Here is a 60,911-nt window from a genome sequence, read left to right as displayed (position 1 = left end):
CATAGATTCATTGAGTTAAATAAAGCTTTATGCAACATATTAGTATAATGACATTATTATTATTACTAGCTAGCTTGTGGCTAACAAATTAAGAATGTATATACTATGAGTATTATAGTTTAGTAGAATTGCGGAAGGATAAAACTTTGAAGGTACACAACTGACAAAGCAGAGCCGCTTAGATTGCTCGCACATGTAATCACGTACATTGCATGTGATGAGCCGCTATTAGAATTTAGATACATTGTATTCAGAGTATGTGACTTTAATTTAACTAACCCACCTTTGTCGCCCTATGCAACTTTATTATAGATTTATCGTCATTTTTAACTTTTCTTCCCCAGCTTCAACCCAAACCCATAAACAATTCATGAAAATGTTTTCATTCATATTTTAATTATCTCTTCAAATTTGCTTAATAGAAATAATTTTTTATTTCGCATTAATATATATATCCTAAAGTTTAATTATAAGATTAAGTTCTTCTATCTCTTTCCCATTTCTTTATATCCTTTTCTCAGGCCATCTCTTTCTTAGACTTGTTATCCATTAGGAGAAAAATGTAATGGGTCATTATTTCAATTCTCTTGCCTATTTAAATTTAAATATTTCCTAATTCATAAACTATTTTCAAAAAATGCAAAAAAAAAAATAAAAATCATCATGCCTAATATTTTGTTTTGCATCTAAAGGTTTTATATTGGGTTAGTCTAACTATAAATAAATTAAGACGATATACTGATCGATATTCACATTTATGGCATAATTTTATTTCAATCTCTACTACAATTAGTTTCATCGATTTATTTCTATTTAAGTTCCATCCTCTTTCTTTCCTTTTTTTTTATTTAAAAAATGATGTAGAGAGTTATCCTTTTCCTAATCACTATAATGCTGAGAACATCTGGTGATAACTGAAGTGGGTTTGTTCGTCTTAGATTATAGAATTTATAAATAATATACTATTTTCAGCATTTGGTTTAAACGGAAACGACAAAACATGGTAGTGTGCCAATGCGCTGATTGTCGGGAAACAGATAAAATATTATGGCTTTTGAACAAAATTCTCCACATCGATCCACGTTCGTTGCCGTTGGTATAACTCAGAACAAGGTTGTCTTTCTCCATGTCTGTTTTGTACTACTGTCTATAAATTAGAAAATTAAATAGGAAAAATAATAGTACTGAAAATTAAATTTTGCCGACAATGCTCGAGGCACGGACGAATTCTAAAACAATGCTTATTTTGATTTTTTTTTCTTTCTTTTTGACATCTGATTAACAAGAAGTTAAAAACAGACATTATCTTCTGAAAATAAGCTTCAGCATTTTATGTTTAGGTGCATGAGCCAGCGTTTACTAAGGGAATTAAAAAAGGGTTGGAGATAGAATTTGAAGCAAGGTTTAATTAACAGCAAATTAATGAAATTCCCAGTATATTTGGCCTTATATAGCAACAGTTTTTCAGTATTCTTTGTGAGTGTGAAATAAGTTTTATATCGATTAAATTTAAATATATTAAATAATATATAATTAAATAATTCATATTTATTTAATATCTTGACGATTAAAGATGATGGTTTAATTAGGTGACTAATTAGAATAAATATTAATCAATAAAATTAATGATGAATTTAAGAGTGAAATCCTGAAAGAGTATGAAATTGACATGATATCCAAAAGTAGATCATACCTTGTATGTCTTCTTAGAGTGTGGATGACATGTCTTGCTTTTTTCTAGAGTGTCAAGGTCGTATTTTATTGATGTGTAATAATAATACAAGTAGGTCGCAACTGGATATTTATGAATAGAAAAAATATTTCTTAATTAAGGAGGAAACTTGTGAAAAAAATTCATTTATTTAATACTTTAAAATTTAGATTATACTGTAATGTGAAACTTATTTATATAATTTACTTACAATCAATTAATAAAGTATTATCAAGTGTTTAACCGATCCAACACTCTTAACATATTATATGGATATAAACAGATAATTGTTAATTTGCTAACTATTAATTAACTAATAAGTCAACTTTTAGATGGTTGAGTTCAAATAGTTCTTGGGCATCGTGCATCATCGCAATCTCGCATATATTATATGGCTATCCCTATAGAAAGGTCATTTAATAAATGTGACATACAAGTTTATATTATCTCTCATGCTGGATTAGTTTAGCATCTGATTCTGATTATAGATTTCTATCATGCTGGATTTACTTCGCCAATGTACTTTTATATTAAGACAGTGACTCACTTGTACCTAGGCTGCATTTTCTATATATAAGAGGCTATTGTCATATATTGTTATTTTACAAGTTTTCATCATGCTCATTTAAATGCTAAGGGTATTTTTCTTTTCCAAACACCTTTTCCGGTCCTTTACCAAAAATAAAATAAATACATTTCCATTTGCTTGCGTTTGAATTAATATCTTCATCTCCCGCTTTAAAAACAATTCACATAAGTCTTTAAACAAAAACACTAAATTATGAATTTATTTGAATAAATATTTTTAAAAGTACTTTTATAAAAAGGAAAAAAAATAAGTTTATCTATTAGATAAAATTAACTTATACATAAATTAAAAATATATTTATAAAAAAAAGTTGCGAGTAAAAAATTTTACAAAACAATTTATAAGAATTTTTTCTTCTTCTAAAAGTGTTTCATCCTACCTCATTATAGCATTCCAACAAATTAATAGTCGTTCCGTGAACTATCAATGAGTAAATTAAAACATTAGTGGTGAAGAACGAAGATAAACTCTTACATATTTAATAATTAGTCGATCTATTTAAGTTACTATCTTTCAATAGCTGAGTTTATAGTTGGCTAATCTATTAAACCATTATCAAAGCAATTTAGGCTAAGTTATTTCATTTATAGGGGGTGGCTACTTCCAATATTCAAATTCTTCCCTTAATTATTTCCTTTTACTTAAGAAAATCGAATTAAGAGTTAGTGTTTATTTTTTTTCACTTCATTGTTATAATAAGATCATTTCAATGAAGTTTAAGTTTAGAAGAACAACAAGAAAAAAAAAAAAGCTAAATTACGCGCGCTAACAATTTATAATAACAAAAACATTCTGAAATTTTGTGAAATTGTACATAATTCTCTCACTTTTTTAATATTTACAACATTTTTTAATAGAGGATACAATGTGTGTAATATTTCTCACTTAGAAATAATTAATATTTATAACAATATATAAAAAGGGATACACCATTTTAGTGTTCACTTTTTAAAAGGTAATTATATCTCTATCTCACATTTTAATATTTTTCTATTAGTGTTTCTCTTAAAGATGAAATAGAATAAAGATGTATGAGAAATATTTATTTCATTAATAATAAATATTCGCTATTTTTTTTTTATCATGAAGACACAAAATACTTTTCTCCATGCTAGTAACATATAAAGAGTGTCAATGTAGTGACGAATCTATAAATTTTATGTAATAAAATAATACTTTTACATAAATTTATAAAATTTAACATATACCTTCACATTTTTTTTAAATATAAATATACATCAAATTACTCTTTATGAGGTTTTATATTTTAAAAACATTGAATAATTGTCTTATTTTTAACATTTTAAAAAACATCTCTCTCTCTATATATATATATAACTAAATAATCACTTAACCATTCATATCTCATATCAACATTAATTATTTTTCTTTTTAAAAAAAAATAACATAATAAGAGCTTGGCCTGCATCATCACTCCTAAAGATTTTTACTAACTTAATTATAATTAATATTTTCTTCGTTCTATAATAAGTATCATTTTAATCTATTTTTCAAATTAAGAAATATAAATAAAAAAGAAATAATTAATACTTTATTGAAAAGTTAACACATATTTTTTTCTTCAAGTAGAACACTTGAAAAAAAAACTTCAAAACATTAATATATTAATTTTGATATGCGTTTTACAAAATAAAAATACAAAAAAGTGAGACATTCACTTTTTTACAAACAAGTGTGAACATATTATCATATTATACATATAACAAACTAAATATAAAAATAACTAGTGGGGAAATGCTCCCACTATCTTAAACGTGAATTTATCTGTGTTGGTGTAATATTTTTTCAAATAATTAAAAAAAATAAGTTAAATATAGAGGTAGTAAAAATATGAGAAAAAAAAATGGAGTTTGTCTATAATCTTGGGAAACTTATTTACTTAAAAGTTTACTTAAAAGACTTATTTACTACTAAACGTGTGAATTAATTAGTGATTTACCTAGGATCGTGTCTAACAAAAGATATCTATATATGATTTCCCTTAAAAAAAATAGAGGAAATTTTTTTTAAAAAAATATTATTTAACTTTTACTCACGGTCACAACAACTACCTTTCCTACACCCTTTATTAATAAATGAAAAATCGAAACATTAGTGTTTATTTTTCCTTTTTCTTCATTAGAAGAACATGTCATATATATCAGAAAAAATTGTTTGTTGTAAGACAATTTATTTAACGATAAATATCGTGTTTCGTCTATGTCATTTGCAAAAAAATAAAATAAAATAGGCTAGTGACAACACAACTACAATATTGTGAATGTGATTAACTTGTAACACAATTAAGCGGAAATACCTGTGTTTGAAAGAAAAAAATATAAGAAAAAGTAGCCAAATTAAGTAATTGATCACGAGGACAGAAACATTAAAGGGGTCCTAAAAAAGTGGGAGAATTTTGGGGATTTTCAAATGATATTCACCGAATAGAAAATATTGAAAAGCGGAAACTCGGATATTTTTTATAAGGAAGGTTTTGGCATTCTTTGATTTTCATTGATATGGTCTTGGACTCACTTTATCTGAGTACACCCTCCTATGCCATCCCTTTGTTTTGTCTTATGTGCCCTCTTTCTCTCTATAAATAAGCCTCAATGTCCTATCCTCACACTCCCCTAACTACATTAAACTCTTATTTTCCCATTCTCTCTGCTCAATTTTATCACGACACAACGCATGGAACCTCCCTCGTCTTCCAGATTCAATTATCACGAGGTGGGTCATTGCATATTTCTCCATCTTTATCTTACTCTTTTATTTTAATGAAACTTGCATACATGTTTTCTCTTGCATTTTTTCTTAGTGTCCTGGTTTCTACAGGGTTTAGCTATTGGTTTAACGTTTAAGGATTCATAATTCATTGAATTCTTTATTATTTTCTTTTACTTGTTTGTTCTTTTCAAGTGGATTAACGTTGGAAGGAACGAAGGGGTGAGACAAGTGTTTTATTGTTTTATTGTTTTTAGTTTTACAGTTTTTATTAGATCATGTATGTATGATACATAAGGTTTCTTTTTCTTTCGTACATGAATTGAGTTTAGTTTTTCACTGCTATTCCTTCTTCTTGTGGATAGAATGTATCGTATTTCGTGTTCGTTGAACCCTCTTGCAAGAAGGAGACATATCACGGAAAATTTGTGGAGACGAATTCTTCCGCATTAATTTTCAGGGCCCAATGTCAACATTTTTTTTTTGCTTAAAGATAATTAATATTTTATTCTTGATTTATTTTGTATACAAATATCTTTAATAATAAGGAAAGATCCGTTTTAAATATTTTCTTTCCTTCTTTTACAAGGAAAGATCTATCTTTGACCCTTCTTTCGTAATTTGCTTCTCCATTATTATTAAACCTTAAATACTCGTATTTTAGCCGTTTCAAAAACATTCATTTCTAAACCAATAAAACATATGAATTTTAATTTTTTTTCCTCAGGCGATTGTTGAGATTTTTTTAGTTCTCTTCCAAACCCCATGCAAATGGGAATCTATGATCCATGATCTATGATAATTATTCAAAAGCAAGGCCGGTGTAAAGTCTCGCTTTTCAAGGCCAAAGGGTTGATTCTTTTGTGTACACACTACACACCAAAGTTGTCGTTTTCTTTTCTAGTTAAACTTGACATGTATATATCACAGTATTAGTTCGTTCAAAGTTCAATATTCTTCTAAAAAATCACACTTTAAGAAAGTCACAGTCAATTATCACGGTGTGCATGAGAGACACATGCGAGATCGCCGAATGTTATACTAGAAGTTAGTTGTAGTACCTTGACTTCACCTTCATCACAATTTTTTTAATTATTAAAAAAAATTCAAGTCCCGTATCAACTAAAAATTAGACAATTAAGTAATATATAAGTTGAAAATAACTTTTACATTATAAACTGGTTTTCTAGGGTTGAATTAGACTTAAATTTACTATTCAAATATGATATTAAAAAAATTTAAATTTCATATCGACCAGAGATTAGACAATTAAATAGTATATAAGTAGAAAATAATATTCGCCTTACAAGTTGATTTTATAAGGTTAAGTTAGACTTATATTATCGATTCTAAAATGAATAACAAATAAAATTAGACAATATAAAAAAAAAAAAAGAATTCTAAATTGAGACGATATTTTAACTTGTTTATTTCCTTTTGCAGAATTATGATGAGTTGAGGCAAAAGCTTTTGGTAATGACAGGGGAACTGGAGACAATGAAGAACGTTCAGAGGGAACTGCTGAATCTGCTGGATATGGCTTATAAAGAGAGAGATGAAGCGAAAGAAAAGCTTGAAAAACTAAAAAATTTCACAGCCCAAAATATCGTTACTAATTCAACGGTGATTCCTCAACCAACGAAAGCAAACTCGAGCATCACGGAATCCAACAGCCCCTCGCATGATTCCCTTCTGGAGGCAGTTTCTCCGGTGGAATTCCCCAACGTTGTGGACTCCCAAAACAGGTGTTACCTAAACCAGAACAATAACCCTTTGGTTCATCGCGCACGTGTGTCGTCTCAGAATCCCACGTGCGATTTTGGGACCCAAGTGATCGAATGCATTGCCAGGGGAAAAGTCTTGCCGCGCCAGGGTGAGCTTCTCAAGACCGTCATGGACGCCGGCCCATTGCTAAAGACACTCCTCGTGGCGGGCCCACTTCCCACGTGGCGAAACCCCCCTCCGGCCCAGGCCATTAGCATTCCTCCCCTCAAAGTTCAAAACTTTGGGTCTTCCAATAATTTTAATCCGCTTCAGAGTGTTGCTGTTGCCAACAATGCATTGCAGCCGATTCAAAATGCTACTTGCAAGAACCTTGCTCCATCGAGGTTTCAACAAAGCCATCAGTACTTTTTATCTAATTAATCAATTCCAATGTAAATGGAGTTAGAATTATTATTGTTAGTGTAAATGGCATACGTGGTGGCTTTGATTCAATTATCATGCTCACATTTTTTTATTTATCAAACTTAATTAGTTGCAAGTTTTGATTCAGGTTACCCATTCCCCTTTGATTTTTTTCTTATAATTTTTTACAGACATAAGAATCCTGTTGTTTCGTTCCTCGTGTTTCAACAAACCAAACGTTCAGTTCTAGTCAAAGAAGTGGCAATAATGAAGTGATTAATCGTATAATATCATTTGAGAATTTGCACGAGTTATTGCTTATCGCTTTTAAATATAGATTGTCGAGATGCAAACAAAGTTTCATTTCGTTCAAATAAGAGAATTATATACAATTATCTTTATTAGTAGAGAGACTTTTTGAGTAGTATTAAAAGTAAAATTGTAAGGGTTGAGCTCAAAACTGATAATATTTTAGTAATGTGGAGACATGTGTATGTATTGTGTATGTATGTGATAATCAGAATCACGTCAACATAGGTATGATCGAAAGGGAAAAATTGTTGACGATATAGCAGCAGATACAATGCGAAATCCTTGACATAATCTCCAACAATGTGTCTTGCTTTGGTTTGGTCGTCCAATTGGGCAATATAAGGTGGGAAATGGGATAACTGAAATCCCTTAGAAAGTGTGGTTAGAATGAAAATAGAGGGTAGAGACGTTTGGTTAGTTTTTGCAACATACATGTTGTTGGTTGTAGTGAGTTTGTGCTGCAATCTAATAGCGCGTGTATTGTGTGGTAGATTGAACCGTTCAAACCCTGGTAGGAACGGGGTTGAAGAGGAAATAATTCCTGATGAGTACTCGATGGAGATTACAAGTGGTAACATAGTGATAAACTCTCTTCCGGTTTTTCAGATTAAGAAAGGGGAAGAGATGGCGGTTAACGTGGAGTGTGCGATTTGTTTGGGGGAATTTGAAGAAGGGGAATGGATAAAGCTTCTACCGAATTGCACACACGGCTTCCACGTGTCATGCATTGACACGTGGTTTCGGTCTCATTCAAATTGCCCCCTTTGCAGATCTTGTGTGGCTCATTACACAGATTCTTGTGAGAGGGAAGAGTCGGAAGAATTTTCCACGGGAACTGATGCGCATTTCCAATCTGTTCCTTCTGAAATCTCTCCAAATTTGGAGATTGTACACCACCACTGTCCTCATTAATTCATTTCTCTTACCAGTCATGCCCAAATCCCAATCCTTTTGCATATATTCATCTCAAATTTTATCTCATAAAACTAGACTCATCATTATTTGAATATCAAAAATCAATAAATCTTTTTTGTATGAAGGATATATATTTTTAAAATTTAATGGTTATACACTATCCATATAAAATACTCTTGCACAATGTGCCGAAGTTATAAGTTGTAATTAAATTTTAAATGAACATATTCTTGCATAGTATTAAAATTACTATAGTTTGAATCACCATAATTACAGCTGTTAGCTTAGTTTTACCAGTGATAAATCCTATAACATGGATTTGTTGTTTACTTGTTCAGTCGGGAACTTTGGAAATTTTTGTAAAGGATTAAATAAGTTTTTACTTCTTAACTCTTTAAAAATTTGGCTTTCAATTTCTTTTATATATTTTTTTTTACCAATTTTTAGTTCTTTATTAATTTTTTGTTTTATAAAATTAAATCGTCTTTATTAATTGATAATATATATTAATAAATCATGACTAATTCGATTATTTAGTAAATGTCTAACATATAACATATAATGATTTACAATAAGAGATTATTTTTTAAAAATAAAAGACATTATTAAAATAAATAGTCACTCATAATTATATGAATAAATAATAAAATTATACTATTATGTGATTTGACATTTATTAAATAATAATATAAAAATTAATAATTAAGTTAATCTTTTATTAATATTCTTCATCACTTGACGAATAAAAGTAATTTTCATCAAAGACTAATTTATATAACAAAAAAAATTAATAAAAGATTAAAGATTGATAAAAAAAATAAAAATTGAATTGTTAAAAGTTGATGGAGTAAACACTTATTCAGCCTTTTTTAAAGTAATCGAATGGGAGGCGGAGGAGTACCGGATAATATCTGGTCTAAGCAGCCAGTTTGGGAATCCACCATAAATACGTTGAGAGTAGGGTTACGAGTTATGGCCATAATTGATTGATGCTTGACGGAATGGAGACGTGAAGGGAACAGCTATATACTCTTGTCAATTTCCCTGATCTTCTATTTTAAGCCTATTCTACGCATTCTGCCTGACATTACGATATTATGATCACCATCCATGGCTTTAAGAACCATGATACACATATTGGGCTTCCTGATAAGCCCAATTCACAATTTCGAGACCAAAACCCGCAATCTGTTTATAACATCAACAACATTTGAGGGACTGAATTCTTTTAAGTCCAATAATCCCAACATGTGTCAGTGCCAGCTGACCATTTTACCTTGGGCAAACTAACTACACTTCATGTGCCATATACTCAAACATGAAACACCAATACATAGATTTAGGTTTCCTTCAATTTTTTTTACAGAAAAATAACAGATGTTTCAAAATGTCTTCCAACAAAACAAATGTGATCATTTCATCAAAATAAATCATGTATACACTAAATTGAACCAACAAAATCTAGAAGCTGATTAATCTCCTGTTGCTTTTACAACTCACGAAGTATATATGAAGCTTAAAAAATTAGATTTAACTACCCTTTTAGCCCTTATAATTAAAAGCATTCCACTTGAATTTTTATACATACCATTTCTATTCCTTTTTAATTTCTATCTATATGTGTCAGTGCCAGCTGACCATTTTACCTTGGGCAAACTAACTACACTTCATGTGCCATATACTCAAACATGAAACACCAATACATAGATTTAGGTTTCCTTCAATTTTTTTTACAGAAAAATAACAGATGTTTCAAAATGTCTTCCAACAAAACAAATGTGATCATTTCATCAAAATAAATCATGTATACACTAAATTGAACCAACAAAATCTAGAAGCTGATTAATCTCCTGTTGCTTTTACAACTCACGAAGTATATATGAAGCTTAAAAAATTAGATTTAACTACCCTTTTAGCCCTTATAATTAAAAGCATTCCACTTGAATTTTTATACATACCATTTCTATTCCTTTTTAATTTCTATCTATAGGTGTCAGTGCCAGCTGACCATTTTACCTTGGGCAAACTAACTACACTTCATGTGCCATATACTCAAACATGAAACACCAATACATAGATTTAGGTTTCCTTCAATTTTTTTTACAGAAAAATAACAGATGTTTCAAAATGTCTTCCAACAAAACAAATGTGATCATTTCATCAAAATAAATCATGTATACACTAAATTGAACCAACAAAATCTAGAAGCTGATTAATCTCCTGTTGCTTTTACAACTCACGAAGTATATATGAAGCTTAAAAAATTAGATTTAACTACCCTTTTAGCCCTTATAATTAAAAGCATTCCACTTGAATTTTTATACATACCATTTCTATTCCTTTTTAATTTCTATCTATAGGGACTAAAAGGAAGAATTTATGCAATTATAAGAATTAAATAGAAATAAAATGGCATATATAAAAACTAAAATGAAATATTTTTATTTATAAAGATTAAAAAGTAAAATTCATGAAGCTTAAGAACAAAAAAACGTAATTAAACCTAAAACACATCCAAAATACAAAGCTAACTGCAACCTTGTTATAACCTTCACATAGAATAATTGAAAGAAAAAAAAAGGCAGGATTCTCTAAATATATTAATATTAAATGACTATATGAATAACCTAAAAGTTAATTAAAACTGTCATTTTAAAAAATGTGAATCCATAAAAAATTCTGAATGTGATTCTTTCATATATTTATCATCCAATCTCGTATAAATGCGTTGCATATGTAATGGTGCACAATTAAATTCAGTATGGAATTAGAGGTGACGCGGTACCTCCATCAGTGAAAAAGCTCCTCAAAAATTAGATTGGACAATGCTAACGACTCATTTACTCATCAAATTGTAAATTGTAACAAAAGTAAATTTAATTCCAATTGAACTAAAATACACCAGATAACAATCCGCAAAAATTTAGAACTTAACCTTCAAATGTCTCCCTCAATGATCAACAAAATAAAATCTAAACAGAAATCAACCTTTGGTGAGACCATGTATCAGTTTAGATAATTCCAATCTTGTTGGCCACATCCAGGGCGTCATAATCAGGCGTCAACCTGACATAAGCCTTCTTGGTTCCATCAGGCCTGAAACAGGATAATTAAAATTCAGAATAAATGACATCTGTGGTAAGTATGAATGCAAGTTTTCAATATAAATTTGTTGTTTCATTAGTAAGATATAGCTACTTTTATATATTAAATACATTTCTCATAAGCCACATATTTCAATGTTGCCATGGTCACATCAGCATGCCATGAGCCAACATACATAAGGTATATAATGTATAAGAATAACATAAAGTTGGGAGGGACACTGCAATATCAAATTCTCAGCAAGGATACCATTGCCATCAGCAATCATGAATCATCAGATAAATTCTAAAACAATAACCACATAAATGCTCACCTGATCAAGGTGTTTACTTTCTTGGCCTGAATATCATACATCTTCTTCACTGCATCCTTGATCTTCTTCTTGTCGGCTCTTAAGTCGACAATGAAAACCAAAGTGTTGTTGTCTTCAATCTTCTTCATAGCAGACTCAGTTGTGAGAGGATATTTCAAAATCTGATAGTGGTCAAGCTTATTCCTAGGTGGAGCACTAATGCGTGGGTATTTGGGGTTCCTATCCTTCTTCAATGTCTTTGGCCTGTGGAAGGTAACAGTTGTTCGGATCTTCTTTGCCTTCTTCTTAAAGGTAGCACCTGACTTAACTGCCTTGGCAGTTTTCAAGGCCTGTGCCTTTGGATCAGCCTTCTTCGAACTATCAGCTGCACTAAACACTAGCTCTAGTCACATATCAAATTACATACAAAATAAATCAAGAGCTAGCTAATTCTTAACCAGCATAATCTTCATCATAATGCAGATATTTGCCTGATTCTATTCCAATAGAATGACATTAACTGTACTCAGAAATATAAATCTCAATCGCCACAACATTCATTGAATCCCTAAATTTTTAATTTTTCAAACGGCGAAAATAGGGTTTGAAATGTCGATACCTAGTCAGAAAGTAAATACGAATATTTAACCACTGGTATGCAGTTTTTACATAAGCGAGATTTCGAAATATTAAACAGTACCTTTAGGAGCCATGAGTGGCGAAAGAGAAGAAACCCTAGTTGTTAAATCTTGGCGAAACCCTAAATGAAAAGCAAAACGGAGATAAGGGTCGTGAAATGTAATAAAGTAAACAGAGAGAGGATAGGGGAACAGAGCATGAGCACAACCTGCGCGAGAGAAGCAGAAGCACCAGCCAGGTTTAGGGTTTGGATTGTTAATATATACGGGCTACCTATGAAGTGGTTTCCCTCATGACCCATAGGCCAAGGCCCAGGCCCATTCACAAGCGTTAACATCCAAACCCAAGAGACGATCATGATTATTTTATCGGTCTACTAAAAATATTTGAATACTTGTTTAATTTTATTAGATTTTTTTTTTTGTATGTTTCATTTTCATTAATAATATATTGTTATTTTATTATATATAATCTCAAATAATAGATAATAAAATACATTAATATAATACAATGTGCATCTACTTAGTGATACCAAAAACTTACAAGTTTTAATAAAAAAAGATTTGAATATTTATTTAATTTTTACGAAACATGAGTTTTTTATTTTGTTAGGAAAAATTATAAAATTGGATTGTATGACTTGAAATTTTTCTATGGACTAGGGATCATGTAATAATTTCCCTAAATACACAATTTATTTTATTTTACTTTTTCTTTCACTTAACATAAGAAATTGGATTTAACATCAGAGTGTTTGAGTTGGACAGAACCAATTGACTAATGAAAATAGGCCTTATATATACAGGTTCCTTGTCAACACATGGTTCACATATAAGGTTGGACTCATTTTCATCTCAAGAAACATGTTTTTTGTTTAGACTCTCCATTAGAGGCCAACAGTCAATGATAGATTGACACTTCAAAACATCATCCTTGATCCAATTATATAATTCTCCATAACTTAAAGATGTCATTACTAGTAACCTAACTACGCTAAAAATCAATATATGGATAGGAAAAGGGGAATGCAATGGGTTGAGTGAACATACCTAATAACTTATAAAACTCTTTTCTAACAAACTCCATCGGTTGCCCATCATGAAATACATTTGAAATGGGAAGACTAGAAGCCCTGACTCATTGGAGAAGAAAGTATGCAAAGGAGCTTCAGGAGAGGTTTTTCGAAAAAATGTGTGCACAAAATGCCATGCAACCCCTACTCATAGAGTTAAAGAGAAGTGCATGAGAGGTTGCAAGGGCAATTGAAAAGCCATGAGTGTAAAGAAATTCCCTCCTAAAAAATGATGACCCCCTATGACTCTCACCATTTTGTGTGTAAGCCATGTGTACCCATCCCAATGACTAGTCAGAATAAATTCAACACACATAGTGGTACAAATTTATGCCTTTGATGACCATGATTATACACTAAATTACTAACTCAATAATGGATGAAGATTGTACAAAATTCTAGAATTCTTGGAGGCCATAAAAGAGACTATGAATATGTTTAAAATCCTCATTTTAGGGTAAAGATGGACAAAATACGCTCTTGAATGCTCTTTCTTTGGATAGATGACTAAATTATCTCTAATACATTTTTCAAACTAAAACATTTTTTCCTAAATTTTAACTCTGTTATAAAAGTTAATTCTTTTGTTATATTTAATTACCGCTTACTAACTCTGTTAGTTTCTTGAACAATTAATAGTAAAGTTTCAATTTAGGACTTATTCTTTCTCCCAATTGATTGTTTTCTCTTCTAATTGATTGTTCTCTCTCCTAATTGCCTAACATGGCTCATAATACAAGGGTTTAAATATTTAATATGTTTAAATATTTTGATTTTGGGTTTCATAGGGTTTGTTGTAGTTAGATGTTTTTGTCTTAGCCATCCTTAATATCTTCATTTGTTCTAGCTATAGGTTTAGGATTGTTAGCCCTAAATTATGGAATTTGGGATTTAGTAAAATGAGTGATCGATTTAAAAAACCTTAAGCAAGGATGCATCAATTGAATATAAGTGCTTCTTCTATATTTAATGAATCACAAAACTCTTTTGATAGAAGTGGGAAAAAAAAACTTAATGATAATGGTTCTCTCTATTATTGTGAAACAAGGCTTTGTTGAAGGTTTCACAAACAACCAAAAATCCAAGTAATTTTTTTTTTCACTTATCCTTTGCCGAGGTATGATAATTATATTATTAATGTTTTATTTATTTATTTATTTTGGATTTTCTTTCTTCTTAATATTCTGACCTTTGGGTTGTTCTTATTGGTGTAGGATCATTTAAGCAATTATAATTTCTTTGTTTAGACAAATGGATACAATGAATGACCAAAGAATCTGTAACAACATGACAATTAACTATTGACCAATCATGAGATTAACATAATTAGTAACTGATTATAATTGAAGGAATAACTTACATAATAAAATAAAAATTTAGGAATCCAAATGTTATAAATTTTTTTTTTAAGATCTATTGGCCACCTCTACTATCTTTGAAAGACCAAATTAAATGTTTACTCAAAATAAAATACAAGTCATTTGAGAATCTTGATGAATAATGATGGATGGGGCAAGTAACACCCATTTATATGGTCACACATCATGAAGTTCAAAGAACAAAAGAGAGGTTCCATAGAAAAAATTCATTGTATTGATGATTATGAAAAGGATAATATTTACAGAAAACCAATTAATTAACTAACTTCTACCTTTGAGAAACACAATTAATCAATATACTATAACAAGTGGCAAAGAGTACTTACAGTGAACTCAATACAATTTTCACAAATGAATTTCATCCTTTAAATATCTTTTTACACTATATGAGATTTAAAAAAAAAAAAAATTGCTGTATTTTTGTTTGGACTATGTGTTCTCCGGCGAATCTCCGTTATTTACAACAGAATCGTCGAATTCAGGTATTGATCCTTGTATATCAGACCCATAAATATGCCCCATTTTGGTCCTTTTAGTTTCCAGGTACCTCTTGTTTTCCTCGGTGATTGGTGTCAACACAGGAACACGCCCTACCACTGCCAAACCATATCCTTTAAGACCAACAAACTTTGCAGGGTTGTTAGTCATAAGCCGCATAGTTCGAACTCCTATATCCCTCAAAATCTGCATATTTCATCATTATTTGTCACCACCAACATATAATAAGATTAGCTAATTTTCCAACTCAAGTTTTCTTATTCATAGTACCAACTTTTTGAGATACATTCTTGCATCACATTACTAAAGGACTTCATTTTTCATGTATTATTGATGTAAAGTTTCTACACACTCAATTAATTATAGAATGCATGAAAATTCTAACCTGGGCACCAATTCCATACTCACGAGCATCAACAGCTAAACCAAGTTCTATGTTTGCCTGAACCGTGTCGTGACCTTGATCCTGCAAATTATATGCTTTAAGTTTGTGACCAAGTCCAATGCCTCTTCCTTCATGACCTCGAAGATAGACAACTACTCCTCTACCAGCTTCTTCTATTAACCGCATTGCCAAATCTAATTGGTTGCCACAGTCACACCTAGCTGATCCAAATATATCCCCAGTTAAACATTCTGAATGTACTCTTACTAGCACATTTTGCCCATCTCCCATGTCTCCCTATGAACACAAGTAGTAACTCAAGAGATTATAATTCAGAAGACATTATTCATTTAACAATTTAACATGAGTGTCCTAATAGCTATGTAGAGAAAATGAACGGGGTACTACAAACTAGGCCATTTTTGAAAAATTAACACTGAACTGGATATATACTTTTTAAATGAAGTGGATTGGTTCAGTTTTTAAAGATGAATAAGATTTTTAAAATTAGATTAGTTTTGTGCAGTTATCCACTTTCTATTTATATATGAATCAATTTTTTTTTTTCATAAAACAAACCAATCCATTAATTGATATCTTTTTGCAAAATGGACGGATTCATTTTTCTTTTCCTTTTCAAAACAGATTGGATTTTATAATTTAAATCAATTTGAGTTTTTTGCACACCCCTACCACAAACTAGGTGTATCTATGAACTCTTTTTCTATAGAACTTTCTTACCTTTACAACAGCCACATGTTCAGTTCCATCCAACTTTGAGCTATAACAATATGCTTGAAATATGCCCCATTTAGTTGGCAAGCGAGAAACTGAAGTTCTTTCAACCAATTTTTCTCGCTTTCTCCGATACCTTGAACAACACGCATGCAGATCACATCATTAAGTGAATTTGGTTAGCTTATAAACCATGTTAAAGTCATCTGTTGAATGCATCTAGCAGGAATTAGCAAATATTAAGACAAGGAACCAAAATCATTTACAATTTGTCAAAAGTGAAGGTAACGCAAAGGTGATTGATTACTAAGTTACCTTATCAAATCTGTTATTGAGACAATTGGTAAGGTGTATTCCAATGCTAACTTTCTTAAATTGGGCAAAGATGCCATAGAGCCATCATTTTCATCCACAAGAGCCGAAAGAACAGAAACTGGGGGCAAGCCAGCCAGTGCAACTAAATCTACTGAAGCTTCGGTGTGACCTGCCCTCCTAAGAACTCCACCATTTCTGTACTTGAGAGGAAACACGTGACCTGGTTTTCTGAAATCTTCTGATTTGGACTCGCGAGATGACAGAGCAATAACCGTTTTTTGCCCTATCTGAAGCTGATACACCCGTGGAAGTTCCAGATTTTACATCCTAAGGTAAAACAACAGTGTTTCACAATCTCAATGATTCCTTTTGAGCTTCAAATTTATACAGAAACGTAGGATAATTTGTTATAGAAAAAATAGGCTTCAACATGCACTTTGAATGAGATACTTACCACTGTGATAGTGAAGGTGGGAGCAGAAGAATCCTCGTCTTCAGTCTCTGGTGACATAAGAGGGAGGTTCAGTCTTTGAAGATCCTCCTCTTTCATGCCAACAGATACGATCCCTGATCCGTGCTTAATCATAAAGGCAATATCCTTGGGACTAGTAAGAGATGCTGCCATTATAAGATTTCCTTCAATATCGCCATTTTCATCATCTACTACAATCACAAACTAAAAGGAAAATTGCACCAGTTGTTAGATTAATCTATCATACTCAAAGCACTTATTTATGAACTTTTTCAAGAGCATCTTTATTGTCTGTGTACTTAACTTATACATAAGCTTATTTTGGAGAGTCACCTCATTGAGACAGCTTTTAGAAAAAACAATTATTCCTAAAAATAATCTATACAAACATGCACTAAGGCCATGTTTGGACTATAGCTTATAACTAATGGGATAATTTTCCGAGACTAAAATGTTAAGTTGGAATTTACAAGTGTTGCAAGGAGAAGTCAAATAACAGCAGTGACACAAGTTAGTTTTAAGTCATGAGTCATGATTCATGATTCATTTTATTATCCTGTAAATGCTTGTTAGTGTTGTGTAACAATAGCATAGATCCAACCAACCTTTCCTTGGCGTAGTGCATTAAGGGCATGTTCAATGGAAGAGTAGCCTTTAGAGGGACAATCTGGATCACCCTCAGCATCACTAACAAAGAAATCAGTGGTTTCGGGTGTTATTTCAGCGTCTAACGTTCCAAATGGTGCTGAAGAATTAGACTCGTTATTTAAGGCACCTAACAGGGATCCATTCTCATTATTCTTCAAATTACTATCATCTTCTACTCCAACTGCAGAAAACCCAACAGCACAACAAGTTGAGTTCCACACCTTGTTCTTCCATAGACCAAGTCTTGCGCTATGTTGAATACCATAGGAGCGATGCAAGCTGCGGATAAAGATTTAATACTCAGATTAATTAACTTGAATTTAGCAACAAAAAAAATGACACACGCTAGTGTTACGTAGAGAATGTAAATACCTTGAACTAGTGATGACGTGGGAAATCAAGGGGTGAGGGAATGAAGCAGAGTCCATAGTCTGGAACTTCAAATTTTATTCTCAGAAACTGGAACGAGACACAAATTTAATTCGTGTTATGTAGAAGGAAATTATAAAAAAGAAAAAGAAAAAAAAAATGAACCTCTAGTTATGGATGTGTTTGGACAAAGAACTGTTATCCAATATTTATAGCTATACTTTAGCAAAGAGTAAGAACCACAACCTTTTGTTTTTTTTTTGTTGAGTTTGACAACCAGTGGTGTGACTATGGTCTAGCGGTTTCTCATCTTAAACAATAATTGCTCTCAATTGGTCAAAAGTTATTATTATTCTTATATATCTAGCATGTCTTCTATATCTCGTTGTCATCTTAATTAATAATTGCATATATATTCAACTACTTGATGTCTCAAAAAAAAAAAAAACTACTTGCAAAACAAGAAACTCGAAATTTTTTTTATAAAAATGAATAGTAACACTTTAATTAGGAGAGGACGTTGTTCCTAAAAGAGTAAAATTGATCCAAATCCAATTGAATGGGCCCTGAGATAGGTAGTAAAGCATAAGGGGTTGACCCGACCAAAATGAAAAGGGTTTTTCTAAGCATTAGTCAAACAAACGAACAAAACAAATCCAAGTACGGTACCGTATTGTCGATGATGACGTGACATACCAGTTCTCTTGGCTTTATTTTGTTGATCTCATTTCTCTCACAGAAAATGGTGGCGGAGAAAGCGATGCTTTAGAGGCTCAGTTCAATGTCCTTCTCTCTCTAACATAACACAAAACAAAACTATGTCTCACTTCTTCCGAGTCTCTAACGTTAAGAGTTCAGTTAGTTAAGACCCACTTCTCTCTCTACACAATTCCATGTTGGGGGTTTGATCCCCAAGCTGAGTGCATTTGGGAATGGCGGAACCTTCCACTTCAGATGTTTCAGTCTATTCCACAGACAACAAGTTCTGGAAAGGGGCATTTGCTGTCGCTGGAATCATGCTTACCCTCGTTACTTATGGTGTCTTGCAGGTTTCCTTTTTATTTCATTCATCTTTTCATATGTCATAACACTGGACTGGGATCTCTCTCTCTCTCTCTTTTATTTTATTTTATTTTTATTTTTATTTTTATTTTTTTTTCTGTTCTTCAATGTCGTTGTTATTATTGTTATCGTAGAAATGCATATTCCGGGGAACATTAGGTAGTTCAAAACCGAGTGTGAAATTGGGTGACCTGTGAGGATTTCTTCTTAAATTTGGGAGCCATCTTCATTTTTTTTTCCCGATAAAAAACATTTCCATCACTTGGTCCAATCAAAGTTAACCGTATCAATTGTCTCCCTCTTCTTAATGAATAAAATCTTGAGCTTTAGCTGTGACTGTAGTTAAGTTAGAGCCTATTTGGATACAAGTTTTAAGCACTTTTATGAGCTTCTCTACCAAAAATAAAGAGTATTTTTCGGTATGCTGTTAAAAGTGCTTCTAAACTTGTATCTAAACAGACCCTTAGTAATATAATCTTGGTTTGGTAATTTAGAATACAATTGCTAGTGTTATTTGAATACTGAACATCCATGGAAAATCTGTATTTGAGGTTATAGTATTGTAAAACATAAAAAGAAAGAAAATAAAAACTAGTATTTGCAACAAACACTCATTCACCTAGTGGCTAGTCGGATAAGGCTTATGTTGTTGTACAAGCAACAAACTTGAATGGGTTGCTAGTACTCTTGGTTAGAGTAGTCTTACTTTTTAGTAATTCGATGCTTATTTTGCTGTATAATTTATATACAAGGTATGAGTAGGTTGAAACAAATTAGACCAAGATTTCTTTCTTTTGAATGGATGGCATCTAAGTTCTCTCATAATCCAACATTTATCTAGTGATTTACATTAAATAGTTGTTTCTGCAGGAAAAGATCATGAGAGTACCGTATGGGGCAGAAAAAGAGTATTTCAAGTATTCACTGTTTCTTGTTTTCTGCAACCGCATCACAACATCTGCTGTTTCTGCTGCTTCTTTGCTGGTATGTACATGCAATATGCAGAAATACTGTTGTGTGCATGTGTTGGTTTGACAAATTTTGCAGTGTTTGAATTACACGATACCTTTCCTGTGACTACATTTGTTCTTCATAATTTTCAATGTTTCTTACAGGCAAGTAAAAAAACGATGGACCCTGTAGCTCCCATTTATAAGTATTGCCTTATCTCGGTATCAAACATACTAACTACAACTTGCCAGTATGAGGTAAGTGTCATATTTTCTGTATGCCTGTAAGCTTGGAAAGAGTTGCTAATATTAATGGTTATAATTTAGTAACCATATTTCCTGGAATAACTATTTTCTTTTACAGGCCCTTAAATATGTTAGTTTTCCCGTTCAGACCCTTGCAAAATGTGCAAAAATGATACCAGTTATGGTAGGTCAAACTTAATACTGTACCTGATTATATAAATTTCCTTTATGGATATGACTGGATGGTTTCTATGTTCATTATATCACATAGCTGGTATTTGTCTTATACCATTGATTTGCACCTTATTTTCACTTTCTCAGTTTCTGCTACTTTTACTGATGAAGAATGGTAGTGGCTACTTTTTGTCATTTTTGAAAAATAAATATTTTAAGCTCTGTGTGTGTATCCATAATGGTATGTGATTTCTAGTACTAGTGGCCCCTTTCTTTGCTTAGATTGGGACAAATCCAGAAATACTAAAAAGTGTAAAGTTCATAATTGAATTTTATTATTTTACCTCACAATTTTGCAGTCATTCAATTATCTTAAAAATTTTGGTTGACTACTTTTCTAACTGGTCAAATACTTGGCCTGATTCTCTCTTTCTTACTGTCTTTATCTTGCAGTGTCTAGATCAGAAAGGGAGGAACAAAAATGCTAACTGATGCATATTCAAAAAAATAAACTGACCATGACAAACAAGAATCGCCTATCCTCTAGATTCTAAGCTGGGGTTTTAAATATAATACCTTAGATTGACTAATTAAATGATTTTAAAGTTGAAGCAGTTTATACATGAAAATGAGAAATTCACTGAGGCATTAAGTTGTGGTGCACAGGTTATAAAGAAGCCTAAGAGGATAGTGTATGAATTTAAAGTGCTAAATAATTTTTTACTAGTCAGCCAAGTTGATTATGATAGTAAAACACCTTGTTATGTGTAGAATGAGGTATAACTTTAGTTTGAATATTTATTCCTATGACTTCCTTATATTCTTCTAAATTCTAGAGTAGCGGAGACCTTGTGTAGTCTGTCTAGATTATCTGCTGAGTGATGCCTACCCCTTTGTTTTTCTTCATCCTACATTTAATTATGTTCTGAATCCCATTCCCTCTTTCATGATTCATATCTTTTTCTATTCTTGCACCTTGAGTCCTTCTTCATTCCTCCTTTTGTTTGACATACAGGTATGGGGTATTCTCATTATGCAGAAGAGATATCAGGGGCCTGACTATTTGTTGGCCTTTTCAATTACCCTTGGCTGCTCAGTATTTATCCTATATCCGGTAATTATTGTGTCTTTGACGATATTTTTTTCTACTGCTTTATTACCATCTGTCTTTATGTGATTTTTTTCTACTGAAGAGCTGACAATGAATACCCATATGATACCATATTAGCATTCTTCAGTGATTTGATGTTGCATGTGGGTGGTACTATTGTTTTGGTAATAAAGAGGACTTTTATTGAGGATATGATAAGAAAGTTCGATGAGTGAGAATATTTTTATCCTTTAGACAGAACCCAAAGAAATAACAAGGCTTTTGAATCATCAAGAATCATTATAGAAAGACTCCCAAGTTCTAACCAATAAGCTATATGCTCTATTTTGTCCCAAAGAGCTGGAAGTTTTAAACTAATAAAAATTCTGACATTGTTATCTACTCATATATACCAATGCAAATAAAGCATGATTTGCTTGGACAAGTTTTACCCTTATGCTGCCTTTGGTATGTGAGGATAACAAAGGTTAGGATTTGAAGGGAGAAAATTTTCATAAAATCAACTGTTTTGAGCTGTTTAATATCAGAATTAAGAAAATTTCCAGGGACTAAAGGAGTAATCTTTTCTCCTATTTTAAGGTTAAATTTTACTCCAACTAAGACTAGGTTAAGAATTTTCATATTCATTCCTAACTCTATGTCTCACTTACAATAGCGAGAGTTCCAACTACGGCTGCAGAATGGCTGGCACCCTTGATGGCCACATGATAGCACTAGCACTAAGACCATGCAACACAAGCAATGGGGTGGGGGGGGGGGGGGGAGATCCCAATCGGTGATTGAGCCTTAACCAAATCAATTCCAATTCCATTGTTCCAATAAGCAAGACTGGAGAATGTGGATGCAAAATCCATTGTGGTAGAAGCCATGAATAGAGATTGTATTGCACACAGAGGGTTGATGACCTCAATGGAGTGGGTTTAACCTGTATTGAAATCTATCAAAAATCACCGAGTTGCTATATAAGTGCAACTACAGGAGGTTTCCATGGACGGTGGATATTTCTGTGGGTGATATGATTTTTACTTGACTTGAAAAAATGATGACCAAACACAATGAAAAATTAATTTTTGATCTGTTGATATTTCAAGAACTTTTTAGTGCATACCTGTTAGGCTTACTGAATTTAATCTTATAACAAATTTCTAAACTAGTCATCCCAATTGATATTTAAGCATGCCAATGGGTTCTGCAATTTTTGTTCACTACTCATTGTCGGTATCATAACTGGAACCCATTTGACAATTATAAGTTCACATACTAGTTTGAGTTCTTGATAGCATTGACCCATCGGGAGAGAATATGCACTTTTGAACAATTGGGTTATAAACCATTGGGTTGATATTGTTTTTTTTGACTCACAATTCTGACCAGATTATATGCTTATAGCAACTGATAGATGGTTTTTGTTGACATGTTTTTCTCACCCATGTTCCATTTAGCATGTAAAATATAACAAATTTCACTTTCTTACTCTAACACTGGTGGTATTCCATAGTAGGCTAAAGTAATGCTTGTGTTTTTTTATTTTAGGCAGGAACCGACATAAGTCCTTACAGTAGAGGAAGGGAAAATACAGTTTGGGGCATTCTCCTAATGATTGGCTATCTTGGGTATACTGCAGAACTTGATATCTCTTTCTGTCATGTGTGATTTTATATATTATTTGAGGGGGTCCAAAAATCTAATATTATCTCCACTCATTGTGACATGAAGGTATTTTATTTGTTCAACTGTTCTCATTGTTGGGGGAAAAAATTAAAATTATCTTGCTCACCTAAAAGTTTGAATAATTTCTTGCATGGAGTAATTTTTATTTTCCCGGTTTACAATGTTCAGAGTTATTATGGGCTACAACATAATCATTGTGAACTTTTTTGGTTAGCTTGAGCTGTACTGGTGATTTGAAGCATACATTATGTAGTTATAATCTCATTTTAAAATAATTCACACTTCTTTACTTTCAAACACTTGAATACATGCATATACCAACTTATTTTAAGAAATTATCTTCAAAGAAGTTTCACATACTAGTCACTCATTGAATTAGATTCCAAATTTTTGTGTATTAGGTTTGATGGCTTTACAAGCACATTCCAAGATAAGCTGTTTAAAGGCTATGACATGGAGATATATAATCAGATATTTTACACAACATTGTGTTCTTGTATTCTTAGCCTGACAGGTTGGTTTGAAATTTTATGTTGAACATTAAACTTTGTCATACACTCTTGTCTGGTAATGTAATATGAATATTTGTTTGCTGGGATTGTTGATGACAAAGCTTTATGATACATAATTTTTTCTAGAAGTCTTTGATGGTTTTCAAAATTATATAAGTTGTACATAGGGATGGCAATGGGGCCCCATGGGGGCGGGTAATAGTAAACCCGTCCCCAGCCCACTGGATAAAAATTGGCCTCATACCCACCCCATATCCGCGCGGGTATCCATTAAGTGGGTATCCATGAATTTCTTAAATACCCACGGATATCCATGGATATTTATAAATTTTTTAAGAAATTTAAAAAATTATATTACAAATAATTTTAAGTTTATATTTAATGTTATTGAAATATTAAAAATAAAAATTCAATGTTGATTTTGAACTTGTATTTAACGTTAATTTTGTTGAAATAATAATAAAAATGCAAGATAATCAATAACTTAAAATACATCAATCTCACAAGTAAGTGAAAGTCTCATCACAAAACTACAATAATTCAACCTTATAATTCCAAACGAAAGTAAACAACTTAAAATACATAAATCTTATTGGTCCAATCAAAGCTAGAAAATTAATCAAATTACATCCAACATAATTCTATAACATGTTTAACACATGTTGGTAACTTCATCAACCTCACTTTTATAAGAAAATAAGATGAGAGAGTGTAGTTTTAGAGTTATGTGGTACAAGGATAATTAAAATATTTAAGAAATATTATTAAACGGGTATCCGCGGGTATGGATATCATAATACCCGCCCCCGCCCCGTTTATAAACGGGTAAAAAATTATCCGTCCCCATTATCCGCGGGTACTCAATTAGCCTATCCATTTATTATCCGTAGCGGATTTTACTCGCACATATCCGCTGGTGCGGATATTTTTGCCATCCCTAGTTGTACATGAAGAGTTGAAGGATGAACTTATTTAACACAGTAATGTTTAACCCTCAAGCATTTGAATCGTGAACCTGAAACCTCTGCATTGGTATTTCTTTTGCTTTTTACCCTTCCTTCCTCTTTTTCTACTTTTTTCTGAAATGTGAGTTCTTATATTTTTCCATTTTATGATTATTTTTGCTTCAGCTTTGTTTCTTTTCCTGAGTCATAGTTGGAAATCCGATCTTTTGACATCTGATATTTTTATGTAGGTCTTATCATACAAGGACATTTAATACCAGCAATAGAGTTTGTTTATCACCATCATGACTGTTTCTTTGACATAGCATTACTTTCGACTGTAAGTAAATTGCCTCCATCTGTTTTAAATTTTAAAATGCTTTCTCCTTTTTTGTTTGTTTTAAGATATTTTTTAAATAGATACCAATCCGTCTATAGTGCTTTTACGGTTTACAGATATTTCCCTTTGGCTTCGAAAGCTAAACCAAAAATGTTTCCCATTTTCTTCATCTTCTATTTCACTGAAGAAATTTCCAACTTATTGGGTTTCACAGGTTGCGACAATTAGTCAATTTTTTATTTCCTACACAATTCGCACTTTTGGTGCTTTGACATTTGCAACCATAATGACCACGAGACAGGTAAGTTGCACAGAGAAATGTAATTGTCATTTTCCAAACAATTGTGTAATTTTTTTCCAATATTTTTCATATTTCTTATTCTAATTGTTGCAGTTGGTGAGCATTATGCTGTCATGTGTGTGGTTTTCCCATCCTCTTAGCTGGGAACAGTGGATTGGAGCTGTAAGACTCACTTTTACCTATACTGTAAATTATACTGAATCTAGTCATATTGCACTTCACTCGTATATCACACCCTTTCTTTACCCCTACATGCACTTATTTTGAACCATGTGAAGATGGATCAAAGCCTACATATTTGTGTGACCCAATTGTCTATTTCCTCAATGAATTCTGTGGTAAGCATTGTAATAGCAGTACGTTATCAGGTCATTGTCTTTGGCTCCCTTTATGCAAAAAGCTTCTCGCGGAAAGCACCTCAAAAGACAACCCCCTCTGAAGCACTTGTGCAAAATGGGGATTCAAATAATTTGAAGGACAATCCGTGACTGAGATGGAGGTAAATTTTACTGAGCTGACACCTGATAATGTCTGCAGTGGTGGGGTGGCTTCACTTTTAAGTTCAGAGTTGGACATTCAATATTGAAGATCATGGATAGTTTCACTATACAGAGTTTGTTTGACTTAAAATCCAGACAGCATCAACTGCAGCTAGATTCGTGGATTTTGATATCACAGTCATAAGAATAGAGAACTTGAAATGATTTTAACCCCGACTTTTTTCCGTAGGGGAGATCAATTATAGACTGACTAGAGCCAAAAGATGTTTATAGATTGAAACTTGTACAATGCATTTGCTTTTGCAAAGTTGTTACTTTGTTCTGTTTTTCAGATATGTGTAGAGGACAGATATTTCTAGGACCCATTCTTTACTTAATACCGTAATTGGCAATTTTATGATGGTATAATATATAACATACTGTGCAAAATTATAACAGGCATGGATTGTACTAACATCAGGTAACCTTGATTCCCAAGTTCATGCTGCATATACCAAGTGGTTTTTATGGTAGGAAAATGCTAATTAATTAAGTTGTTAATAGTGAGTTCGAAGAAATTTTCCAGATTGGTTTTATTACCTGATGATCAGAGAAGTAAATGTAAAACCATTCAAGCTTATACTAAGGGAAGGAAAGAGAAATTGGAAAAAAAAAAAATTGTTGACCCCAAACGCCTGAAGATCACCATGATCAAGAAGCTTTAGAAATGGAAAATTTTCCGTGACGTGTCCCATCCAAATGCAATTGGTAAACAAAGGGCTTTGAAACCAATTGGTGCCAAGCAATGTAATGTAATGCCAAACTCCGAAAGCTTAGCAGCTTGCCAGTGTGTTTGGATACCGTCCTGCAAGATTTAATGCATGTAACTTGTAAACGATACAATATTAACATGTCTGGTTTCAATTCTCAAACACAAAGTCAAATATGTATAGAAGATGCAAAAACTAGTTTTTTCAAAGTCAATATTGGATACCGCTCCATATAAAGTTGATTACTGATCTACTATCCTAACTCCGGGTTTGTGGCGTGGACGAAGCCATCTTCGTTTAACAGGAATTAGCACAATTGTTACTTTTCAAGTTATAATGCCTGCTAGTATGAAACACTTCATCCAATACTCTCATTTACCAAATTGTGGTAACTATGAATCAAAGTTCAAGTCGTGTTGTCAAGCTTTTCAATACTATGTTGTGCTAACGGAGTGTGTGGCGTTCCGCTATGTTGAGCTTCTGCAGGGGTCAGAGCAGGACTAGGAGAATTTCCAAACAATTGTAACATCATATTCGGGTTTGGGAGTGCAGGGGTGGTAGCTGTCTTTTGTGTTCCACTATGTTGTGCTGCTACACGGGTCTGAGCAGGACTTGGAGAATTTCCAAACAGTTGTGACATCATATTCGGGTTTGGAGGTGCAGGAGTGGTGTCGGTAACAAATGCGTTCGCCACCGGCGGTGGCGGGTACCAATAAGTTGACTGCTCCTGTGAAGGGTAATATGAATGTTGTGAAGGAACATAATACAACCCTTGTTGTCGTTCAGGCATAACAGGGAAAGTATACTCTTGTGGCTCCACCGCCTTCCTTCGTCGCTGAAATCCACCTAGTTCTTTACATGAAGCAGGAACATGACATGATGGCACCTCCACCCTAGTAGCAGCAGGGGGAGCTGGTGCAGCAGACTCAGTTACACGCTCATGCTCGTTAGATATGGTGAGGATTCTATTAGCCTGCTCCATCAAATTTTCTACAGTCCACATACTCCGGCCTTCTGGAGATGCCATATAGGCCAACAATTCACCCACGTCAGTCTGTAAAACACAAGTAATTGTTGTAGACAAGTTAGAATAATAATAAGCAAATGTGAACCTTTGAATAATAACCAAAAATGACCTTACCATCACTGAAAAGTGTGCTTCATTTGGGTCTATGTACAACTTGGTTTTCAGCTTATACCACCTCATGTAATCTGAATTTGGACTCAAGAGTCCAACCTGCAATGCAGTGGGTTGAAAGTGTAACTTCCTACGCATTTCCCAATGCTGAAGAGCTGGGGCTAAAATGCGGAACCAGTTCTCATGCTCTTTCCCACGTAGTGTCAATCCATGCAAGTCGACTACTTGACTTGGAGCTTGTGGAATTGGTTGTTGGAAACCAAACTGTCTCATAACCCTATCAGGCTGATGCCACTCACAACAGTTAAAGCAAATGAGAGGAACAACAGACCCCCATATAGCCATTCCCTCGGTGCATATCAGAGGCATCTGTTCGATCAAACTCTTTGGATAAGGCTGCCAGTCAATCTGTAAAATAAAACTTGTTAAGCATCACTAAAAATTCTGATTTTTTTAAAATGGTACCTCCCACAATATCCAGAGATTAAGGAGAATAATAAATATATCCTTTTTTATACAATTTAACTAAAATAGTTCATCTTTTAATAAATGCATTTTACTTTTAATTATAGCAGTTGAATAATTTATAAAAGAGTAAGTAAATCAAGAAAAAGATAATTGATATTACATTAAAAAGTGAGAAGAAAATCAATCATTTTGAAACATTTTTTAACTGTTAAAATTGCATTCATTGCATAACGGAAGAAATAAGAAAACATATCTTACTTACATAATTCCTTTTCATCTGATCAAACTTTTTACGATAATAAACTAGATCATCGCGTGCATTTATACCAAGTCCATGCTGAGACCATCTACAATGAGGATAAGTGCTATATTAACATAGTAATTATAGCTAAGAATTCATATTAGTTCAATATAAAAATTAATTATTACCTCATACCAACGGGTGAGGCATCAGGAATTGACGGTGACACCTTGGGAGCTATCATTTTAAATCTCTCCCATGCCCACAACTGCAATAATATCGTCAATCCACCAATGGAGGAACATGCATACTCGGTAGCAGTACACAATTGACGATACAAATAAGACAGGGCAGCAGCACCCCATGCATACGTCCTAGTGACTTCAAAGTCACGTAAAAATTGCAAGAACCTCAAAGGAACGTAACTAGAACTCCTATCAACAAATATGACACCCCCAATAAAGCGCAGAATCCAGGCTCTAGCATATCGACGCAACTTTTCAACATCATTTACGTGGTCTTCAACATTTGTAAAATTCTTCTCTAACCAACTTAACTTAATTTTACCTCCTTTAATCTCCGTAGGGCGAATTCCTAACAACTCCTCACATAAAGCTCTCCAATCAGCACTAACATAGCCAAGAAGTGGGAGACCATCGACAGGGAGGCCTACCAACAATGCAACATCTTGGAGAGTAATGGTACACTCTCCAAATGGCATATGAAATGTATGTGTTTCAGGTCTCCATCTCTCGACTAATGCAGAGATTAGACCGGGATTAATCTTTATGAAACTCATGCGGGCAAGCCAAACAAAGCCAGCTTGTTCTAAAAATGGTACAATCTGGTGAGGAACTCCCTCGATACCCTTGTTGGTTGGGCTAGCGCGTCTGATTACTAATCTTCGATCTTTTTCTTTGTTCCAAACATGCTGAGAGACATGCACACTTTGCATGTGTAATAAGTCTCCCTCTATTGGTCCACACACTATACGTGAACCACCTTCAGACGAGGATGACGCCATCTACATTAAATTAATTACATAAGCAAATAAACTAATATAACAAATAATTAGTAGTAATATATATAGTATTAAAGTGAAGAAAAGTTAAAAAAAATAAAATTTGAAGACGTCAAAGAGGGAGGGTCAACATATTTTAGTAAAAAAAAACTAAATTATTCAAACAGGAAACAAAAAACTAATACAGGTGAAAAAAATATTTGAAAAATTAACTAAAAACTAAAGAAATTCATCAAATTTATTTAATCAATTAAATTAAAAATATAGAAAAAATATAATTAAATACAAATATATAGTAACAAAGTAAAGAAAATTATAAAAAAAATAAAAATAAAATAAAAAAATTGAAGACGCCTTAGAGGGAGCGTCAGCATATTTTAGTAAAAAAAACTAAATTATTCAAACAGAAAAAAAAATGAAACTAAATTATTCAAACAGACAAAAACTAATACAAGTTAAAAAAAAATTCAACTAAAAAAGTAATAGCAAAAATATAATTTTATAGCAATAAATAGAATAAAAAAAAGAAATTTATAAAATGAAGATGCACCAGAGAGGAGCATCAAAACGTTTTTAATGAGAAAAACTAAATATAGAATAATAGAAAAAAATAACAAAATTAAGTATGAACAAATTAATAATAGAAAAAAAAAATTAAAAAACTGAAAACGCACTGGTAGTTTGCATCAACAGTAATAAAAAAATTTAATCTATATAATATGATCTATAACTATAGCATTAACAGTAATAGAAAAAGATTAATTTATAATTCATGTCTTTATCTATAACTATAACTATAATAAAGAAAATAATTTTTTTCTTTGCACACAAATTTTCTTTTTAATTTTGTCCTTCTAACTATTTCTTATATTACTCTACAAAATACTTACACCCTTCAATTAACTACCTACTAATAATTGGTGTTCACTTTTAATTTTTTAATCTTAAAAATACGCTTCATTTCTAGCAATTATTAAGAATGGTCTAATGGTCTTCAAATCTCTTGAATCTTGGATTTAATAAATAAAAAATGTTAAAAGGAATAACTTTAATGTAATAAAAGTCTTAAAAAAAACTAATTTTCAACAAAGTCGATAGATATTTCTGTCAATAACATAATATAAAAAAAAAATATATCTGAATCCTAAATCCTAAACCTTAATGATAAGAAGTTGAAGATAAAATATACTTGATCATAAGTTTGAATCCTAGTGTTATCATTGTAATTTTAAAGAAACTTATTATTTTTATTATCAGAGACATAAAGTATCTTTTTGAAAAATTTAAAACTAAGTAATTAAAACATGGAAAAAATTAATCCAAATAGAAAAATATATTAAAAAATATATTTGAAAAAATATATAAAAAAATATGAACCTAATAACAAGAATAAAACACATTGATGAAAAAAATAACACAATATTAATGAAAAAATATTTAAAACATAAATGATACTCACATCAAATAAAATAAAAAATTTATACAACAGAATAATAAAAAAAACAATAAATTACAATAAAGATTAAATTCTAAAATATGAGTTAACTAATTAAGAAAAGATGACCCACCAGCATGCTCCGCCAACAGCATAATAAATAATAATAATAATAATAATAATAATAATAATAATAGAAAATTAAAAACAATAGACAAATTTAAAAAATAATAATACTATCTAACAATCAATGGACAGATAAATCACAGCCATTAAAATTTATAAATTATACAAAATCTAATAAATTGAAAAAACACATACTTATGCATTTTAAAAATTATTTACTAACCTCTGATGAAGAACAAAAGGGCTATCGGACAAATCAGCTTTCCTTAAACTTTTTATAGGTAATACATCTTAATAAGAAACAAATAAACCAGACAAAAGTATAAATAATTTCTAAATATTAAAAACAAAATAAAGAACTTAACAAAAAAAAATAATAATGCTTACCTGAGTGTGGCGTGAACAATCTGAGATTAAAAATGAAGGAGACAAGGGTTGAGAGAGAGAGAGTAAAATTAAGTGATGGGACCAACAATATATATAGCGTAAAAAAATTTATCCCTTAAACTTAAGACGCTATACGCTATAGCGACCATTTTGGGTTACAGCCACGTGCCGGTTTTTAATTGGAAGAGACCGGGGTGAGTAGAGTTTTTTTTACATCGGTTTGCTTTAAGTACTGTACCGTAAAAAATAAAAATAAAGTTGGAATCAATTAATTTTGATGTATTTAATTTGAAATAGACTTATAAAAAAATTTACAATTTAAGCCAAACTGATGAACAACAAGTTGGTCAGTTCAAATTAATTGATTTTTCTATAAAAAAATTAGCATATTTATATTTTTTAAAAACATATAAAACTCATGATTTCATTCAAATTGAAATATAAATATAGTATTAAAAGAGTGTAATTGGTTTAATGTATCTAGTTTATATGTGAATGTATGAGTAAGTGTTTGGAATGAAGAAACGTAGGTGAAAAGTATGAAGCTTGTAACAAAGGCTAGGAAGCTTCGATGCATTGGCTACTGTTCTTCCTTTTCCACTTCCTCTCAATATTCTCACTCTCAATTTCGTTATGATAAACGGAACAGTCTGAACCCAATCAGCGAGGGTAACAATTTTGAAGAAGCCATTGATGTTTTGTGTCACCAAAAGCGCGTCAAGGAAGCCGTTGAGTTGCTCCATCGCACTCATCATCGGCCCTCTGCGCGCGCGTACTCCACGCTCATTGCCGCTTGCATTCGCCATCGCGCTCTTGAACTGGGTCGGAGGGTGCATGCCCACACCAAAGCTTCAAACTTTGTCCCCGGGACTTTCATTTCCAACCGTTTGCTCGATTTGTATTCCAAATGTGGGAGCATTGCGGATGCCCAGATGCTGTTTGATGAAATGGGTCATAGGGATTTGTGTTCTTGGAATACCATGATTGCTGCCTATGCTAAACTTGGCCAGCTTGAGCAGGCAAGGAAACTGTTCGATGAAATGCCCCACAGAGATAACTTTTCTTGGAACGCTGCGATATCTGGCTACGTCAGCCATGATCGGCCTCGGGAAGCTCTAGAATTGTTTAGAGTAATGCAGAAGCGTGAGAGGTCGAATTCAAATAAGTTTACCTTGTCTAGCGCCTTGGCTGCTTCTGCTGCCATTCCTTGCTTGCGTCTTGGGAAGGAAATTCATGGTTACTTGATAAGAACCGAGTTGAATTTGGATCAAGTGGTTTGGAGTGCTCTTTTGGATTTGTATGGCAAGTGTGGGAGTTTAGATGAAGCTAGGGGTATTTTTGACCAGATGGTGGACAGAGATGTTGTTTCATGGACTACCATGATTCATAGATGCTTTGAAGATGGAAGAAGAGAAGAGGGGTATTCATTGTTCAGAGACTTGATGCAGTCAGGTGTTAGACCAAATGAGTATACGTTTGCTGGAGTTTTAAATGCATGTGCTGACCATGCTGCTGAACACCTGGGAAAGGAGGTGCATGGGTATATGATGCGCGTAGGGTATGACCCATGTTCATTTGCTATAAGTGCCCTTGTTCACATGTACTCAAAGTGTGGGAACACAAAAGTTGCAAGAAGAGTGTTCAACCAGATGCCTCAGCCAGATTTGGTATCATGGACTTCTCTAATTGTTGGGTATGCTCAAAATGGTCAACCAGATGAGGCTCTTCATTTCTTTGAATTACTTCTACAATCAGGTACTGAGCCTGATCAAATAACCTTTGTTGGGGTTCTTTCGGCGTGTACTCATGCTGGGTTAGTGGATAAAGGGTTAGAATATTTCCATTCAATAAAGGAGAAGCATGGGTTGATGCATACTGCAGATCATTATGCATGTGTTATTGATTTATTGGCACGATCTGGCCGATTCAAAGAGGCGGAGAACATCATTGATAACATGCCCATAAAGCCTGATAAATTCCTTTGGGCCTCCTTACTTGGGGGATGTAGAATACATGGGAACCTTGAACTGGCTAAAAGAGCAGCAAAAGCATTATATGTTATAGAACCAGTAAATCCAGCCACCTATATCACTCTGGCTAATATTTATGCTAATGCTGGTCGGTGGACCGAGGTAGCCAAAGTTAGAAAGGATATGGACAATAGGGGGATAGTGAAGAAGCCAGGTAAGAGCTGGATTGAAATTAAAAGACAAGTGCATGTGTTCTTAGTAGGAGATACATCCCACCCGAAAACAAGTGATATACATGAATTCCTAGGAGAACTCTCAATGAAAATGAAGGAAGAAGGCTATGTTCCTGACACAAACTTTGTGCTACATGATGTGGAGGAGGAGCAGAAAGAGCAAAATCTTGTTTACCACAGTGAGAAGCTTGCTGTTGCCTTCGGAATCATTTCAACTCCTCCAGGAACTCCAATCAAGGTTTTTAAAAATTTAAGAACTTGTGTAGACTGTCACACTGCCATCAAATACATATCAAAGATTGTTCAAAGAAAAATAATTGTGAGAGATTCAAATAGGTTTCATTGTTTTGAGGATGGAAGCTGCTCATGTAAAGACTATTGGTAATACTCCACATCAATAGACACGCCAAACATTGACTGAATTGCTGTCCTTGATCCTTGATTCTGACAGAATACACAGCCTTTAACAGTAGTGGCATTGATTAAATTTTTTTTCCCTCCTTTTCTATCATTTAAATGGTGTGTTGCTTTCAAGCGAAATTGATAGATATCCCACTGCTACCGGATATGAAATGTTCAATAAAGATCGAGATCTTCATTAGGCAGGAACGGCCATCGAGAGATCTATAAAACTGGTATCTTAGAAGTTAGAAGTATATTTTACAGATATATTATTTATCTGGATTATGTAATAACAATAATGGTGGATGCTGTATGTTTGAAATTGCAGTACTGATCACTACCCGCATGCATTGGCATCGTTGGCTTTATTTGGTAGTTCTGAGTTATTGAGGCAAGTGGAGACTTAAAGCAAGGTCAAATATGTGTGGCAATTTTCCAGACAATAGTGTATCTTTTTTTCTATTCTCTTCATTTTTTTTATTCTAATTGGTGCAGTTGGTGAGCATTATGCTGTCATGTGTGGTTTGCCCTTCTTCTTAGCTGGGAACTGTGGATTGGAGCTGTAAGACTCGTGTTTACCTTTACTTAACATTATAGTGAATTGAGTCATATTGCACGTGCACCCTTAGATCACGTCTTTTCTTTTATTTATCCCTACATGCACCCATTTTGTACCATGTGTAGATGGATCAAAGCTTACACATTAGATGCGTGACCCAATTATCTATTTCCCGAATGAGTTTTGTGTTAAGCATTGTAATAGCAGTACATCGTCAGGTCTCCCTTTATCCAAAAAGCTTTTCTTGGAAAGTGCCTCAAAAGACAACCTCCTCTGAAGCACTTGTTCAAAATGAGGATTCAAATAATTTGAAGGACAATCCATGACTGAGATGGAGGTAAATTTTACTTTGTACTGACACCTGCTAATGTCTGCAGTGATGGTTCGGCTTCAGTTTTAAGTTCAAAGTTGGACATTCAATGTTGAAGATCATGGATAGTTTCACTATACAGAGTTGGTTTGACTTAAAAACAAAACAGCATCAACGGTAGCTAGATTCGTGGATTTTGGTATCACAGTCTTAACAATAGAGAACTTAAAATGATTTTAACCCCGCATTTTGCAGTAGGGGATATCAATTATAGACTGACTAGAGACAAAAGATGTTTATAAATTGAAATATGTACAATGCATTTGCTCAAGCAAAGTTGACATTTGTTCTGTTTTTCGAAAATGTGTAGCGGAGAGATATTTGTTTGTGGTAATTTCTAGGACCTATCACTTAATACTGTAATTGGCAATTTATTTTACTAACATCGTAGAGAGGTTGAATCCCAAGCTCATGTTGTATGCACTACGTGTTTTTTACGGCAGGAAAATGCTAATTAACTAGGGAAAAGACATTGATTAGTTAAATTAGCGAGCCACATTTTTTCCCTTTTAAAAAATGTTAGTGTGGTAGTGTTGTGATCATTTGTTATTTAATTACAGAGAATCTTTATGTGTACAAGTTTCGGTTTTAATTTGCGCATCACAAAATATTCAGGTTTTGGAACTCCTAGTTAAATACAATCAGCTACTTGAATTACTTGCGTGGATATAATCATATAATCAGAAGTTATATTTTAAAAAAAGATGTCTTGAATGTGATAAAACCAGACGCATCAAGAAATATTTTGGATTTTAAGGTGCTCTCCACTAATTAGAATGGCACAATTTGTGTCAGTCTGTCAGATTCATACATTCAGATCCATCATTTAGTTCTCGCAAACAATTATTTTTAGGTTACAAGATATTTCTTAATCAGATATTATTCCCATTGCAAGATTTTAGAACTTAACACCACATTTTTAAATGCGACGCTAGGTAAAATGAATGATCGAGGAGCAGGAAGGTAGTATGAAAACGGTGCGTTGAGTGGACGATTGCTGGTGAGTTTAATTTCTCTCCGTTGAAAAAATATCTACAATCACGAGCATTTTGTTTATTTTGAAAATAGTTTCTTTTACCAAAATCAAGCTTTTTTTCTTCTACAGATGCAAAAATTTTCAGGTGGAATGATTTAATTTTTAAAAATAAAAAACACACGTTTCTTTGATTAAAAATATAGCAGTTTTCCATTATTGGTTCATGATTATTTTATAACATGAACATTGAACAAATATATATATATATATATATATATATATATATATATATATTAATTACATAGCTTTTGATAATTTAATACGTAAATTCATTTTTTAAACAATCTAAAATAATTGTCTAAAAACCACATTAACATACCTAGGCAAATAATTTTTAATATTTTTCCTAAACCAATTTTACACCATCAATTTTAGTTATCATTTCATTTTCACAAATCCAATCAAAAAATTCTTGCACGAAATTATTTCCAGACATGAGAAGAGCAAGAATAGCAAATGTTAATCTTCACAGAACTTACGTCCAGTTTTCCCTTTAAATTTAAGTCTTTTACTTTTCTCTGGGGTGGTGTAATAAGATCTTATCGCTGCTCATTATCATAGTTCCGCATATTGTCAATTGCCATGATGCGGGGAAAATTCTGAGAAACAAGTTTTGTACAAGACCCTAATAACATTTTTGCTGCCGACTATGGTTCTTGTTTATATCCTAAACTATCTTTCATTGCTGAATCGCCCTTGTTTTCTCCATAACTATCCTCTTCTACTTTCTACCCGTCCCTTAGCTAACAAACTGGACTCTTCTATTCGGTATTGTTCTTCTCAGCTATAACCCATCTGTTATCCCATCAGCAAATGCTTATGGAAATAGAAAACATGAGCATTCCGAGAACCACAAGCAAGATTGTAACATATTGCAGCAGGTAGTAGAGGAATAGTTGCGGCAAATGAATCACGATTAAACTCATTCAGCCCGCAACGCAAAAACTCTGTTTGAACCCCATAACACCCTCATGACACCTAACTTTGATTCAGCCTCTGCAAATGTGGTGCCAGTGGCTTCTGATGGATAGGGTAGCCGCATACCTTTATCAGCTTTGAGCTCATTAATATCCACAACGCAGGTAGATAATTCCTCCAAGCTCTTCCCATGCCACTTACCATGCACCTGAAACACTTTTCCTCTTCCAATTTCGTCTCCTCGTACACCAACAAGGACAACATATTGACCTGCATTGCAATGACCAAATTCTGGAGAACCAATATCAACAAATCGAGCCAGAGAAGGCTCAGGTTTATTATCATTCCTTGCATGTGATACATCACCTGGACTGTCAGGTGAGTCATAGGACCCAGGTACTGGCCCTCTTTGCTTGTCTGGGACAGGATTGTCAGCATCACCTGCTGCTGCTCGAACATCCCTAGCCGTGCGAGCTAGCCTAGCTTTTCGATTATTCAACCTAATATGACAAACATGAAATTCCATTACAAATCAAACCAGATAAAAATAAATTGGCCCGACTATGATGTATACAGCCAATTGCTTAATATATTTGAAGCTTTACAACCAAGTAATGTATCAATAACAGTGAATTGCACAATAATATTTAAGAGACCAATAAATTCAATGCTCTGATCTCTGCCCCACCACCCACAACCCCAACTCTTATTTCATGACACTAAACTTTGTTAAATAAAATTACAAGATACACTAGAAATAAGATATAATAGCATTACATTAGCTGTGGATAAGATAATAAACAAGATTCAATATAATTCCGGTATAGAAAACCTTGATATATGACTTCAAACTAGATGTTCGACTATATCATCTGATATGGACAAGTAGGTCATGGTATAGATCCTAAATTCCTACAAAGGAGTATGTATAACAAAAGAACAAAGTAATAACATAACAAACAATATGTTAAGTTACATATAGAGGCGTACCAATTTTTAAGCTGTGAAGATGTAACCTCAGAACCCTGAAAAACATAATGCAGGAAAGTATCAAGAAAATATGCCAACGAAATATTAGTCAAATAGTTGAGTTGCATTTAACATACATGCAAACTTAATTTATCAGCCCATGATTGAAGTGAAGCTGCATTTCGCTGCATATCAGGCTCATCCTTGAGTGCCCTCTCAATTAGCATCACCTGTTTATCATTCATTATTGTTCTCTTTCGTTTTCTCCTTTGTGAAAGTTCTATCTTTTCATCCTCTGGATTTTCCTCAATTGCAGTTCTTTTAAGACGCTCATTTGATTTTGAAAGCTCGCCATTATCCATGTGATCAACAACATTCTTTCCTTTTGCAGAACTACTATCTGAACCACTTGTTTCAACATTCTGAGCATCCTTTTCCATATCTCTTGCTCCTCCAGGTGCAGTTTTACCATGTAAGCCTTTATCATCTACCTGATTTTGCCTATTTAGGCCCTTGCTCTGATTTGTGTCTTCAGCTCTGGTATTATGTTGGTCTATGTCAGGAAATGCAGAATTCTCAGACATACCTTCCTTGAAATTACCACCTTTCTTATTAAGATCTGCAGGTTCTTTTCCAGTTAAAGATGATAGACACCCCCCTGCACTCTGTGCCTCCTACAGGAGATCAAACATTTCTTCTCAAGTTACTATGTTGAGGACAAGCTATGTGGTAACCAAATAATCCAATTTGAGAATTGTTTTATTTTGCTATTTAACAGTTAAAAGCATTTTCTAGTTCTAAAGTACGTATAATTTAATTACTTTGTGAACAAAATGTAACAATACAATGTATTGAACGTGTTGGTCAAAAAATGTTTTGCAAATACCTGATATTGTTCATTGATGTTGAATTTAGAAAACTTATCCCAAGATAATGACTCCTCAAATTTGCTATCCTGAGTTTTGCCAGAAGAATGATATGGGAACATTTATACACAAAATATGAAAGTATATGAGTAAAGGAGAAAAAGAAATATAGATCAGGAAAATAAAATAATTAATAGTTCAAACTAAAGGATAAAGATTTACTTGGACTTGATTTTCTCCAAATCCAGTAGAAGCAAATAGTGTTTGTAATTCGCCAAAAAACACTCTGCAAGAAATTAATAGAAGTTGTTTATTTAAACATTGATATAGTATTATGCTGGAGCTTAGGTGCTAAAAGATTAACAGAAAAATAAATGCTTCATATGCTTAACCAGGGAGTTGAAGTGAGGCAGAGGCAGGGGAGGGGAGAAAAAGAAGATGAGACAGCAAATTCAACAAAAAGAGACATTATTCTGAAAGAAAGTTATCATCAGCATGGTACTTATTCTATATTGTTTCTTCTTTATTTTTTCTCTAAATAAATAAATTGAGCAGATGGGAATGTAATTATTAAAATTTTAAGATTTTTTTTATTATGTAAATCTAAAATTGGTAGATTGACGTGTCCTAACTAGATTCAAGCTAATAATAAATAATACGTATAAAAATGGTACAAGCACAACAATCAGAAGAGAATGCCTGTTAATTTCATCTTGAGTAGATGACAAGCACTCCTATTTGTGAAAGAACAAAAAACAAACACTTCATTTCAACATAATATTTGAAAATATTTCATTAAAATGAAACTGAGGAAGCAACTTTTCCTCAATAATTAGCTTTACAATTTTTTTTCCAGTTTTAATCAAGTGGCATAAAGAGCTGTCATTAATGTCAAAATTTATGCATCATACACACACACAGAGATAGATAGATATATGCCCAATGCACGAGTAATCCATTGAAACAGCAGTTTAAAATCCTTTGCACTAAACTAAAAGTGTGGAGTGCTACAACAAAATTTTGAGGAGGGTAATATAACCTTAAAAGTTGCACATCCTCCACATTTAAGAAGTTTGGAATCAAAGATTCTGCATGACTTAACAATGAACCTACACAAGAAGTTACTTGTAAGAAAGTAACCATATATTGCTCATAATTCCACAACAAAGATTATTTGAGAATTATTATTACGGAGATTCTTGCTAGCAATAGCAGCTTTAGGAGTGTCAGAAGCAAAAGAAAATCCAGGCAGCAAGTTAGATAGATCCATTTGCAAACACTCCAGGACCTTGAGAACAAAAAGGTTCCTCTCCTGCTCTGGGGATTATTATTACACAAAAAAAAAAAAGGATAAGTCAAATGTGAAAATACATATATACCTGTAAAACAAACAAATTTGGCCTTATTTGGGAATATTATTGCAAAGAACCAACCTTCGCATATGTTGGGAACAAAACAATGAAGATTTGCAAAGAACTTGACAAATAATGATGTCCTATGATGTGCATAAGAAGCCTTAGGCATGCTGTTAGGTATGAGGTTGAATTCCAAATTTGTAGCATTTCTTACATCCGGTGAAGTATTATCCAAAATCCATCCAACTGCAGAAAATATATCATATTCAAGACTTGCATCCTCCTCTGTCTCTGGGAGATTTGATGAACACCAACACGATAAAAAATCTCCATGGGAGAGTGAAATTATTGCTGTCAGAACTTTAGTCTGGAATCACATACAAAGGAAACAGTCAAATTCCCAATTGATGAATGTACATCTAACATATCAAGGAAAATGCATGTAAAGCATTGGTTACAACTTACAAATGAAAGATAAAACAAGAGGTGCATAATATCTTAGCATTTGGCTTGAATTAAATCTAGAGTAACTTTACAAACAAACAGAATGATGATTATACCACCTAACACTACTTTTATGGCACATTGGATGTTAGGAGACAAAGAAAGCCTAGAAAATAGGAATAAGTTAATTATCGTTTTATTTATCCTTAATTAGATTCTAGAAAATATAAACAAGTTAGCTATCTTTTTTATATCTTTGTCTATAGGAATAACCGAATAAGTTAGTTATCCTTCTTATCTTTATATATGATTATCGTTTTTTATTATTTATCCCTTATCTTTAGGAGGAAAGTGAGGAGGGGAACAACTGTGCATATGGGGACTGGCAAAACTGAGTAATCAGTTTGGGTATTCTAGTTTTTCCAAGAATAATCGGGAAGGGGAATCTTGATCTTTTACACAGGAACTCCATCGGAAGTATGTTCTTTGTACTTTTTATCCATTTATTTCACAAAATAAATAAAGATTCCATATCTTATCCAGTATCAATTGATAGACATTGAATCTCTATCGTTGGATTTGTAGTCAACAATACTAAAGCAAGATAACTCCATAATATAAAAAGGATAGACTTACAAAACAAAGTATCATGTAAGATCGGAAGTTTGAATCATCGGAGAAGATGTCAGCTAGACGCATTGCATTGAGCTGTACAAACCCCATTGGGTGACGTCTGTCAGCAGCGAGATGCTCAGGATCTCTTCCAAAAGCTTTCTTCAACAAGTCAAAAACCTACATCATTGATAGCATGTAAGTAAAGAAAGTAATAAACACGTTGACATGTTTAATGGCACTGATGCATACTGCCAGCCACCACGGAACACTGTCAATTTAAAGATTTCCAGAAGAACCTGTACTTTACTCAATAATCCATGCATATGTTTAGTACTCGGAAATCTAAACGCAGTTTAGGGTTTAGGGTCTTCAACAGTTAGCATTACAAACCAACAGCAGAAAACTAACCTCCAAGGCAACAGATTTAGCCAAATCTAAACTTCGTGCTGAGCTGGCTACTTCATCAAGATAAGAAATGCTTTCTGCTTCACACAAACTCAGCAGCTGACAAAAGAAAGTAGCAATAGTAATATTAATAATATGCATAAATAATAAAGTAGATTAAAAAAAAAAAATTCCATCCTCCAAAGTTAAATGCATCACCAAGTTAGTCCTTCAAACTTCTTTTCTCACCAAATTAATTTCTCAAAGATTTAAATCACCATATTAGTCCTCCAAATGTCGACACCCTATTAATCCCTCAAAGATGTAACCTATTACTAATTCAGTCTCTCAAAAATCTACAACGTCACAGAATTCATCCTTCTTAAGGGCTAAAGTGATGACAAAAAGAACTTGAGGGACTAACTTGGTGATAAATTAAATCTTTTAGAAGTTAACTTGGCATCAAAATCCTGAAAGGACTAAAAGGGAAACAAAAGGAATCTCTGATACATTAATTTGGTGACAAAACTTTGGAGGATTAATGTGATGACACTCAACTTCAAAGAATCAAATTGAGGTTTTTTTCAACATTAAAGTTAAATGCAGGGATTTATAGCAAATTTTGTCATTGGACTTACAATAGATAGTATTTTAGCCTTTAGCCTAGAAATAGCCGCCATGACCCTTGATGAAAAAGATGGCTGAATGTGTAACTTCAAAATGGATTGAGCGAGAAAAAGTATGCTTCCCTTTCCGCATAATTCCTGTAAGTAAATGAAAAACACATAAGCTCATGCAATTGTGTGTATAGAGAACAACATCCTATCAATCAAACAAACAATGCAATAACATTAAGCATCTTCGCTAGTGACTGTGTTGAAAGTATCCAGTTTATCAAGTGGAATTCCCAACACCTAAAACCCTGACTTCCTCTAACAATATCTACATTTAATGGTGCAACACATTAACTTGGAGCTGGTAGATTAGCTGACTTTAAAACAGAATAATTTAAAACAAATCATGGAAGAGTTTGGAACACAAAACTCAAAGAATTTTATGAAAGAGTTCACAAACTTAAAAATATTAAGGTTGTAAGGAGGCCATTTTTTAGTATACTTTTGACAATATGGACATGAAAAAAGGGCTGTTGATCAATCTTACATATGGACCTTTCTAAGAAAGCTTCTTGTCTAATGAAGAAAGGGCTGTTGATCAATCTTACATGTGTCACAGTGTGATGTTTGACAAAAGATATGAATATTATAAAGAATTTAGTCACAAATAAGCCCATAAAGAAAGCACATATAGATGTAGGTCACTTCCATTTTAGAAAGCTATATAATATTATCAACTGAGATGTCAAAGGGGTACACCATCAAAATATATGGTTGAGCACTTATATCCACTTCAAAAATAATTTAGTAGTGATACTAGAGAAAGGTAAACCTGCTCAGACAGTAGAGAAGATCCAACAATATTTTTTTGGTGAAATAATGCACAAAATAAAATTAAAAAAAAGGATAAGGAATCCTCCTCAAAAAAATTAATAGGACAAACCAACAACCAACTCAATAAACAAAACAATGTGTCAAGCACCATGTAAATCTAACATAGAGAATCCTCAATAAGTGCCAAGCACCAAAACGAATCAAAATGTCCAAAATTGAGATGCATCTCGATCTTTGGATGTTTCAAACTTAAGCGAAAAGAAAAATGGTGGTTTTGAAGAAGAGTAAAAAGATGTAAACATGTGGTGTAGTTTTCCATTTTTGAAACAATACCGCATGAATCACATTCATGGATAAAATAAAAGAATGAGCAATACTCAAGAAACATGTGACTCCCTTCAAGGCTTCCCTAAAAAGACAGCAAATGTCTAAGTCTGAAAAATCTGAGCACAAATTTTCTTAAGAATACTTTTAATTAAAGGCCGCCAACCAATCTCAACCATTTTTTATCCCTAGTGTTTCAACTTGTATCTCTCAAATTGCTAATGGTTAAAGTCCATGGATAATTGATTCAAGTCCCACTGATCATACTTTTGGAACATGATGCACTGGCCCCACATTTGTCCCAGATGTGCTGGCCCCATTTTCTCCCCAATTGCACTGGCCTTATCTCTGTCACTGAAGTAGTTGTAGTCCCTAGGGTTTGACCTGGTCAAGAACCATCTTTCTCAGCAACCACTTTTTGATCCCAACAATTTTTTTCATGAATCAGTTTTTATTTATTCATTTTACTTGGAGAACAATGTATTGATTCTGTGTAACAAGCTGAAAGTTTATTAAGATTTAGCTTTAGGGTGAGTGTTGGAAACTGCTAATATTACTACGGTTTCTAGGGAATTAAAGACTGGGAAAGTTGAATAGTTTTAGTGGATTATCATTATCCTAGCAGGGAGTAACATTTTCTATTTCCTGCTATTAAATGTACTTCAAACTAAATTATTATAATTAAGAGATGTTGCTGAGTGCATACAACTCATGCAATTTCATCAAATATTCTAATATTCAACTGCTTCAAATTTATGAAGATAGTTTGGAAACCTTATTCTTAAGCAGGCGCTCCTTAAACAATTTTTGTTGGCATAATGACTGAAGAAACTGCAGAGAAGCTTCACACTGCTGACAGAGATAATAAACTATTTGTTCTGGGGTAAGATTTGATTCCACAGAAATGTCTTTATGAAATGCCACAAGCGTATTCTCTAAAAAACTAACAGCCATACGAACTGATCCAAAAGCAGCATCAATAAATATGTCAACCTGTCATATAATTCATGATTAGCCATAGCACAAAAATGTATTATCAGAAAATAAGTAAAATAACATTGTTAAGAAATGTATTTGTAAGATGTAATAAAACCATTCTTATGCTTTCACCCAACAGCTTAAGCTTTTGGAGAGAGTTGGTTCAAAACAGTTTATATGTAAAAAGAATTTAACTGACTGGAAAGAAATTCTAAATGCATGCAACAATCGGATTGAAAGAAATGCTACCTAAATTTGTATCATGTCCTTTTTGTAGTAAAAAACAATTTTTGACACCAAAAACTCACTTTTTTAATTGTTTATAAAAAAAATTATAAATTTCAGATAGACAAGTGAAATTTAAGAAAAACGGATTTAAAATAGTTGACATTGTAAAAAAAACATGATTTTATCAAATTCAACAAATGAACACTAACAGAATACTGTTTCTGAATCATGCATCTAAAACATTGGGTGGAGATGAAGTTGTACCTTGGGGTGCGCAAGCAAGACATGAACAATATCTTGCCATTGTGTTGATAAAAACCCTGTTAATAGATGTAAATTGCATGCTACAAGAGTTGAATGCATAAGGTGCATGTAACTAAAAGCATGGTATTCCTGCAACATGAGTGCAAATCTCAATATAGATACACAACACAGAAGATCAAACTGTAAAGAACTGAACTATGAAAAACCTGTCTGTAACCACTGAGAACAATTAGCATGTAGAAAACCAAGTCAATCAGCTGTTCCTCCATTTTCACATCATCTAGAAAAATCTGTAATCATATTCCAATTCAAAATCAGAATCATAGTATCACTATAATTTTCAAAAACAGCAACATATATATACAAATGACACCACAACAGGTTATTTTTCTGTGAACAAAATGCATGGGTTGTGAATACAACTTCCACAAAACTACTACAATGCTTATATTTCTTTGCCAAAGTATGTCTACATATTGCCATGAACTATAAAGAAATTCATGGAATAAATAATAAAAATACTTCATCCAAGAAAAAAATTGCTACCTCCCTCACCCCTTAATTTTTAGAATTCAAAATATAGATAGTATACCTCCAAAGTTCCGCAGAGTCATTTGCTGGAAAGCAAAACATTATTTAGTATAGAATGAATGTTGTTCAAACTTTGGAGGTTAATAAATATCAGTCTTCAACATTTTGATTATGTGTCTTTGCCACACAAGGAAAACACATAAAGCCAAATGAGAATCAGAATATGATAAATGTTAATGGGGATTATTAATATTAACCTGCTCAAATTTAGAATTTCGGGAGGCTAAATCACACAAGGAATGCAAGAGTCGAATGCCACATAACAAGTATCTGAACATGGCTTCATCTCTAACAGGTGACATCAGCTGTGAAGTAAGGTGCAACGGAAGAGATACTGCAAGCTTTTCCATATCAACCTGTACACATTATGAATAAGTTATAACAAAATGATATAATAAGATATCAAACCGCATTATGATGCCGATTATGAGAACCTTCAGCAATGATCCTTTTTCAGTGAGGTAGTGAATGGTGAAATTTTCAGAGTCTCTCAATAATTTATTGAGATCCAGAGCGGTAACCCCTTGCAACTCCTTCACTGCTGATTTTAAGCTTATTTCCTGTTCAGGTAAATTAAAAAACATCCATACACCAGTCATTGAAAAGGATAATTAGAGGGGGGTAGTAGGAGAGTCTCATGAATCCAAGTCATATTTAAGTGGTAAATACTTGCCTGTGCAGCACTGCTTGATGGTTCTTCCTTAGTAATCCTCATTCTTGAGAATCTGAAAGAATACTGAAGAAATAAACATTATGTCATTATCCAGGTGCAATATAATGTCGGACAAACACATAGCTCAAGTAATTAGTATGCATGTGCATGACTTGTAACCCTAAGATAATTGCTAATTTTACACTTTGGAATAGAAGTAGTCAGTTCATGTCAACACTATGAAGAGACATAGGATGATGGCAGACATTTCTTGAACCTAGAAGAAGCTAGTATTTCAAAAGAAAAAATGTATTGATAAAGCACGGGCATTTTAACTATTTTTTATTGTTGTATCTTGAATAGTCATCAAAGCAGATTTAGCTTCCTTTCCAGAAGGCTACACGTGCACTACTTGTAGTTATGAAATTGAGATTGACCTTCAGTGTGCAAAGTTACAAAGCTTCAATCATTGTTCTCCAAACACCAAGTTTAGCATCACAAATTCACCTACAGGGTTTTAACTGCTTCTATATAATATTTCATATTTTTACAAGTAAGCATTCAAGGCAAGGAGCATCTAAAATGTTGATCCAAATAACTCAAGAAGTCTTATTCTATTATCATCATTTAGTGCCATGGATGCATATCTTTAATGCCAGAATGCAGTTTTCAGTTCATGATCCCAGTAAAAAGGATGAGGGGAAGGGGGGGTTCCATATCCCAGGTCTGACATCTATAACTGCAACCACAGACACCCAAAATCATTAAAACATCACACGTTATAGCTTTGAAAAAAAATAAACTCCATTCCCTTAAAAGATTTCATATAAATGAAAAATACATGTAGTAAAGAGATTTTTAAACTAACAATATAAAGCTATATGTGGACACATTTATATCACACAATTACAACAATACCTAGGAAAAATAAGCAATCATATATTCTGTTCTCGAGATATTAGCATTTATTCAATAAACATTTTACCTGTCTAAATTTAAGCAATTTTATTACAAATTTCAGCAAATCACTAAAGAGATAATATTTACTACACAGCAATTGGACTTTTCAGATACTAGACAAAAGTTGTAATTTGTCATCAATAAGATTCAGCTAGGTCATCCAACAATCTCCCCGTTATGGGATATATTAGTTAAATATGATCTTATAAACAGAATCAATAAGAAATACAGCGCCGAACATTTAACCTCTTAACCAATCGGTAAAAGACATTGATGCCGCCTCAAGAGTTTCCTAACCAAGCAGATTATGCAAAATCTTCTTTCTCTTTCAATAAAAGATCTCACAGAAAAAGAAAAAAAATTAGATTCATAATTCTTACCAGTGTTTCTGAATCCGACATCCTCATAAAACCACAATCTAGGTTACAAAATTCCAATCATGGAGGTTTGACAAATTGGATTGTGAAAAATAGTGACCAGAGCAAATCAATAAACAGCAAAGGTTGGATATTGACCTGGATGTCAAATATAGTTTATTTGCAGTATCTGCCAGTGTTGTTTGGCAGCAAGAGAAAAAGGGTGGCGGCGGGTGAGGAGGAGAGAGGGTTAGTCCATTAGGGTTTATTTGATGGGTAAGTCTTAGCGAGTCTTCCAAAATATATATATATATATATATATATATATATATAAGCAATGTTTAAATCCCACATGGCAGTGTATAGCTGCCAGCCCCAAAAACTTTACGGTGAGATAGCCGCTATTTTGGATTTATTTATATAATTTATATAATATATAATATATACATACAAATTCTCAAAAATAATAAAAACTACTAAAAAATTGACATTCAAAATTAACAATAAAAAATGTCAGCTGTTGAACAAAACATACAAGTAAATACCAACAAAAGTCAAATACAATTTTTCTAGATAGTAATCTTCAATCATCATCATCTTCTAAATCCAAATTGCCTTCTTTATCATTTTCACTATTTTTTTTTTAGTAACTATGATATTGATACGAAGTATACACAGTCAAAAACAATGACTAATCTCCGTCAAGGACCGTGAACACAGACAAGGTTAGTATTTTCTTTCCAACATAGTCTATTCCATACCTAAGGTCAGGATTTGAACTCTCAACATGTTGGTTAGAGACACGAGTCGCTACTACTTGTGTCAACCAATGTTGGTATCATTTTCACTATTATTACATCTATAGATTTCATTTTTGAAAATTAAATTCCCAAAAAAAGCCCTCCAAAAAAGCCCTCATGTCTTCATTCAAAGGGATTTTTTTGGGATCAACACAGCGCCATTATATACTAACGCCCGCCCACTATTCAGACAGTTATTTGGTCTGCTAGGGCTGCTAAATTAAACTGCCCCACTATAACATCGCCTGAAGCATGCAGGAGCCACTTCGTACTGCTACACCGCTAGTGTGCTATTTAAAACCCTGATAAAAAGTACCCAATTCCTTTCATATTCCCCCTGCTAATATATACTTCATTAGCCGAACATTCTTGTAGTTTAGAATGTTGTGGTGCACATGAAATAAATATATATCTATATTTAAGAACAACATTGGTAACTTTAGTGTCTCCAATGCACAAACATGTCATTAGTGGCTGGTTTTTCTTTGTTTTTAAACAATTCTATTTCTTGCTCATTTTAATATATATATATATATATATATATATATATATATATATATATATATATTGACATGATCCTATGAACATGAAGTGACATGACTAACACCTATGAAGACTACTTGTGTATATCTCTTCTAGCTTATAAAAACTATAGAATGTTAGCTCTTTAATTAACGGCGTGTATTCATGGCATATAATTTTCTCTAATTTTTTTTTACAGATGAATAAATTTATTAGGAAAAAGAAAAAAAAACAAAGAAATGGGGACACAGTATACTCCTTGACAAAACAAATAAGCCTGAAAAAAAAATAGAAAATAATTTAAATAAAAGAATACCAAGACCAATACTCCTCCATAACTACCAAAAAGAGGATATCAAAAAATATAATTGATCATCGCAAGTCAAAGGAACTATAACTTCTCATATATTCATGCACAATTGTCTCTAAAAGCACATCAAAGTTATTGAACATTGAGCCAATGCCTTAATGCACGCTTTTAGAGTATGGTTATGATCATAGTTAATGAATCAAGAAAAGAAATACATTTTAAACTTGAGTTATGGAGAGGCTTGGGGATAAAGGGTTTTCCATTAAATGTAAGACAAAGTAGATGAGGTGCAAGTTCAACATGACTTTGATTAGTAACATTTTTAGGTTAAAAATTAGTGATCAGACCATGCAATAAGCTATTTTTAGAAATCTTGGATCCACCTTATAAAGTGATTGAGTGATTGATAGAAATATTGCATATAAAGTCCAAGCTAGGTAAATAATATAGAGAAATGCTTCTAGCATGATCTATGATTGGAAAATGCCCATTAAATTCAACTCAAAAGAAAACTATCTCAATCTTTTAAAAATCAAACCGGTCATTGAATCAATAAAATAACTAGTTCATGATCCATTGGTCCAACTACGACTGAAACAGTGATAATCAAATATATATTTTTTAATATTATGTAATATATTAGGTAAACTAACAAGATCGTAAGAAATTAAATTAGATAAAAGAATTGTGTTATATGCTTTCCAAGAAGTAAATAATAAAAGGTTACACAATAGCAATCAATGAATAGACCATATATGTGTATTTTCATTTGTCAAAATATTTTTGAATAAATTAAAAATTATAAAAACCAATTCAAGTTGGTTTCGTCGTCAATTTCAATAGGAATTTATATCCCCTCTAACTAGGTGAAGAGAGATCTTTTGACTTCTTTTCTAATTTTTATCCTTCGAAAAGCTACATCTTTTCCATTCTATTTCATTTTTACTTTTCTGTGTTTACTTCCCTCTTATTTTTTCCTCTCTATTTCACTTCTAAACCAAACAGACCATAACCAGAATTCAACTATCAAATATTGTTCTAACTAAGAGCCTTTTTGGATAAACTTCCCCATATGCAATTATAAAAAAAGAAAATAAGAAGGAAAGATGAAATAAGTTCCTCCAAAAGATAAAACTAGTTTATACATAAGCTAATTTTATAGTTATCTCATATTATCTTCTTCAAATTTTGTTTTTAAACTTATGTATAAGCTAATTTTAACTAAAGAAACTTTTTCTAATTTTTTCTTCTTAAAAGTGTTCATGGAAAAGCTTATTCAAATAGACTCTAAGCATAACGTTACCATGTTATGTACCATACAAAAAGGGAAAATTGTACCAATACCTATGACATGCATTCATACAAACCTGAAAATAAAATACAATAATAGAATAACTATATTAAATGGCAGCAAAGAAAAGGAGAGAACTCTCCTCCAAGGGCTTCCCCCTTTCTACAACTGAACCACTGCTGAATCCACAAAGTCTAACAAATATGAATGAATCCCCTTCCTTCAAACTCTCCAATTTATTTATGTAGCCTCTCTAACTAACTCCTAATAGTTGAGAAACTCTAGTAACCCCCCTCCCCTCCAGATTCTCCTTAAATCCCCAAGTTGAAGGACTAGTTGGGTAGCTAAAATTTGGAGCTCTATTTTGGGAGCATAAAACAGGGAATGTGGGATGATAGCCTTATGAACATGCTACCTACCATGACACAAGACTGTAGCTTGTCAGATTGTTGGGCTTGAAAGCCAGCAGCATAGACATGGGGCTACGACCAAAAGTATGACAAAGTGAGCCAGCATCAGGAATTGGAATTACAGCAATTGAGCTTAATTTTTGTGTACCAAGTAATTTACTTGAACAATAAATTTAAAAAAATATTTTTCACAAATAACTATTTTATATAAGAAAATAAAACACAAACAATTTTGCCTGCAGACCAACTTGTAGAATGGACCTTTCATTACCCATGAAAACAAATGAGTATTTCGAAGAAGAAAAAAATAGGATTGATAGTTATGTGGCCTGCTCCATGGAATGACCCATTTAACTGCAGGCTTGGTTGATCCACACATAACCTCCTTTGCTCATGACATCCTCCCATTCTAAAGTAAACTAGGCTTGGGAAATTAAACCTAAAACATGTTCTGCTTTTACAAAATCTCATCACTTCTCTCTAATGGTCTGGGCTTGGTCCATTAAGTCAATAATTGAACTCGATTGCTGTAACTCCAATTTTGTCACTCTTCTCTTCTCATTGTTCATGCATGGTCACAGTAGCCATCATTACCCCCTTCATTTGCAATCACTCCATCAACTATTTTACACAGACTTGAGTCTAGTGGCTCTGGCTGAGGTAGATTGGATAGCATAGCAAGACCAAGAGGTCACTCATTGTTGATGACCCATTAGCTTCCATGGGTTAATCCAAGTTTTGTGGTTCTAGTGGTGTTGGATCAAATGGGTTGTTAGAAACTCACTGCTTTATTGTTGCCTGCACTTTCCTCTTCAAAATCACCATGGCACTATCCACAAGGACATCCACCATTACCCTATCCATAGGGAGGCCCTCAAGATCTTCACCTCTACCTTGTTACCCTGAAAATGGTCTTCACAACCCAAAATTTCCACTCTGTTTTCCAAGTATTTTTCCCTTTCCACTGGTGAATCAACTTCCTCCACTATAACTGTTTCGGTATTTGCTTCTTACATTGATTGTGCTTCAACACTTTTGTTTCTTCTCCACCACAATAAGTCTGGTTCTTGATCATTGAACCTTTTTTACTTCTTTCAGGATCTAATATTACAATGGTTCACTGCCACACTCGCTATTCTAGTTCTCCTCCAACAGTCTGTCTTAGCTGTACACTGCATTGCGTTCTTTTGTTCAGTCAATCTTCATCCTCAACATCGAATCCTTGCTCCTTCAGTAGCTTACACAGCATCTGCTCAAGTTCTTGAATTCCATCTACCATCTTCTAGATCTTAGAAATACTAAAATCCTATGAAAGAGGCTACAGTCTCTGCTCGCTAGTCCCCTTCCTTCAAGATCTTAAATACAGAAGATGAGAATAGAAAGACTATGATATTGGACATTGAATCACAACAAAGAAAAGAGGAAACTTTCCTCAAAGGCTTTGCCCTTTACAAATAGTTTCCTGTTTCTATTTTCTACAAATGAGACACTACTCAGTCCCCAAATGCTAAGTTGCTAACCAAATTGAACGAAGCCCCTTCCCTTGAACCCTCCTATTTATGTATCTAAGTAACCCAATCTATCTAACTAACTGCTAGAGCTACCCGTAACTAAAACTCCCTCTAAATAATTAAAAAGTAAGAAACCTCTAACATGAACATTAATGTACCATGAACTTATTAACAATACTTACTTTTTTCCCTAACAAAAATAAGCTATAAACAGGTCATTTCAACTCTTTACATTCAAATCTTCAATACGTAAAAATAGAAAATAATTTATAACCCTATACAGTAAATAAGATAATTTCCTTATTGTAGTGCCACATGTCAGAACAAAACAATAGATTATTTTTAATTTCCTTTGAGAATGAGTATTAATCCATTAATAAATTCCTGAAATCTTTCATGTATGGATTAATCTCCATTATCCATAATTTAAACTTTAAGTCATTCATTTTAAGATTGCAGTTTAAGGGAACCAGTACCTCAATTTTCAATGAGCATAATATTGATGATCATATGAAACTTTTGATGAATATGATTGACATATAAACCAGATTGAGTTAAACATTGCTTTGATAATTATTGGAATTTGAAAAATAATGACTTAAAGAGACATACAATTACCTCCTCATCTCAAGGAATAGAAAGAATGAAAATGGTACTAATATTTATTTCCTCAAGTTGGATGCTTCACCCTAGGAGGAAGAACAACTAACATATCTATTATGTATGTTTGGGAACATGATAAGAATGGAAAGGATATGAAATATTTTTTGTCACGACACGAGGTATTAAATACTTCATTATGTCATGTTCCATGCCTTAACTTCCATTGATTCATTCCATCCAGCCGAATAAGTGTTCAAGTTCACAAGTATTGATCATTCAACATAAACCATTATTCTTGCTTCCCTGTCCTTATCAAATGCTATCATGATACTGACCACTTATATGACCATCTTTGGAAGCAATTTCATAAGGAAATTGATTCAATTCTCTTAAACTCAATTAATTACATTATTTATTTAATAAACTCTTTTGAGTTTCCCCAATGGATGATCACCTTACCAACCATCCATCCATCCATGACAACTGCATAACTCGAGTTCAAATCAAGTGATTCACAACAGCAGGGGATTTGGACTCGAATTATATATCTTAGCTGAAATTTGTATTTGTCTAGCCTTGAAATGGACTCTCCTGATCCAAAACTTTCTATTTTAATGCCAAAAAAGCTCTCGTTCAGAACAAATCTCAAAATTCACAGAATTTAAATGAATTCTAGGGTTTTGGTAATGCAATTTAAATCAATGAAATCAAATTCAATTTCTAGGTTTACAACAATATCCCAAAACAACCAATAACAACAGCTTCTTGCTAAGTTCACAAATTCCATCCTAAAAAAGTCCTTTCCGATAACACTGCCATGCAGTAAACAAAAACAGAAAAAAGGAAATATTATTGCTAGATTCTAAATTCTAAACTAGCAAATTATAAGAATGGTCGGTGCATGCCTTAGAATATATTGACAGGTGCGAAAAGCCTCAGGTTGGCAGCAGTGGGAACAACATGTCCATATGCTAATAAAACAGGTAGTATTGTTAGGATTGAAGTTTGTTGCTCAATCTGCAGCTGCACTAAGAAACAAGAAGCAAGGTTCCTAATCCCAAAGCAAAAACAAAACGACGAACAAAGAAAAAGGACAACACTACAGATCAGAGTAAAGCAAAGCAAATAACCTCAATGCAAATGCATTTACTCGAAGGAAAATGCATGAGAAGCATTTTAAGAACGAACCTGGAAGTAGCAACTAAACGAAGATTGAGCACGCGGATGCGAGTGGAGGAGGAAACTCCGCGAGCCTTGTAACGCAAGCACGAGAAGAAACCGAAAATTGATTTAGCAAATTACGAAGTAATAAATCAAACAAAGCTAAAATTGAAAAAGAGATTGCTAAAATTGGCACGCGGTAGGAGTAAAATTGGTTGAGCATTATACGAAGTGAGTGAAGAGGAAAAGCGCGGAGAAGAGAGAGAGAGAGAGAGAGAGAGAGAGAGAACCTGGAAGTAGAAGAGCGGCGAAGGATGGTGGTGGCGACGGAGGTCGGAGGGGTGAATAATGGAATTTGGAATTAATTATTAATTATTTATTATTGAAAAAGAAAAGCGAAGAGAGAGAGAGAGAGAGAGAGGGTAGAAGAAGAGCGGTTGACTAAGTAAGTGTGAATGGGAGGGTGTAGAAAGCAAAGGCGTGCCGGCGAATGGCGATTGCGTGCATTGTGAGGAGAAAAGGCGAGTGAGTCTAACTCCAAGTCGTAACTGCCTTTGTTCGATTTCTGTCTTGTGCTTGCAACTTGCAATTTCATTACTGTGAGTGTGAGCCCGCACAAGCCACAAGGCACAACCAGCCCAGTTAAGGGCCCCAATATGGCAATTTGCATTGCGTTGACACCGCTGGATAAGATTCATCTATGCGTTTCCCAAAATAATTAAACATTTTAATTATATATATATATATATATTAAAACTGTGTGAAATAAACACTTCTGATTGAATATTAAATTTAATTCTTTACAATATATTATTTTTGTGTCGTAATGATGGTTAAAATAATCTTAAAAAACCTCTTATTAAATAAAAATTTTAGTAATACTTTTGGTTAAAAAATTATTTATAAAAAAATTCACAAAAATAATTATTCTTATTTATATCTATAACTATAACAATAAATAAAGGGATACTAATCATTTTGATATTCACATTTACTTTCTTATTTTACCTTTATAACATGTTATTAATTTTCATGTTCTCATGGTATTTATCTTTTTATCTTTCAACTTATCTAAATTAACTATTCACTCTAATTAATAATTACTCACTCGTCTAAAATAATATAATTTTTCATATTTTTTTTCACTCTACCAACTACTATAAATAAATTTCTTTCAAAGTACTATACCACAACAATACGTAAATGATATATATTTTTTTATATATACAGAGTTAATAGAAATATTACATAAATCTTAGAGTAATTTATATTTATAATTATTTTAAAATTAATTTCTCTTTTATTTTTTTATTTTTTTATTCTTTCAAAATATATATTCATACTTTAAATAACTACTATTTTTTTTAACAGGGAGGCATTTTTTCTTTAGTATATATAAATTTTACAACTTGCAATAATTTTAAATTGATATTTAGATTTGTGCAATACGAATACTTTATTTTATATAACCAAAATTTATAAAATATATATAGAGAGAGAGAGATAAATATTATATTTAAATATATAAATTATAGTATATCTGAAATTTATGTTAAATAAATATTTTAAACATATAATTATATTTTAGATTTATAATAAAATAATTTTATAAAGGTTATTTTAGTCATTAACAATTTATTTTCAAAATTAAAATTTAATTTAGAAATAAATATGAAAAGAATAAATTAAAAAGTTGAGCAAAATAAAAATATTTTCGTTAAAGAAAATTTTCTAAATATACTTTCTTAAAAAAAATTAAAATGTTTTAAATAATTATTCATATAAATGTGTGTAAAACGGTTCAAGTTTTGATGATTTGACTCCTTTGGAAACAGCCTTTAAGTTCAGTTTATTATTTGAGGGAACAAACTAAAAATAATAGGAAAACCCACTCTAGTATTTCAATACTCGTACTTGTGTTATTTGATTAGGATTTTAATTAATTTTTAAAAAAAAAAATATTATAAAAATATCTTGTATTATTTAATTAAAAATAATAATATAAAAAAGTCATATAATATTTAATTAAGATAATTAGGGAAGTTCTTATTGGTAATGAACATGTGTATAACATGAAGGAATATAGTTTGTGGGAAACTACTTGTGATGTGTGTGATTTGGTCGGGGCGATGCAGGTTGTGTATGCGAGGGATGAAGATACCAAACCATGCAACCTGGGTTACCTGTGCTTTAGCTAATAGGAATCAAGTTAGCCTGCATGTTGATGGAAGTTCGCAAGGACAATCAAGACTAGTTGGGGGAATAGTGATGGGTCATATCATAGATATGCGACGATCATTCACCACATAAAGGAGTTTCTTGTTAAGCCTTGAAATTTTAGACTTTTCATTCGTTGCAAGAAAGCAATAAGTATACTGATTTTCTTGCTAAATTGGACCCAAGCTTTGGTGTTGATTTGGTAAGGTTAGAAGATCCTCTGAGTTAGAGTTTCAACTCTGAACTGACGCAAGTAACATTTTGCTTTTACAGGTGTAATTTATTTTGTTGTTTGTCTCTCTTTGTCTTCAATACATTACCCAGAAAACATAAGATAATTAGAATTTTTTTTCTAAAGTATGTCCATCATAGTTTTAAAAATCGGAACGGTTATCAAACTGGTTAGAATACTGAGTCAGCGGGTTAACAGTTGAATTGGTGGGTTACTAATTGAACTGCATGACCCGATTTTTATTAATTTTTTAAAAATATATATTTATGTTAAATATATTTTATACTTATAAAATTTTAATAAATTCATGTCCTATTTTAAATTTTAATTTACATCTTATTTAAAATTATCTTTATTTTTATTTTATATAAAGAAATACATTAAAAAAAATTGCATGTTAAATTGTATATTAATATAAATTAAAAATATAAATAATATGTACATTTATAATATGCTTGCAATTAATATCACAAAATAATATATGTAATATCTACATATATATTATATTATTAAATATATAATTTAAAATTAATAATATACTATAAAGTTATCTAAGTTGCATATATTACAAACAAATACATTAGAACAAGTACTTATTCTTATGTTTAATAAGATTCTTTACTCTTTCATTAACAAATTCAATTCTTATTGTCATTTTTGTGGTTTGTGGTCCCTTAAAAAAAAATTTAAAAAAATGTGTGGTTGAACTGGTTTGACCCACCGATTCACTGGTCGAACCGAAAAATTGACCAATTCAATCCCGTTTGAAACGAGTCGAATGCATAACCGATTCAACTTAAGATTCGGACCAGCTGAACCACCAGTTCCCGATTCAACCAGTCCGACCGATCAGTCCGCTCCTGTTTATAAAACATTGCGTGAGATTCAATTAAGATAATTACGATTTTTTTAGGAATATGTCAAAATCAAGTGTTATTTAATTTAAAAAATATTTATAAAAAGTGTATCAATATTCAAAAAACATGAGAATTTTAATAGATTATTTTGAATAATGAATTTTGTATGACTTTTTTGCTCTTTTATTTCTGTTAGAATAGTGGATTAAGCCTAACTCAACCCTACAAAACCGGCTTGTAAGGTGAGGGTTGCTTTCCACTTATATACTATTCAATTGCCTAATCTCTAGTCGATGTGGGACTTGGGTTTTTTCCAATACACCCCCTCACGTCCAACACTATTGGGTTTGGTACGTGAATAAATGGTGGGTGACCCTTTTTAATGATTTAGGATAGGCGGGACTTGGGTTTTTCCCAATACACCCCCTCATCAATGGTGGGTGGCCCATTTTTAAAGTGGATCTAAATGGCTCTGATACCATGTTAGAATAGTGGATTAAAGCCTAACTCAACCCTACAAAATCGGCTTGTAAGGTGAGAGTTTCTTTCCACTTATATACTATTCAATTGCCTAATCTCTAGTTGGTGGGTGACCCACTATTCTAACATGGTATCAGAGCCATTTAGATCCACTTTAAATGGGCCACCCACTATTGATGCATGTGCCATAGGCATGAGGGGGTGTATTGGGAAAAAACCCAAGTCCCGCCTATCCTAGATCATTAAAAAGGGTCACCCACCATTTATTCACGTACCAAGCCCAATAGTGCTGGACGTGAGGGGGTGTATTGAGAAAAACCCAAGTCCCACATCGACTAGAGATTAGGCAATTGAATAGTATATAAGTGGAAAGCAACCCTCACCTTACAAGCCGGTTTTGTAAGGTTGAGTTAGGCTTTAATCCACTATTCTAACATGGTATCAGAGCCATTTAGATCCACTTTAAAAATGGGTCACCCACCATTGATGAGGGGGTGTATTGGGAAAAACCCAAGTCCCACATCGACTAGAGATTAGGCAATTGAATAGTATATAAGTGGAATGCAACCCTCACCTTACAAGCCGGATTTATAGGGTTGAGTTAGGCTTAATTCACTATTCTAAGACTCTCTCCTAAATCTTCTTACTCGTCTTTCTTGCTTTTCTTTATTTCATTTTATATTTCTCTTCTTATTATCTTTTTTTTTTAATCTCATATTTTCTTTTCTTTCTCGCTTTTTTTCTCTCTCTCTTTTCTTTTATTCTTGATCTCTTTTTCCTTTTCTCTTTTTATTTATCTATCTCATTTATCTCTTCTTCTTCTTCTCTTTATTTTTTCTCATAACTTTTTTAACATAAATAATGATTAAAGGATAAAATTGGTAAATTATGATTAATTTAATCAAACCAAATAATATAACTATTTATATTAGTCCGCATGATTTCGTTAAAAGTATCTCATAATAAAGATTAGAGGAAATAATTAATATTTTTTAAATTATGCTGCAAAAAATTTATTTATTTATTTGTAATAATGTGATAATAAATTTTGAATCTAAGACTTAATATATATTATTAAACCTCTCAATTCAACTTATATTAGTATATTTGATTATAAATTACATTAAAAAGGTAAAAATATTAATTAAAGACTAAGTTAATACGTCATGCTTTTAAAAAGATTAGATCAAATTTATAAATAAAAAATTATGATAAATAATAGATCAAAATTAAACTTTAATTTAATAGAAAACCTATAAAAAAGATTATAATAAATAATAAATCTAAATTATTTTTTAATTTTATAGAATATGTTGGACCTATATATCTAAACTTTGTCTTAAATTATTTATTTCCATACTTATGATAAGGGAGGGAACTGTTGTGGTGGTTTAATTAACATGATGGATTTTTATTTTTTTTGTTGATGTGTATTATAACTCATTAATGAATATTTCACATATTAGAATATTTTCTAAAACATTAATATAAAATTATAATTTATTAAAACATTTAAATTTAATTCTAATTTATGGACTAAACTAGTGGAAGTTATGATGAGATAATTTCGAAAAGGCTGACTTATACTTTTTAATTGCGGCTTAATTTGATAAGGAAGAGATTCTTGTCAATCTTTTTACAACAAACTTCACACTATATATTGGGAGCAGAAGTGGAAGTCAACGAAAATCTCTTTCAAGTTTCAACTCCAAAAGTGAAATAGAAAGAAAAAAAAATGGATCGACTTGTTCAAAAAGAGAAGGATAATTCAGCTGCGGTGAATATAGTTGAGAAAAAGAAACATGACCGCTGGACAAGAGAAGAACACTGGTATGTGTGTGAAAGAACTACATTTTGCATTTCTTTCTCTCTTAACAACGATTTTTCTTGGATTTTTACTCCATGTGTTACTTCTTTCTTGTTTTTCCAAATATATGATCACATTTCTTGAATGTTAAAAAGAAAAAGATTCTTGTTTTCAATTGTTAGGAATAAAGATTTTGAAATATATATTCATTATTTTTTAATGACAGGTTATTTCTGAAAGGCGTACAGAAATATGGTAGAGGAAATTGGAAAAACATTGCCCGGCATGTTGTGAAGACAAGATCTTCCAGCCAAGTTGCTAGCCATGCCCAAAAGCATTATCAACGTCAAGAAATTGTCAAACAGAACAAGAGGAAAAGATCAAGCATCCATGACATAACATTACACTCTCACTTGCTCTCTTTGGAGCAATTTCCCAATCCAATCCCTCAAATAAAAAAAATGCTACACTCACCAAGCCATCACAACTCCACAGATCAACCCAACCCAATCCAACAATTACCATGTCACTACCAACTTCCCCTTTTCATTGACCAGCATTATACCAGGGTTCAACACCACCTTGACCAACACATGTTACAAGAACTAGAACAAGAGTTGAATCCACCACATAATATTTCAGCATATGAAATGAGGGGCTTTAAGAATTGCGATTTCATGTAAGAAGAGTTAGATACTGTGTGATGGTCACTTGTTATGCCTTGTACTCTCTTAAGAATAAGTCAATAACACACATTGTTCTTGCCCATTTTATTGAATCAATGCAATTCTGAAAGATTGATTGTATCATTTTTTTTCTTGAATAACACATTCGTGAGCGTATCTTTTTTTTTTTTTTTCATTTCACGGATTGGATTGGAAAATTGTTCCAAAAAGACCAAGTGAGAGTCTAATGTTATGTCATGGATGGTTGATCTTTTTCTCTTATTGTCCCCTACTTGACTCTTTCTTGGTGGAGATAATGCTTTTGTGCATAGCTAGCAGTTTTGCTGGATTCGCTAGAAGATTGTTAGAGAAAATATTGGAAAGGAGACTTCAAAATTTGAGAAGATTGTATTACTCTTGACACACATCAGATACATGAATTGAATTGGTAGTTTCT

The 60,911-nt window shown here is 32.5% G+C and overlaps 7 protein-coding genes and 2 long non-coding RNA genes across 23 annotated transcripts; 5 read left to right on the top strand and 4 right to left on the bottom strand.

The window, feature by feature from the left end:
• Nucleotides 1–4,821: 4,821 nt before the first annotated feature.
• On the top strand, nt 4,822–7,306 carry LOC109806720 (uncharacterized). The gene is made up of 2 exons (XM_020369212.3): nt 4,822–5,033; nt 6,471–7,306. The coding sequence occupies exons 1-2, from the start codon at nt 4,995–4,997 to the stop codon at nt 7,170–7,172; spliced, it is 741 nt and encodes a 246-aa protein (XP_020224801.2). The 5' UTR covers nt 4,822–4,994; the 3' UTR covers nt 7,173–7,306.
• A 3,888-nt stretch (nt 7,307–11,194) lies between these two features.
• Nucleotides 11,195–12,709, bottom strand: LOC109806378 (large ribosomal subunit protein uL23). The gene is made up of 4 exons (XM_020368761.3): nt 12,626–12,709; nt 12,479–12,538; nt 11,800–12,163; nt 11,195–11,477 (listed from the first exon to the last, which is right to left on the bottom strand). Exons 2-4 carry the CDS (start codon nt 12,489–12,491, stop codon nt 11,393–11,395), a joined length of 462 nt encoding a protein of 153 aa, XP_020224350.1. The 5' UTR covers nt 12,492–12,538; nt 12,626–12,709; the 3' UTR covers nt 11,195–11,392.
• Nucleotides 12,710–15,141: 2,432 nt separating this feature from the next.
• On the bottom strand, nt 15,142–18,473 carry RIBA3 (monofunctional riboflavin biosynthesis protein RIBA 3). The gene is given in 8 exon segments (XM_020369010.3): nt 15,142–15,552; nt 15,752–16,048; nt 16,493–16,622; nt 16,802–17,079; nt 17,081–17,128; nt 17,256–17,477; nt 17,879–18,200; nt 18,294–18,473. Coding segments are annotated over 8 exon segments (1,608 nt in total). The 5' UTR covers nt 18,350–18,473; the 3' UTR covers nt 15,142–15,297.
• A 308-nt stretch (nt 18,474–18,781) lies between these two features.
• Nucleotides 18,782–26,516, top strand: LOC109806492 (UDP-galactose/UDP-glucose transporter 5). Its single transcript, XM_020368915.3, has 11 exons — nt 18,782–19,339; nt 20,223–20,336; nt 20,468–20,560; nt 20,667–20,732; nt 21,738–21,836; nt 23,367–23,446; nt 23,906–24,018; nt 25,212–25,300; nt 25,515–25,601; nt 25,695–25,763; nt 25,970–26,516. Exons 1-11 carry the CDS (start codon nt 19,223–19,225, stop codon nt 26,087–26,089), a joined length of 1,047 nt encoding a protein of 348 aa, XP_020224504.1. The 5' UTR covers nt 18,782–19,222; the 3' UTR covers nt 26,090–26,516.
• A 419-nt stretch (nt 26,517–26,935) lies between these two features.
• LOC109806736 (serine/threonine-protein phosphatase 7 long form homolog) lies at nt 26,936–32,057 on the bottom strand. 2 transcript variants are annotated; one of them, XM_029273030.2, is made up of 6 exons: nt 31,667–32,057; nt 31,503–31,569; nt 28,886–29,721; nt 28,719–28,803; nt 27,992–28,396; nt 26,936–27,904 (listed from the first exon to the last, which is right to left on the bottom strand). In XM_029273030.2, the coding sequence occupies exons 3-6, from the start codon at nt 29,719–29,721 to the stop codon at nt 27,257–27,259; spliced, it is 1,974 nt and encodes a 657-aa protein (XP_029128863.2). In that variant the 5' UTR covers nt 31,503–31,569; nt 31,667–32,057; the 3' UTR covers nt 26,936–27,256. The 2 variants fall into 2 exon arrangements, with proteins under 2 accessions (XP_029128863.2, XP_020224825.2); XM_020369236.3 differs by lacking the exon at nt 31,503–31,569.
• Nucleotides 32,058–32,128: 71 nt separating this feature from the next.
• On the top strand, nt 32,129–35,607 carry LOC109806753 (Pentatricopeptide repeat (PPR) superfamily protein). Of its 8 annotated transcripts, none has more exons than XM_083064598.1 (4): nt 32,129–34,504; nt 34,600–34,662; nt 34,767–34,833; nt 35,208–35,607. In XM_083064598.1, exon 1 carries the CDS (start codon nt 32,206–32,208, stop codon nt 34,252–34,254), a length of 2,049 nt encoding a protein of 682 aa, XP_082920724.1. In that variant the 5' UTR covers nt 32,129–32,205; the 3' UTR covers nt 34,255–34,504; nt 34,600–34,662; nt 34,767–34,833; nt 35,208–35,607. The 8 variants fall into 8 exon arrangements, with proteins under 8 accessions (XP_082920724.1, XP_082920723.1, XP_020224851.1 ...); XM_083064597.1 differs by having other exon boundaries at nt 35,049–35,607; XM_020369262.3 differs by having other exon boundaries at nt 34,600–34,684.
• Nucleotides 35,608–36,760: 1,153 nt separating this feature from the next.
• LOC109805449 (sequence-specific DNA binding transcription factor ATNDX) lies at nt 36,761–54,822 on the bottom strand. 7 transcript variants are annotated; one of them, XM_083065986.1, is made up of 21 exons: nt 54,487–54,822; nt 54,224–54,288; nt 53,941–54,058; nt 46,302–46,356; nt 46,055–46,188; nt 45,818–45,976; nt 45,236–45,319; nt 45,030–45,158; nt 44,334–44,552; nt 42,426–42,551; nt 41,812–41,907; nt 41,425–41,580; nt 40,423–40,711; nt 40,181–40,306; nt 40,029–40,098; nt 39,212–39,275; nt 39,010–39,078; nt 38,261–38,797; nt 38,145–38,179; nt 37,521–37,654; nt 36,761–37,445 (listed from the first exon to the last, which is right to left on the bottom strand). In XM_083065986.1, exons 4-21 carry the CDS (start codon nt 46,333–46,335, stop codon nt 37,159–37,161), a joined length of 2,748 nt encoding a protein of 915 aa, XP_082922112.1. In that variant the 5' UTR covers nt 46,336–46,356; nt 53,941–54,058; nt 54,224–54,288; nt 54,487–54,822; the 3' UTR covers nt 36,761–37,158. The 7 variants fall into 7 exon arrangements, with proteins under 7 accessions (XP_082922112.1, XP_082922113.1, XP_082922109.1 ...); XM_083065987.1 differs by having other exon boundaries at nt 36,761–37,424; nt 54,487–54,821; XM_083065983.1 differs by having other exon boundaries at nt 36,761–37,654; nt 53,941–54,086; nt 54,487–54,821.
• On the top strand, nt 38,746–57,322 carry LOC145952885 (uncharacterized). The gene is made up of 3 exons (XR_014430386.1): nt 38,746–38,852; nt 39,385–39,487; nt 56,332–57,322. It is a non-coding gene; the product is annotated as an uncharacterized LOC145952885 (long non-coding RNA).
• Nucleotides 57,323–59,500: 2,178 nt separating this feature from the next.
• Nucleotides 59,501–60,598, top strand: LOC145952652 (uncharacterized). The gene is made up of 2 exons (XR_014430162.1): nt 59,501–59,812; nt 60,016–60,598. It is a non-coding gene; the product is annotated as an uncharacterized LOC145952652 (long non-coding RNA).
• The last annotated feature ends 313 nt before the right edge of the window (nt 60,599–60,911 follow it).

Source organism: Cajanus cajan, chromosome 10 (assembly GCF_000230855.2).
Source record: "Cajanus cajan strain Asha chromosome 10, NIPB_CcT2T_4, whole genome shotgun sequence".
NCBI classification, from domain to species: Eukaryota; Viridiplantae; Streptophyta; class Magnoliopsida; order Fabales; family Fabaceae; genus Cajanus; species Cajanus cajan.
This window is presented reverse-complemented; position numbering and strand designations above follow the sequence as displayed.

Excerpts from the sequence above, each read along its gene's own strand:
- LOC109806720 (XM_020369212.3), top strand. The coding sequence starts at position 4,995 with ATGGAACCTCCCTCGTCTTCCAGATTCAATTATCACGAG. Across the intron at positions 5,034-6,470 it reads CCAGATTCAATTATCACGAG|AATTATGATGAGTTGAGGCA; the intron begins GTGGGTCATTGC and ends TTCCTTTTGCAG.
- LOC109806378 (XM_020368761.3), bottom strand. Across the intron at positions 11,478-11,799 it reads AAAGTAAACACCTTGATCAG|GCCTGATGGAACCAAGAAGG; the intron begins GTGAGCATTTAT and ends ATCCTGTTTCAG.
- LOC109806492 (XM_020368915.3), top strand. The coding sequence starts at position 19,223 with ATGGCGGAACCTTCCACTTCAGATGTTTCAGTCTATTCCACAGACAAC. Across the intron at positions 19,340-20,222 it reads TTACTTATGGTGTCTTGCAG|GAAAAGATCATGAGAGTACC; the intron begins GTTTCCTTTTTA and ends TTGTTTCTGCAG. Across the intron at positions 25,301-25,514 it reads ACATAGCATTACTTTCGACT|GTTGCGACAATTAGTCAATT; the intron begins GTAAGTAAATTG and ends TGGGTTTCACAG.
- LOC109806736 (XM_029273030.2), bottom strand. The coding sequence starts at position 29,721 with ATGGCGTCATCCTCGTCTGAAGGTGGTTCACGTATAGTGTGTGGACCA. Across the intron at positions 28,804-28,885 it reads GCCTCACCCGTTGGTATGAG|ATGGTCTCAGCATGGACTTG; the intron begins GTAATAATTAAT and ends TCCTCATTGTAG. Across the intron at positions 28,397-28,718 it reads ATCAGATGAAAAGGAATTAT|ATTGACTGGCAGCCTTATCC; the intron begins GTAAGTAAGATA and ends TTTATTTTACAG.
- LOC109806753 (XM_083064598.1), top strand. The coding sequence starts at position 32,206 with ATGAAGCTTGTAACAAAGGCTAGGAAGCTTCGATGCATTGGCTACTGT.
- LOC109805449 (XM_083065983.1), bottom strand. The coding sequence starts at position 46,335 with ATGAGGATTACTAAGGAAGAACCATCAAGCAGTG. Across the intron at positions 45,320-45,817 it reads GAAATTCTAAATTTGAGCAG|ATTTTTCTAGATGATGTGAA; the intron begins GTTAATATTAAT and ends ATATGATTACAG. Across the intron at positions 39,079-39,211 it reads TTGGAGAAAATCAAGTCCAA|GATAGCAAATTTGAGGAGTC; the intron begins GTAAATCTTTAT and ends GGCAAAACTCAG.